Genomic DNA, 72,089 nt, shown 5'->3' on the forward strand with positions numbered 1-72,089 from the left:
ACACCAAGGGACCAGACATGTAACAACCACTCGACAAGACAACAACCACCCATACATGAACATCACCAAACATATGCAAGGGTAGTGAAGGGAGGACAGAGGGGTGACAACGGAGAGACATCTAGGTGGCCACTCAAGGGCTGGGCAGACAGAACACCCTGGACTGGAGCAGAGCTCCAGCACCAACGACGGCTGGTGTACAACTGACTCCAGCCAGGGAGCCAAAGGTAATAAAACCCAAGTGACCACACCCAGCCAGGGAGTTAACCCTTCCAGCATCAGACAGAGGAGGAACCAGGAGAAGGGGAGCAAAGAACACACATTCAGACAACCATGCGTTGCCCCTGGCAACCGGCATGTACGGCAAAGGTGTCACAGCGTACAACACCGAGGCCGTGACAGCCTGCTGTCGGTAGATGTCGAGAAGGCATTTGACCGGGTCCACTGAGCTTTCCTGGATTCCACTCTAGTTTTTACATAAAATTAGCGTCCTATATTCTAACCCCACAGCGAAAGTGAGGGTAAATGAGCTTTTATCCCCTTCTATACCGATTAGAAACGGAACCAGACAGGGATGCCCGTTATCCCCGTTGTTGTATGTCCTAGTGATGGAACACTTGGCCAACGCTCTCCGCCTTAATTCATCAATACATGGCTTCACATTCAGGGGGTCCCAATATAAAACAGCATTATACGCAGATAATCTCTTGTTATATGTTACTCAGACCCACATATCCCTTCCCTCGATACTAAGTGTAGGTTAATTACACGAAATCTGAAATCCTCAACATATCTGTCCCCCAGAGTGAGTTTGCCAGACTCCCGTTTAGACATCAATCATCTTTGCTTAAATATTTGGGAATACATATTCCAGTAACTATGGATCATTATTTTAATCTGAACTACCTTCCCTTATTGGAACGAACGCTGAAGGATCTCGCTACTTTTAACAAAAAAGGCTTGTCATGGTTCGGTCCAATAAACGTCCTCAAAATTGACATCGTACCAAAATTCCTGTACATCTTCCAAACCATTCCACTAACACCGCCCTCATCCTTCTTTCGAAAATTAAGAACAGCAATCACCCGATTTGTTTGGGGACACCTTAGCCCTCGGATAGGATTCTCCACTTTAATCAGACCTAAGTCTCAAAGGGGGGGTAGACCTTCCTGATCTCAAGTTATATCACACAGCGGCATCCCTCACGAGATTACTTGATTGGCAGTACAATGGGGAAATAAAACAATGGGTAGGGTTAGAACAATCCCTTTATCCTCTTCCTCTTAAATACACCCCTTGGATTGTTCCTGAAGCTCGTCCACAACTGATTAAGAAGAACGCCTTATTACGACAAACTCTTAAATTCTGGGATTCCCTGACTCAGAAAGGCATTTGCGCCAGAAGACTCAGCCCACTTACTCCGATCTTTCACAACCCGGCCTTCTCCGCCAGCACGGGCAGAGATTCTTTCCTTGGTATGCGGGCTATAGACGATCCTCGCTTTCACCACCTTCTGTTAGGGAACCCTTTGCCTTCTTTATCCGCGATAGCCGCAAAATTTCCTAACGCGCAAATCTCATTGCTGGAATATGAACAACTGAAGTCATATATTTCCTCTGGAGGAGAGCAGTGATTTCCAGGAGCAGGAGATTTCCTCCGAAGCAAATGATCAGTCCTCCAAACACATAAGGATCTGGTCGAAATGGAAAGATTTTCAGAATTCCACAAACTTCCTTTCCTTACTCTCCACTTGAGAGATTTCCTAAAGGAACCTCCAGTTTTGTGGAGTCATCTCCCCCGAGATTATTAAATATATAAGAACCCCCCCCCCCCCTTTTTTTCTTTTTCTCTCTTATTACTTCCATCTCCTTTTCTTCTCTCCTGTCTCTTCTTCAGCTTTTCTCCGATTTCATTTCACATTCTTTAATTTAACCATACATGTGTTGTCTATACTAGTCCACATCTTGCAGCAACCAAGGACAGTCACTTATTTGGTATTGTAAAACTAAACTGTACTGATACCGTCTTGCTGATTTACAAATGCCTTTATTGTGACTTGCATTTAACGATGTTATACTACATGGAAAACTCTATAAAATTGTTTAAACATAAACATCACATGGCGGTGGTATTTGGTCAGAGTTTCAAGGGGTTGACACCATTCGTTCTTTTTGATACTGCTGGAGATAGCTGAGTACAGTACAGTACAGAATTTTTATTACTTCCTTCGAGAATGAATGGGACGACTGTGACCATGGGCAACCTCTGCTGCATTCATTCTGGGGACAGGAGACTCCCATTCTCATGATCGGTGGGGGTCCCAATAATGGGACCCCCACCTATCAGATGTTTATTCCCTATTGATAACCATTTATTTTGATACAACCCCTTTTAGGCTACTTTCACACTTGCGTTCGGGGCTCCGCTTGTGAGCTCCGTTTGAAGGCTCTCACAAGCGGCCCCGAACGGATCCGTCCAGCCCTAATGCATTCTGAGTGGATGCGGATCCGCTCAGAATGCATCAGTTTGGCACCGTTTGTCCTCCGCTCATCAGGCGGACCCCTGAACGCAGCTTGCAGCGTTCGGGTGTCCGCCTGGCCGTGTGGAGGCAAACGGATCCGTCCAGACTTACAATGTAAGTCAATGGGGACGGATCCGTTTGAAGTTGACACAATATGGCTCAATCTTCAAACGGATCCGTCCCCCATTGACTTTCAATGTAAAGTCAAAACTGATCCGTTTGCATTATCATGAACAAAAAAAAAATAAAAAAAATAATTTTTTTTATTTTTTTTATTTTTTTTGTTCATGGTAATGCAAACGGATCCGTTCTGAACGGATCTAAGCGTTTGCATTATAGGTGCGGATCCGTCTGTGCAGATACCAGACGGATCCGCACCTAACGCAGGTGTGAAAGTAGCCTAAGCATTACCCTCTTCACTTTCCTACCAACCCCATTCACAATTTAGGCAATGTATAGCGGTATTATTTATACCATGAATGGCATTACGATGCTGACATATATCAGTAGTATTTGGGCACAGTTTGGAGGTATTATTTAGGACTTATATGACAGTTTTATTTAGTCACTGCTTGGCAGCACTACGTGTGCATAGTATGGAAGTATTAGTAGGTATTAAACAATGTATCCATTGCTGTATCTGAGTGGTGAATGTGAGTGATCAAGGCCAAATCATAGAGGGCCTCCACCCCAAGTTCCAAAAAGTGCTATGGCATAAGAACTTGAGGAATTTGAGATACCTCTCCTTCTATATGACATTGTGTCATCTTTACGGAGAGCAGAGTAAATTTCTAATTAAATCCATTACAGTAGTATCGGGTCGGATCATTCCTGCTGTGATAATAGAAGGCTCCATTCAATGAGCTTTCATTTGAATAAGGATCGAAATCTGACCAAATGCAATCCCCGAGCTCTGTCTTCTCTCACAATATCTGGAGGAAGAGATTGATTATGTGTTTTTCCCTAAAGAGCTGATGTTGCTGTAACTTTCTCACCTTATGTTAAGTGCATCTGACAATGACAGGACGGGCGCATAATGTGTTGAAAAGCCAAGGTCGCAGCAGACATCATGGGGCTCTTTAAGCAGCTTAGACACTGGTGGGAGATTTAAAGTAAAGTTTCCTTTGAAATCTTTTTGTTGGTGCATTCATTTAAAGAGCCTCTGTCAGCATGATCAACCCTATTACAGCAGGGCTGATCATGCTGAGTCAAATGACACCTGCCTTATGTCTCTAGAGTGAACGGCTGCAGAGATATCTTCTTTTTTATTTATTTATGCAAATTAGAAAATTCGAGCACTAAGGTGCTGGCTGTAGTGCTTGGAGCACCACTAATGCTCTGCACAATCTCAGCTTTCCTGTAGGTTGGTAGATGAGGAAGCTCTGAATAAGAGAGAAAGAGAAACATACAGTACTCACCTCATAATCCTCTCAGCAACTGTGCTCTTCCACATTCAGTGAAGCTACTCAATCTGCTGCCTGAGATCCCAGTCCACCTGGAGGTGCCGGTGGCTTACACAACACTGGACCACAAATGACTATTTGTTATATTACATTAAAAGCTAGAACCCAGGGCTAGAAATCAAAGGGAAGGAGAGAGGGTGGAGAGCACAGAAACGTTGCATTAGTGGTGCTCCAAGAGCTACGGCCAGACCCTTAGTGCTCAAAATTTCTACTTTGCATAAAAATGAAAAAAGAAGCAACAGTTCACTCTACAAACAAAAAAGCAGGTATTATTTTACTCAGCATGATCAGTCCTACCAGTCACTATACCAGTAGTAAACCAGTCACTGGTTTAATACAGAGGCTCTTTAAAGCGATACCAGTTATTAGTATTAAAGGGGCAGCCTGGGAAAAACTGATACATCGTATTACGCCATGTGAAAGGAAGGGAGGCATGACCCAGAAATTCTTTCTCTGCTGTTCTTTAAATTCTTTTGTCTTGCCCCACCTTCTACTTTCACATGACACAATACATTTCTATCATTGTAGCCCGGAGTGTTCCTTTACATTTTTAGGTGTGAAAACTCGGTGAAAACTAATGTGTCGTGGGTTTCTTTTTCTTTCTTTTTTTTCATTTCCTTGTTGCTAAAATCAAGCACTGAAATGCAAATTCTGAAAGGAAGAGCCACAGTAAAATGAGAGCAGGGACAATGCATTTATATGAAGCCTGTGTGACTATGTGACTGAATCATAGCTAATGGTTGCTAAAAATGGCTGCTCTGTTTTAAGTACTTCTTAGATCCAGCTGTAAGAGGATGAAGAAGTTAGGGGACTAACTGGCTGATATAGGAAGTAGAGATTGTATATTAGGATAGGAGGAGTGATTGGCACTGGCAGGTGGTGTATCATCATTGAAATATGACTCGTTCTCTCCAGGCCTCTGTCAAGTCTTCCTCTGCCTAAGTACTGATCCTGGCTTAGTTTAGTCTTTGTCCATCTCTGATGAGATCTGCTCCAGTACTGAAAGTTGACTAGCCTGGCTAATATTGTTTAGGTGTCCTTGGCCACTCATTCTTGACTTACATCATTATAAAAAAAAATCGTTATTGAGGTCTCCTGACTTCTAGCTTCATCTGTGGTTCCTCACTCATCTTGCCCCTTTGGCTTGTTTTCCTTTCCCCAGTTTGGCTTGTTTCCTTACCCCAGTTAGACTTGCTTTCCTTACCCCAGATTGGCTTATGTTCCTTACCCCAGTTTTGCTTGTTTTCTTTACCCCAGTTAGGCTTGTTTCCCTTACCTCAGTTTAGCTTGTTTTTCTAAACCCAGTTTGGTTAGTTTTTATTACCCCAGTTTGACTTGTTTTCCTTACCCCAGTTTGACTTGTTTTCCTTACCCCAGTTTATCTTGTTTCCCTTTCCCCAGTTTGACTTCTTTCCCTAACTCCATGTTAGCTTGTTCTCCTTACTCTAGTTTGGCTCATTTTCCTTACTGCAATTTAGCTTGTTTTCCTTACTCCATTGTTGGTTGTTTTCCTTAATGCAGTTTGGGTTAATTTCCTTACTGCATTTTGTCTTGTTTTCCTTACTCCAATTTGGCTTGTTTTCCTCACTCCGGTTTGGCTTGTTTTCCTTACTCCAGTGTGGGTTGTTTTCCTTAATGCAGTTTGGGTTGTTTTCCTTACTGCATTTTGTATTGTTTTCCTTACTCCAATTTGTCTTGTTTTCCTCACTCCGGTTTGGCTTGTTTTCCTTACTCCGGTTTGGCAAGTTTTCCTTACTCCAGTTTGGCTTGTTGCTCATCTTATCTGCCCATTGGCACCACATTCTAGGCCAAGTTCCACATTTGTTCCCATCTGACTACATCAATTGTCCACATCTATTAATGTATGTGAGCCACTCTGAGGACCACAACTTGTTTCAGTCCAATACCACATTAAGAGGTCAAGTGTGAAGACTAGTGAACCCCTTAGACTCTCCACATCACAATTTGGCATCAATATGTTCATGACAAAGGACTGACTATCTCCAGCTACCCTGGTCTTAGTAGAACTATCAGTAGGATGTATGACTAGCTATGGGACCTAATTCTGCACATTTTGCAACTAGGGCATTGGAGTGTCAACTGTAACTAGTGATGGACGAACGTCGGCCGGGACAATTCGCGATTAAATGTTCGCGAACCGCGAGTTTGCGGCAGGCCCTATTCACTTTAATGGCAGGCGAAACTGAAAAACCTTCAGGTCATATTTGCAGCCAGCAAACACTTACTAGAAGTACACAAATAATCCCACAACATGGACAGTGATATACCAGAGGGGGATCATTGGCAAAAATTCCCACAAAAAATATGTATTTTAATCAGGGGCCATTTTTATGCGTCTTAAAGTGAAACTCAAAAAAATGTGGAGCCTAGAAAATTTTTATTCCCTATCAGTTTGATGTATACAAATGTGTAGCACTCCACGTTTTTGTATCCTGCAGAGTCCATTATAAAAATGCATACGTTAACGTAAATTTTGTTTCTACCATGGAACTGTATGGTGAACGGACGCCACTGTACGGCATCAGTCTGAGGCATCTGTTAACGCATACATTTTTGGTATACATTAAATGGATGGCAAAAATAGGATGTGAACCCAGCCCTAGTGTCAGAATAAGCACCAGTACACAGCGGAGCAGCATGGCGGAGAGGGGAGGCCACCATGTACTGACAGAGCGCTGCCTGGTCCTGGTGGTCAGGGATGAGGACTGTGTTTCCCAAGGATCATTTTCTACTGGGAAATACAGGGCACAGTATAATACAATAGAATCTATATAATATAAAGATATTAGCCCTACCCCCGAATAATAATACAATTAGGTGATCATTTATTATATAGAAATACGTCTATGTTAGGCGTATTTCTGACACAGATTGTGGCGCTAAGGTCCTTAGCAGCACAATGTGCATATTTTTCCCGCTCATGCCAGGTCTAAAAAAGGATGGCGTGGGCAGGGAAAGGGATACAGTTATGGCTATCCAGTTATTGGATACCACCGCCATACATTGACCGGATAACACCTCTGTACAGTGACAGGATAACAATGCCATACCGTGACCGGATAGAAGGGTATAAGAGGGCTCAGTACAGGGAATGATTAGGGGCACTGCACAGGGTGTGGTAAGAGGGAACAATGCAGGGTATAAGGGGGCACAGTAAAGGGTGAGGGGCACACTACGGAGTGGGGGGCACAGTCACATGATCCTGTGATATTAGAAGGTCCTTATGGTGAATGCGGTTCATACGCCACCATAATGAGAGGCAGAGGAGTGAGACAAGGGTGTGATTATGTGGCTAGAGATAAAAAATTTAGCTGTCGACCAGTACAGGCCCCAAAAATTAGGCAATAGGCATTCACCTGACAGCAAAGAACTTTGGATTCTGTGGCTGGAGGTACATTAGGCGGTCACAGGATAAAAATGTAACTGTCGGCCAGTATAGGCCCCAAAAATTAGACATTCACCTGACATAAAAGGCCTTTTATGCCACTGTATATACATAAGGCAAGGACCATTCTTTGTACTGGGTGGTGGTGGATATGTGTGGGCTGGCATGAGGAAATTCAATTACACGTGGTCATCACAGGTGTTGAATTCCTCCAAGATCCATGCCTCATTCATTTTTAAAAATGTGAGGTAGTCCACACTGTCGTGAGCTAGGCGAGTGCGCTTATCGGTCACGATCCCCCTGCTGCGCTGAACGTCCTTTCGGACAGGACACTCGACGAGGGGCAGTCTAAGAGTTCCATGGCAAATTGTGTCAGCCCTTGTGGCAGGCAAACACATCTGCTTCATTATTTGCAGGATTCTCTTCTAAATAGGTTTTTCCACTATGACCCGGAAGGCTTGTGTAGTGGATAAGGACAATTCTGCGCACTAACTGTCCATTTGTGTCCAGGCACTCGGAACGCTACTCCTGGTCACTTATGCTAATGAGGTCCATAAGCTAAGTTTAGCTTTTACCCTCACTAGGCACTCTGCATCTCTGTACATAGACTCACTTGTCTGGTGCTTGGTTGCTGTGGTAGTCTTCTCCAGGCTTGATCAGGGCCCAGAGGAAAGGAACACAGCTACATGATGATTTAGGCCTGTTTCTCTCCTCCATGAACTTGCTTCTCCTCCTCTCACACTCCAACTTCAACTAACTAACTTCTAGACACACCCAAGCTACATATATTATGTGGTGCCAGCACCACCTAGGGGCGAATGGGTGCAAATGACATTGCCAGTCTGATAAAAGGAAATACCATACAAAACAAATACATAAATATTCAGATGTTTAACCTCTTAAGGACATAGGGCGTACAGGTACGCCCTTGTGCCCTGGTACTTAAGGACACAGGGCGTACAGGTACGTCCTATGTATTTCCGATCACTGCCGTGCGGCTGGCAGTGATCGGAACCCGGTGCCTGCTCAAATCATTGAGCAGGCACCTAGGCTAAATGCGCGGGGGGGTCCCGTGACCCCCCCATGTCGGCGATCGCGGCAAACCGCAGGTCAATTCAGACCTGCGGTTTGCTGCGATTTCTGAAGTTTCTGGTCCCCGCGGTCCCTGACCGCGGGGATCAGAAACTTTATATGCCTAAAAAAAAAGTTTTATTCACCCCCCCCTGCACCCCCGAATGATTTTTATGGTGGCGGGAGGTGCAGGGGGAGGGTTGCGGGCGGTGTGGGCGGTGCGGGAGGCGGGCGGTGCGGCAGGCGGGATCGCGATCCCCCGCCCGCCTCCCCTTGAAAATTCATTGGTGTTCAGTGGGTATACCAGGGTGCCAGCACATTGCTGGCACCCTGGTATAAACGGCTGACATCTGCGATGCGATGTCAGCCGTTTAACCCTTTCCATACAGCGGTCCATACGGACCGCTGTATGGAAAAGGTTAACAGCGCAGGGAGCTCCCTCCCTCTCCCATCGGGGGGCTGCTGTGCCTTTGCAGCCCCCCGATGGAGAGGGAGAGAGCCCCCAAAGAGCCCCCCGAGAGATCCCCTCCTTACCCTTTCCCGTCTGCGCTGCTTCTGAGCAGTACTGAGCAGACGGGGAAGGTTCCCATGGCAACAGGACGCCTCTCAGGCGTCCTGCTGTCCATGGTGCTGAACAGATTTGTGCTGAAAGGCATAGATCTGTTCAGTGTAAGTAAAATACAGTACAGAACAATATATATTGTACTGTACTGTATTATACAGACATCAGACCCACTGGATCTTCAAGAACCAAGTGGGTCTGGGTCAAAAAAAAGTGAATAAAAGTGAAAAAAAAGTAAAAATCAAAAAACACATTTATCACTGATAAAAAATGAAAAAAATAAAATTCCCTACACATGTTTGGTATCGCCGCGTCCGTAACGACCTGATCTATAAAACGGTCATGTTACTTTACCCGAACGGTGAACACCATAAAAATAAAAAATAAAAAACTATGAGGAAATTGAAATTTTGCCCACCTTACTTCCCAAAAAAGGTAATAAAAGTGATCAAAAAAGTCGCATGTACGCCAAAATTGTAACAATCAAACCATCATCTCATCCCGCAAAAATCATACCCTACCCAAGATAATCGCCCAAAAACTGAAAAAACTATGGCTCTTAGACTATGGAAACACTAAAACATGATTTTTTTTGTTTCAAAAATGAAATCATTGTGTAAAACTTACATAAATAAAAAAAAAGTATACATATTAGGTATCGCCGCGTCCGTATCGCCCGGCTCTATAAAAATATCACATGATCTAACCCCTCAGATGACCAACGTAAAAAAATAAAAATAAAAACGGTGTAAAAAAAGCCATTTTTTGTCATCTTACGTCACAAAAAGTGTAATAGCAAGCAATCAAAAAGTCATATGCGCCCCAAAATAGATGCCAATCAAACCGTCATCTCATCCCGCAAAAAATGAGACCCTACTTAAGATAATCGCCCAAAAACTGAAAAAACTATGGCTCTTAGACTATGGAGACACTAAAACATTTTTTTGGTTTTAAAAATGAAATCATTGTGTAAAACTTACATAAATAAAAAAAATTGTATACATATTAGGTATCGCCGCGTCCGTGACAACCTGCTCTATAAAATTACCACATGATCTAACCTGTCAGATGAATGTTGTAAATAACAAAAAAAAAAACGGTGCCAAAAAAGCTATTTCTTGTTACCTTGCCGCACAAAAAGTGTAATATAGAGCAACCAAAAATCATATGTACCCTAAACTAGTACCAACAAAACTGCCACCCTATCCCGTAGTTTCTAAAATGGGGTCACTTTTTTGGAGTTTCTACTCTAGGGGTGCATCAGGGGGGCTTCAAATGGGACATGGTGTCAAAAAAAACAGTCCAGCAAAATATGCCTTCCAAAAACCATATGGTGTTCCTTTCCTTCTGCGCCCTGCCGTGTGCCCGTACAGCGGTTTACGACCACATATGGGGTGTTTCTGTAAACTACAGAATTAGGGTCATAAATAATGAGTTTTGTTTGGCTGTTAACCCTTGCTTTGTAACTGGAAAAAAAATATTAAAATGGAAAATCTGCCAAAAAAGTGAAATTTTGAAATTGTATCTCTATTTTCCATTAAATCTTGTGCAACACCTAAAGGGTTAACAAAGTTTGTAAAATCAGTTTTGAATACCTTGAGGGGTGTAGTTTCTTAGATGGGGTCACTTTTATGGAGTTTATAATCTAGGGGTGCATCAGGGGGGCTTCAAATGGGACATGGTGCCAAAAAAACAGTCCAGCAAAATCAGCCTTCCAAAAACCAAACGGCGCACCTTTCACTCTACGCCCCGCTGTGTGCCCGTACAGTAGTTTACGGCCACATATGGGGTGTTTCTGTAAACAGCAGAGTCAGGGCAATAAAGATACAGTCTTGTTTGGCTGTTAACCCTTGCTTTGTTAGTGGAAAAAATGGGTTAAAATGGAAAATTAGGCAAAAAAATGAAATTCTCAAATTTCATCGCCATTTGCCAATAACTCTTGTGCAACACCTAAAGGGTTAACGACGTATGTAAAATCAGTTTTGAATACCTTGAGGGGTGTAGTTTCTTAGATGGGGTCACTTTTAGGGAGTTTCTCCTCTAGGGGTGCATCAGGGGGCTTCAAATGGGACATGGTGTAAATAAACCAGTCCATAAAAATCAGCCTTCCAAAAACCATATGGCGCACCTTTCACTCTACGCCCCGCTGTGTGGCCGTACAGTAGTTTACGGCCACATATTGGGTGTTTCTGTAAATGGCAGAGTCAGGGCAATAAAGATACAGTCTTGTTTGGCTGTTAACCCTTGGTTTGTTAGTGGAAAAAATGGGTTAAAATGAAAAATTAGACAAAAAAATGAAATTCTCAAATTTCCTCCCTATTTGCCAATAACTCTTGTGCAACACCTAAAGGGTTAACAACGTATGCAAAATCAGTTTTGAATACCTTGAGGGGTGTAGTTTCTTAGATGGGGTCATTTTTGGGTGGTTTCTATAATGTAAGCCTCGCAAAGTGACTTGAGACCTGAACTGGTCCCTAGAAATTGAGTTTTTGTAAATTTCGGAAAAATTTCAAGATTTGCTTCTAAACTTCTAAGCCTTATAACATCCCCAAAAAATAAAATATCATTCCCAAAACAATTCAAACATGAAGTAGACATATGGGGAATGTAAATTCATCACAATTTTTGGGGGTATTACTATGTATTACAGAAGTAGAGAAACTGATACTTTGAAATTTGCAAAAAATTTTCAAATTTTTATTAAATTAGGTATTTATTGGTGCAAAAAAAATTTTTTTTTTGACTCCATTTTACCAGTGTCATGAAGTACAATATGTGACGAAAAAACAATCTCAGAACGGCCTGGATAAGTCAAACCGTTTTAAAGTTATCAGCACTTAAAGGGACTCTGGTCAGATTTTCAAAAAATGGCCTGGTCCTAAGGTGTAAAAAGGCTGTGTCCTTAAGGGGTTAAAGTGTCCCATTTACACACATATGTGGGACGCTGCAGAAGGTATATAGCAATAGCACCCCTCAATCAGTATTTTGTGGAAGAAGGTATATGGCACCCCTCAATAAGTATTTTGTGGAAGAAGGTATATCACACCCCTCAAGCAGTTTTTTCACACCAGTTGCAATTATTTACTCCAATAGCGTTTGTCCCTCTATCTAGCTGCGGTATCGCAGCAGAACCGCACACAACTGCTGCACAATACAAATACACTATAATATACTTTCTATGTTAGAAGGTATATCACAACCCTCAGTATGTCACACCTATCGATAGCACACCTATACCAGTCCTTAAAAGGACTTTTGTGGTCCTATTAGCTAGCGTTTGGTGTCCCTAACTGTCCCTGCTCCACACAGCAACCTCTCCCTACACTGGCAAAACACAGAATGCAAAATGGCTGCCAGATCGGGTTTATTTATAGGGTAGGGGGTATGTCCATTTGCTGAAATGTCTCAATTGGCTGTCCTGTCCCAACTGATGGATGTGCCATGGGTCAAAGTTCGCCGCTATGCAAAAAAATATGGCGAATATCGCCATAGGTTCGAATGTTCAGCGAATCGCGAAAGAGCAAAGTTCACCGCGAAACAACCGCCGGGCGAACCGCAAGGCCATCTCTAACTGTAACACAACTGGTCAATCCAAGAACTGTAGGATATGTATTATCATACCCTCTCAGCATCTCCATAATGATGATCATCCAACCCTTTGATTCCTTCAGCACCATGGAGAGAGCATTGTACACTTGGCCAATTAACTGTGGGCGGTTGATTACTTCATCAGTCCTCCTTTCCTGCTAATGCATTTTTACATGTTATTTATGAGTATATTGACAGGTAGTGCTTGCTTTCTGTGGTCTTCTAGATTTCAATCAATAACCTCTGCTTTATGTTGTTCCGCATTATGTCTGGGAGTCATTGATAATTTATGTAGTACAGGAGCAACATCCTGCCGCTCCACTTCTTCTCACCATCATTATGTTCCATGTGGGAAGCCATGATTACATGAAAAGCCCTTCATGAATAATGAACTTTAGACCATCACCTATGTGTGAAGTCCACAAGATACAAGTTATGGCCTTCACAGTCTTACTTACCGCTATCTACTGAGCTTTCAGGAGCAAGCATGAGACTTAAGGCAGGAGATCCCACACTGAGAAGATGCTTCTTGGTCCTGGTACCTGATAGGCTGGCCAATAGTTTGGTATATCTTCTGTCCAACATGGCCTGATATGTTTTTACATCCAGGGGAAGAATTGAAAATATGGTGATGACAAAGGGGTATTCATAGACTGCAACATTTCTCGTCTATCCACTAGGTAAATGTTAGATTAGTGGGGGTCCTACTACTGAGACCTCCACTGATTGCATAATGGGGTACCTTGGCCCCCTATTCCCACCAGCCATAGGACTAAGGTTAGGAGGAGGTTGATGTGCTCAACTGTCTCCGTCATAAACTTCTAGTGGAAACAGGGTACTGGGCCCCCCAATTCTAATGATCTGTGGGGGTCTCAGGGATCTAGACCCCACCAATCAAGCATTCCTCCCCTATTACTTTATAGGTGATAAATACTTCAGGCTTGAATGTCCCATTTAAAAAATGTTCACAGATCAAAGGTAAATAAAGTGTATTCACTATAACTTTCTAATATGCTTTGTGTTTCACGTCATCTGCAGAGCTCTGTTTGTTGTCAGTGAATGAAATCATTCTTTTCTACATTCTACATTCATTTCTACATTAATTGTATTCTATTCCCTCTGTAGTCTGTTACCATGGAAACACATAGGAGCTGAAGACACAAAACGAACATTTTTCAATTTGACTTTTCAGTGAGGTCAGTTATTTGTAAAATTGCTCCTTTTTATTTCAAATGATCTGGAGCAGTTAAAGGGGTTGTGTAGAATATGCCATCAATGTTAGATAGGTGCATGTCCCACCGCTGGGACCCCTTCCTATATCCATCACAGAGCCCCCAAAGCTAAGGAGATCACATGTGAGCTAATCACATCTGCAGCACAAATCCTGTCCTGCTAGTTTGCTACATTGTATCACTGCAGTAAAATGTATCCGTTCAGATTCTTTCGCTCACAGAGAATTGTTTCAACTGGATTTAATTGTAGCAAACCCTTAGCTGTGAGAAGTATTAGGTCTGTGCAGGGGCGTTGCTAGGGTCTCAAAAGATCCGGGGCCCAAACCCAATGCATATTGCCCAATTCTCTAAGTCAACCAACCGACCCCCTCCCGGAAACACTAGCACTGAAGACATTTTCCTGTACTTGCTATACAGCAGCACATACCTCTCACATCCAGGGCCTCCAGGTGACGTCTCCTCTGATGTAGATCTTCTCAGTTATCATCTTCTCCATTCGGTCCGGACAACTTCTCTCAGCCGTCTCGTCTCTGCAGAGTGTGACACAAAGACATCTTGGCTTCCTCACTTTTCTGCACCCCCAAATACTATCCTGAAGAAAAATTAGTGCCCCCCATAATAATAGTGCTCCTCATAGTCCCACCAATAGTAATTTCCTTCTAGAATGGCCTCATTAGTAATACTGCCCCCTACAGTGCCTCCAACAGTGATAGTGCTCCCCAAGAGTGCCCCTATTAGTAGAACCCTCCAGTATTATGAATGCCCTTACAGAGCCCCTCAGTAGAAATAAGGCCCCCCATATTGTTTTCCCAGTGGTAATAAAGCTCTCTACAGACCCCTCAGTTGTAATATGGCCCCCATAGTGCTCTTAGTAGAAATAATGCGCATCTATAAGTCCCTCCTATAGAGCCCCCAGTCGAAATAAGAACACCTAATGTCCCCTGGAATTATAATGCCCCCACAGTGCCCCCAGTATTTATATTGCCCCCTACTGTTATAATGCTCACCCTGAAGTGCCCCAGTATTTATATCGCCCCTACTGTTATAATGCCCTTACAGTGTCCCCAGTAATTATACTGCCCCCTGCAGTGCCCCCTGTAGTTATATTCCTCAGTTTACTGTCCTCGGAAATTATAATTCCTCAGCCCCTCCACCATACAGTCCCATAGAAATAACATTATTTCCCTTCCTCCGCCAGAGAGTCCCATGTAAATACCATCACACCATCTCTCCAGCCCCCTCCAATATACAGTCCCATGTAAATAACATCCCTCTCTACCTACAGCCCCCTCCAAAATACAGTCCCAAGTAAATAACATTACCCCCTCCTCAGCCACCTTCAACATACAGCCCCATGCAAATAACATCACCCTGCCCCAGCAACCTCCAACATGCATTCTAATGTAAATAACATCACCCCTCAACTTTCAGTCCCATGTAAATAACATCACCCCACTGTCCAATGTAAATAACCTCCCTCCCTTCAGCCCTAACATACAGTCCCAGTTAAATAACTACCAGCATTCCTCTGCCTCTCCCTTCACTTACCTCTTCTTATGTAGCAGACCTCACCACAGCTTCTTCCCAGGACTTCTCTTCACTGCTGAGCCGTCCTCTCCTGCACGGGTCACATGATGGTGACATCATTGCAGGTCCTTTTCAGCTACTGCCTTTAGAATTGATCACATGACCTGTGATGTCAGCCTGCCGGATACGTGCTACCGCTAGTGCACCTGCAGCTAGCACCTCCCCCCAGGGCCCTTTAGGAGTACTAGTACTTGTTTCGTGACACCAGTTGCAATGAAAAAAGGGTACAGGGCCCCTTTTAGTGATACTGTGGATGGTACCCAGTTGTAGGAATGCCAGCGTGGCGTAGGGTGGCCTAAATAGCCCTCAATGTTGGTGCACGTGTCACGGTTCTCCTACCTGTATACGCTGGACCCCAGGCGTTGGCCCCCGAAGCAATAAAAGGGGGGTTGTTGATGAAGGGGATGATGCACCTGCTGCACACCTAACCGCTAGCAGGTGGTAGGCTGACCTTCCCCTAGCAGGGGGTAAGCTAGACTGACCTCTAACTAACTAAACCCTCCCCTCCTTAGAGGGAGAATTAGAATTGAAAGAAGGGTTCCATCCTCTGTAAATGTAGCTCTGCCATACTCGCTGCCACCTTCTGGTGAACCAGGTAAATTACATGTACAATAACAGTTGCAAGGAATAGATATGCACAGTGTAGTGGACCTTAAATAAATACATAGGATGACATTATATTAGACCATAGGAGACAGTAGCGGGGTGCGGAAGTGGTAATGGCACTCTGGGGCGTTACACACCAGGCCATGGCAAACATGCCGAGAGGCGGCCAGAATAAAACTACAACATGTCATTATAGTGAATTGGGCCGGAGCGGACTTCCGGCAGCACAATGCACTAGCGGTAGCGCGGATCCGGCAGGCTGTTCCCCCGCTGGAACAGCCTGCCAGGGAAGGCTGCCGCTAGTGTGAAACTAACCTAACGAATTACTTCGTCATGATTCATAAATAGTGTTGGGCGTGAATATTCAAATAGCGAATATTAATCGCGGATATCGGCACTTTGAGAATTTGCGAATATTTAGAATATAGTGATATATATTCGTAATTTCGAATATTCGAGATTTATTTTTTATCAGTAACCTCCCTTTTTGCTTGTGGGCCAATGAGAAGGCTGCAATATCTCTGTCTGAGCTTAGCAACATCCCTAGCAACCAATAGGAAAGTTGCCTACCCCTTACTATATAAGAACCTCCCCAGCAGCCATTTTCTGCAGTATTTTGCAGATCTAAGAGAGACAGGAGTGTTATTGCTGTGCTCTGCTTTCCTGTGTCATTACATTAGATAGTTAGCTTATATATATAATACAGATAGTTAGTGTAGGTTATATCCTGATATAGTGTTCTGTCCATACATACATACTGCTGTGATGTCACAAGTTCACGACAATACTTAGTGCAACAATCACTAATAAGTAGTCAGACCTGTTAAAATGTGAAGTTGCACGTATTGCTCCAAATTATTCGCATCATTAGTGCCGATTTTGCAATCGCGAATGTATTGGAGCGCTCTATCTGCATATAAAACTATTGTAATGTTCTGCCGTGCCAACCATTTTCTCCAGTCTCAGGAAACTTCTAGCAGCTTGAAAAATTTAGCTATAGTGACCCACGCCTGTATTTTGCGCAAATTACGCGAATATTACATTGCTGATTTTTCACGGTCAAAAAAAATAATCTCGAATTCTCTAATTCACGAATATATGACGAATATTCTACCAAATATTCGCAAAATATCGCGAATTAGAATATTGCCCCGGTTGTCTTCTCTCTCTTCAAAGTACACTGCCGCTGGGGAATGGAGACGATGCTCTGCTCTCCCTGCAAAACATACTGCCGCTGGGGAGCAGGACCAACTGTCCCTACTCCCTGAAACTCCGGCTGCCGTTGGGGATCTGGGCCGACTGCCCAGCATCCCTGTAGGGCCGGTGGAGAGATCACGGTTCCATCTCAACCTGCCATATGGGTTTCCCCCCAGGACCAATCTATGAGGTCCCCTACCTCTGTAGCTGGTACTGAAGCAGGGGATACTTCAGTCGGGTCCTCCCAGTACACCTCCACATTATCCTCCCAGCTGAAGGGCTCTGGACCTGGGTCTGACACTCTGCTCTCTCGCTGAGCCCTCTCAATGGAGTGGAAGAGATCTCGGTAGTCCTGCTCCAGTTCCCACTCCAGGGTTGCTAGGTGAGCCAGGTCTTTCTCTACTTCGTGGGGGTCATCCCAATCCAGCCTAGCCTCCCTCTCGTAGAAGATGTTCTGAAGTCTGGACTGTGCAGGGCTCCCGAAGTCAGGCTCTGCAAAGGACTCCCATAACAAGCCAGGACCATAAAACTCCTCTCCCTCTGGGTTGTCATGCTCAGCTGCCCAGGGGGAATGTTGAATGACATGCCACCTTAGGGCCTGGTAAGCGTCCTCTAGCCAAAGCTCCTTACATACCAGGCTCTGGAGCACTGTTACCCAGTCATCCAGTGGTTGCTCACCCAAGAGACCCATCCGCTTCGCCACACGCTTCTGTAGCTGCTGCTCATAACTGGGGAGACTCTCACCTCGCCGCCGCTGGGCATTTTCCAGGGCATCATACCAGACTTCCTTTCTGTCTGCATCCCTGTAGTCTGCGGCTGCCTCCTCCTCCTCGTCATAGAACGCTGTCCGAAGACTAGCCGATTCCATCCTGCTGTAGCCAGGGGCGCTGTAAATAGTATAGTAAATCCATGAACGGTGTCTCCGAGCTGCTTCTCCTCTCACTAGGACGCCATCCCACTGCTTGCCGCCAAATGTAACGGATCTCCTGGCACCCCGACCGGGTACCTCCGTTGATAGATGCTCCTAGTGCTTTCCGAGGACTCCAAGCACTTCACTTGACACCGTACGTACTGCAGACCCCACGAACCGCCGAAGCTTGGTTGAGGTCTCACCGTCTCCTACCCACCCTGGACCTACGACAAGGCTCCAGGCTCCAGTGGGTGAACCTCTCCTAAAACCAGAGAGCAGGAACAGCTCTTAAAAGAGCTAGTAGTTATAGCCAGGGGAGTATAGCAAATCTCCCAGCGTATAGCAATCCCCCAGTGTCGATCAGTTACCCAAACACCAGCCTCAACATGATTAAGGGTAAAACAGGCACTCTTTATTGTGGGCTACCCGTCCGTATTTATGCAGGTCCCCATCTGGTGGACACGCCCCTAGGGGACCAGAAGGAAGACTGTGACACAGGACAGATACGTAGCAACTCAGGATACACAGACACAACACATCCCCACAATGCATCATGGTTTCCTCCTCTCTGCACTGGACACACGAGGAGCAATTCAATTATCTCTCAGGACAAAGAGAAATCGCCAATACACATGTGGAGACAACAGGACAGAAATCACCACCCAAACACACAATGTCACACCCCCACAGCAAACACAGACATTTAACATATCCCCAGATAGCTCAAGTCTGAGTGCATATTATTAGGTGAATGGCACTCAGACTACACGAATACAATAAAATTAGCTATCTGGGTACCCTCACATAACAAAATACAATTCCAAAGACAGATTTAAGCTGTGTGGCCGGTCTGTCTTCTCCTTTAAAGTTAGTATGGGCCATAATCCTGAGGCAAGAGGCTGGTAAACAGGCCTCTACAAAACCAGTGGCGAGGTTGGTTTCGCCACACTCATGCAATTACCTGGTAGATGGCGGCAGCAATTGGCAGAGATAGTTTCTCTGGAGTGGAACCTTCCGATTCCTTCTAGCCTTCTCTAGCGAGGGAGGAGTTCAGTGTTAGGGAGAAGTTAGTGAGCAGTTTAGCCTTCCCCTCCGTGGGAACAGGTCGTGTCTAGCCACCCTTCTTAGGGAGAGGTTGTGTGCTGGCTGGCAGAGCACTGCCTGCTCTGCCAGGTCCAGAGACCCTGCCTCTGAAATCGACATGGTTGCTTGTCCTCTTCTGGGCTCGCATTGCCTTCATCCAAGCTGAGCCGAAGCTTGAGGTACTCAAGAAGTTCCTAGGATTATAAGTAAGTTCCTAGAGATAACTTAAGTTCCAGCAGAAGAGGAAGAGTTTCCTATATATCCAGCCAAGCATAGCAGAGCTGAGAGAGCTACCGAGCTGAGATTGTTGCAGAGAAGTATTTGCCTGCCAAATTTAAGCCAATACCTGCTGATGACCAAGATACTGTCTGAAAACTGTATGGAATACTGTGTATTACCAAGTTAAAGCAACTGTTCAACGTTACTACAAAGTCTGGACTCCATTTATTCTACTAACTCATCATCCAAGTTCAACTACCCTTTTTGCACTGCTTAGGACCACATCACGTCTGGGATCCACGGATATCCAGGTGACACGTGTACATAACATCTACAGGGACTGAAGGCCACCCTGCACCACTCTGGCAATCCTACCCCTGGGTACCAACATTACCATCTACAAGGGAGCCTTGTGCTTACGCTGCTTAACGGCAGCTGGCGTCAAAATCTCAAGCGGCAACGTGGTGATGTCATATGTCATCGCGTATGGGATTTCAAGCAAGATCTTCAATCAAGATGGCGGCGGCCGGCTCTTCGCGATCAAACGGATGAGGTAAATATGATATATTATTTTTTTTTATTCCGCCATTCAGGGAAAATCTATTTGCTGCTACGAAGCTTCGCTCAACACTACTCAGGACCTACCTTGCTCTATACTGCACATGAACGTATTTTCTTTCCATGTCCGTTCCTTTTTTTGCGGACTGTATGCAGAACAATTCATAAAAAATAAAAAATTATGGACAAGGATAGTACTGTTCTTTTAGGGGCCAGCTGTTCCGTCCCGTAAAATCCGGAATGCACACGGACGTCATACGTATTTTATGCGAATCCGTATTTTTTTGCGGACCGCAAAACACATACGGTCAAGTGCATGAGCCCTAAGGCCCTTTTCACATGAGCGTGACGGATTAGGTCCGGATGCGTTCAGTGAAACTCGCACCATTTGGCCTCTTTCACACGGGCATCATGTTTTTGGCCCGGATAAGATGCGGGTGCGTCGCGGGAAAATGTGCGATTTTTCCGCGCGAGTGCAAAACATTGTAATGCGTTTTGCACGCGCGTGAGAAAAATCGGCATGTTTGGTACCCAGACCCGAACTTCTTCACAGAAGTTCAGGTTTGGGTTCAAGGCTTTGTAGATTGTATTATTTTCTCTTATACCATGGTTATAAGGGAAAATAATAGCATTCTTAATACAGAATGCATAGTACAATAGCGCTGGAGGGGTTAAAAAAAAATAAAAAAATAATTTAACTCACCTTAATCTACTTGTTCGCGCAGCCCGTCTTCTCTTCTGTCTTCTTCTTTAAGGAATACGACCTTTGATGACGTCACTGCGCTCATTACATGGTCCATCACATGATCTTTTTACCATGGTGATGGATCATGTGACGGACCATGTGATGAGCGCAGTGACGTCACCACAGGTCCTTTTCTTGTGCACAGCAAAGAAGAAGACAGAAGAGATGCCGACTGCGCGATCAAGTGGAGTAAGGTGAGTTAAATTAATTTTTTTTTTTTTTTAACCCCTCCAGCCCTATTGTACTATGCATTCTGTATTCAGAATGCTATTATTTTCCCTTATAACCATGTTATAAGGGAAAATAATAATGATCGGGTCCCCATCCCGATCGTCTCCTAGCAACCGTGCGTGAAAATCTTACCGCATCCGCACTTGCTTGCGGATGCTTGCGATTTTCACGCAGCCCCATTCACTTCTATGGGGCCTGCATTGCGTGGTAAACGCACAATATAGAGCATGCTGCGATTTTCACGCAACGCACAAGTGAAAAATCACCGCTCATGTGCACAGCCCCATAGAAATGAATGGGTCTGGATTCAGTGCGGGTGCAATGCGTTCACCTCGCGCATTGCACCCGCGCGGAAATCTCACCAGTGTGAAAGGGGCCTTTTGCAAGCAAGTTCAGTTAGTTTTGTCTGCGATTGCTTTCAGTTGTTCAGTTTTTTCCGCGCGGGTGCAATGCGTTTTGATGCGTTTTTCACGCGCGTGATAAAAAACTGAAGGTTTACAAACAACATCTCCTAGCAACCATCAGTGAAAAACGCATCATACCCGCACTTGCTTCCGGATGCAATGCGTATTTTACTGAAGCCCCATTCACTTCTATGGGGCCAGGGCTGCGTGAAAAACTATAGAACACGCTGCGCAACGCAGAACTGATGCGTGAAAAAATGTACACAGACCCATTGAAATGAATGGGTCCGGATTCAGTGCGAGTGCTATCACGTCACGCATTGCACCCAAGCGTAAAAACTCGCTCGTGTGAAAGGGGCCTAAGGCCTCTTTCACACAGGCGTCCCGGATTTGCTCCGGATGCATTGCGGGAAACCAGCGCGAGTGCGCACGCAATTTCAGTCAGGTTGCTTGCGGATGCGATTTTCAGCCAGCCCCATTCATTTCTATGGGGCCTGCTTTGCGTGAAAAACGCACAAAATAGAGCATGCTGTGATTTTCACGCAACGCACAAGTGAGGCGTGAAAATCACCGCTCATCTGCACAGCCCCCATTGAAGTGAATGGGTCCGGATTCAGTGCGGGTGCAATGCGTTCACGTCACGCATTGCACCCGCGTGGAAAACTCGCCCGTGTGAAAGGTGCCTAAGAGAACCTGGTGTTCAATTTCCCTGCAGCGCCACCACAGGAGGAAATAACGTATTACAACACGTCCGCTCAAATCACTGCGCAATGTAGAACAGGAGCTGCATTCTGCTGTATCTAACAGATAAGATTCCTAAATGGGCGACCCCCCCCCTCCATCACCCCCCTCTAATAAACCAGTCAATCAGAACGCGTTGGCGCTCTGTCTTACGTAATAGGTGCAGGTGCAGCTCCGCATCATGTTCTAAGATCTCCCCGGCTTTTTAACCCCGTAATTTGATAAGGCCGTACAAATCAGTAGAAAACCGTAGAAAAAAATAAATAAAAAACTGCAATCTAATGGACTGGACTTTGACGTAAAGGGTTTGTTAATGGAAATCCAGAGCGCTTTCAGCGACTTGCATCATGTGTCATGTCCAGACCTCCTCTATGATTGCATTACATCTAATCAATCTGCTTACGCTGCTGTCGCGGGCGGCCGCATCCGTTTTCCGATTCATGAGCCCCTGCATCCTCCCCTCCCTTTCGTTCCTATTACATCTCATTTTCATCCCCCCCTTCCCCCCCCCCTCCTCTATTTCAGACCCGCAGCTTATGATTACAAATCATCTCATTAATTCCAGACGGGGGGGTTGAGTCGGACACCGCCGCCTCGCCTCATTAATGTATGAATGTCATGCTTTTCGGATGTGTTATTAAATCTGCTGCGTCGGGACGTTCGCATTTATAAGCGGTTCTTGGAAGAGGTTAAGATAAAGTTCAGATGGACGGATAGGCGCGGGGGAGGACGCACATATATATATATATGTATACAGCTGGGCCAGGGATGAAATATTGATGGCCGCTTCTTCCTGGCATGGAGATAAAAGTACCGCAGGCAGGTATTAGAGGAAATAGTAGGAATAATCCGGCGCGGTATTTTTATCGCCAGGAGATACGCGATCGATTTTATAAAGGTTGTCGCTCTGATTTATTAAGTGGTCAGAGAAGAATTTGTGTTTGATCCTCGAAGAAAATCAGAAAACCATTGATTGAGCGGAAGCTTTAATAACGCCTGCGCAGGGCTCATAGGGATTGTCACCCAGCTTTCTGCCATATAAATCTCCAGGGACACAGATCCAGACAGAATTGCATGAAACATGGATTGACTACGGGTCTGGCTATAGCCTCTATAATCCTTCTCTCTTACTGTGTCTGTCTTTACTGCAGCACTGGCATTCTATTCATTGAGTACTGATTGTGTAAGCAGAGGGAACAGGGCTAGGCATTTAACCCTAATATAAATGGAGGGGTATAGCTAGGAGAGAGCCAGGCTTGGTTCATGCCATGGGAGCTAGGTGGCATCGTGGGCATCAATGAGAAGCAGACATATGAATCTTTGCTCCGGGTTGAGTAAGGCCTAGTATCTAGCGATGAGAGAAATATTTGAAAATTGTAGGATTTTACTAATTTATGACGTAAAGTCATGATTTTATGAAAGACACGGAGGCGAGTATTGCTTAACTCTTTCTTTACTTGAAAATAGCAGCAAAGAAGATAATCTGAAAAAACCATTAGTACAGAGGTAACATAAGCCCCTCCCCCTTAGTCCTCCATAAAGGGACCTCCTCAACATCTCGACTTCCTCTTTCTTTGGTAACGGATCTGCAAACCGAAACTGGAACTGCCGAGAAACAGGAACATCGGCGTGACTTCAAACGACGCCAAACAAAGGAACAATCCCCAAACGAAATCCTGGTAAGACGTGACCACACTGGGGAACATCAATCACAGACTGCTGGGCCTTGTAATCAACCTGGAAAGAAACGTAAAAATAAATAGCAAGGAGCCAAGTAAGAGCTCCGAATAGTCGTACCAATACAGTAATAAACAATGCAAAGGGAAAAATCTTCAACTCTCAGTATTCAAAATAATACAAACATATAAAATAAAGGGAGGGAGAAAAGAGTGGGTGGGCAATACTCGCCTCCGTGTCTTTCATAAAATCATGACTTTACGTCATAAATTAGTAAAATCCTACAATTTTATATCAAGACACGGAGGCCTCATATTGCTAGTTTAAAGCCGACTTACAATGGACGAAAACATATGCGGACCCGGTCTGAAGTAAAATTCCCTGAAAGTAGAAACTCGAGACCAGTCCGCCAGTCTCATGACGTCCTCCAATTTAGCCCCCGAAAGGGTAAGGGACGTGGCCGCGGCACCTCGAACCGAATGCGCCGTGAAGATGGAGGTGTCGATGCCAGATAGGGATAAGATCCATTTCACCCAACGCGATAAAGTGACGCTAGTGACCGGAAGGTGAGGTCGACGGAAAGAAATGAACAGCTGCGAATGAGAAGTAGTCCGCAAAGACGAAGTCCGAGCTTCGTATTCTCTAAGGCATGCAACTGGGCACAGGATCAAGGATTCCGGAAAAGCCGGATAATCCACAGACTTAATACTGGTCTTAGTGCGACGTGAGATATTAAAGGTCACACCATCCGGGGTGAACGAGCGAGCATCGTAGTCCAACGCCCGCACGTCCGACACCCTTTTACAGGAGACCAGACAAAATAAGGTAGCTAACTTGGCCGAAAGCTGACGTAAAGAGAGGTCCGAATTGATCGGCCAAGACGACAGAAAAGATAAAACTATGGATACGTCCCAAGAACTCGAAAAACGAGGACGGGGAGGTCGGGTAAGGCGAGAGCCTCTAAGTAACCGACAAACAAGGGGATGACGCCCCGCCGGGCAGCCTTCAAACCCCCTATGGCCAGATGAAATAGCCGACCTAAACACATTAATGGTACGATAGGCCTTACCATCCTTGTATAAAGAAGACAGGAACAAGATAATATTATTCACCGAGGTTGTAACGGGATCCAGATTCCTGAGCAGGCACCAACCAGACCAAGACTGCCATGCCGACTTGTAAGCTCTTCTGGTGCCGGGGGCCCATGCGCTCTCCAATAGGAACCTAGCCGTCTCCGAAACATCCGTGGGTGGATCGGGGTTCCCGAAATCCTGCAAGCCAGCAGGCGTAAGGAATCCGAGACTACAAGAGGGTGCGATTGATTCAATGGCCCCCGTAATAGGGCCGCTGAGTGGGGCAATAATAGGGGATAGTCCACCAACAGCTCCAGGAGCTGAGGGAACCACGATTGAGTGTTCCAAAACGGGATCACTAGGACCAATTCCGCCAATTGGTAACGCACCATGGCCAGGACCCGTGGAATCAGGGAGAAAGGTGGAAACGCATACATCAGGCTCCCTGACCACTGTTGTAAGAAGGCATCTACCGCCTCCGCGGATGGGTCCGGCCTCCAACTGAAGTACCTGGGGAGCTGGGCGTTCCAACGAGACGCGAAAAGGTCGATGGAAAAAGGACCCCAGAGAGATAACACAGAGGCGAAGATTTCCTCGTCCAATCTCCAATCGCTGGAGTCGGACATGAAACGAGAGCTCCAATCGGCCCGAGTATTGTGGAGCCCCGGTAAGTATTCCGCCACGACTGAAATGTTGTTGGAAAGGCAGAAGTTCCAAAACTCCTTGGCCAGGTGAGTTAACATCCTGGATCGGGTGCCTCCCATGGAGTTGATATACCGGACCGCCGAGACGTTGTCCATCCGAAGACGTACACACGCTCTGGCCCTTCCGTTGGCAAAACTGCGGATCGCAAAGGAACCCGCTAGGAGTTCTAGGGCATTGATGTGCAGGGATGACTCCGAGGACGCCCAAGGGCCCCCGGTGGACACTCCCTCGCAATGAGCCCCCCAGCCCAAGAGACTGGCGTCGGATTCCACTACCAGGTCCGGACGAGGACCAAAAATGGCCCTTCCGTTCCAGGCTGACAGGTTGGCAATCCACCAAAGTAACTCGTCCCGAGTGTCCGAGTCCAGAATGATGAGGTCCGCATAGGTGGCTCCCGCCTGAAGATGAGCAATCTTCAGGCGCTGCAAGGCCCGATAATGTAGTGGGGCTGGGAAAATCGCCTGGATAGAGGACGACAACAGACCTATCACTCTGGCCAACTGACGAAGGGATACTTGAGGTAGAGCCAACGTGCGACGCAATTCCTTGCGTATGGAACTGACCTTCACTGTGGGGAGACTGAGAGTCAGAGCCTCCGAATCCACCAGGAAACCTAGGAACTCCAAAGTCCTGGACGGGATCAAACAGGATTTCTCCCGGTTGATGATGAAACCCAAGTTGGTGAGAAGGGACATTGCCAGATGCAAGTGACTCAGAATGGTGGAATAATCTCCGGCCATGATCAAGATATCGTCCAGATATACTATGAGCCTCACACCTCGACTGCGGAGCCAGGCCATGACTGGACGAAGTAACTTTGTGAAGCACCATGGGGCGGACGACAGGCCGAAGGGAAGACACGTGAACCGCCACAGGGTGTTCCGCCAACGGAACTGCAACAGATCCCTTGAGGATGGAGCAATCGGTACCGTAAGGTACGCGTCCTTTAGGTCTAGTTTTACTAACCAGTCCTGAGGAAGGAGCATATCCCGAAGGAGGTGGATGCCCTCCATTTTGAAATGACGGTATCTCACAAAGGAATTTAGAGCCTTTAGATTTATCACTGGTCGGAATTGACCCCCTTTTTTCTCCACGAGGAAGATACTGCTGACCACTCCCCGAGGGGTTCGGGTGGCTGGCTCTATGGCTCCTTTCAGGAGCAACTGATTCAACTCCTCGTCTATGAGGGATTGGGCCGACAGGGGCGTCTGAGTATGCAGGGAAGACCTTAGAAAATACGGGCTTGACACAAGCTCTATGTGGAAACCTAGTATTGTGGACAAAATCCATGGATCCGAAGTGATAGTGGCCCAAACATGGGAAAAGGAACGGAGTCTGCCCCCTATACACGGGTCCAAAAAAGGGAGAGGAAACCGTTGACTTACCGAAAGGGCGTCGAAGGTTCGGTTGTCCACGATATGATCTGCCTCGTCCAAAAGAGCCCCTCGCCGGGAAGAATGATGGAGGATGCCTGGGGTCCTGACTGTAGGACCTAAAGGAAGATGAAGAGGGGCCTCGTCCCGAGCCTCGGGATTGGAAGGAGGAGCGGCCGGCCAGACGGCCCCTAGAACTGCCGGCCCTGGAGGAAACCCGGTTACTGAAAACCTTGCGCATAGAGGTTTGCGCCTTATCCAGGGCAGTAAACGTGCCCACGAACTTTCCCAGCTCCTTAATAAAAGGATCACCAAACAGGAGTCCCTGGGCGTCTTTGCCCGATTCAGTCAGGGCCATGTTGGCTAACTTAGGTTCCATCTTGATTAAGATGGCCTTCCTGCGTTCTATGGCAATAGAGGTATTGGCGTTGCCCGCCAGGCATATGGCCCTTTGGACCCAGCCTCTGAGCTCCTCGGGGTCTACTAGTCTGCCCTCAGCCTTAGCCGATTCCGCCAAATCAAAGATTTTGGCTAGTGGCCCCATTATGTCTAATAATTTGTCCTGGCACGCCCGAAGGGCTGAGTCCAGGCCTCTACGGGGACTAAATCCAGATTTCGACAAAAATTGTACGACCTTAGGGTCGACTGCGGGGTTTTCACAAACCCTGTTCGGAATAGTCGGACGGGGGCACTCAGCTCGCAGTTTGTTTCTAGCCTCCTTGCTAAGAGGCTTGCGGGCCATGGACTCAATGTAGCCAGCGACATGGGGAGCCGGCAACCACTCGGATGACCTGGGATGATGGAGTGAGTCCGGGTCAAATAGCGGGGCACCAGATGGATCCATGAGGGGTGTCTGCGCGTCAGTCGTCGCAGACGACCTAGCAGTAGTCGGCCGGGAAACCGGATCAGGTTGCCCCTCATCCAAATCAACCTCATCCCCCTCAGAGTTAGCTGGGGAACGTGTCTCAACCTCCTCCTCAGACTCCTGAGAGTCAGATTCTGGTTGCGGCTGTGCTCTAGCCGTTTTCCAGTTCCGTGCACATTCTGCCTTGCGCGGATAGGCTCGTTTGCGCGACCGGAGCGCGCTGTCAGATGATGGAACTAAGCCATCGGTCAAGGAGTTTCTGGAGGTGTTAGGTAAAGACACAGTAGTATCTTGTGTCAATGTTACTGTCTGGGCACAGAGGACCTGAGACAGGGAGCTGGTGAGGGCTGAGGAAACAGAGCCCATAGCAGACAAAATAGCGTCTGAAATGGACTGCTGTAAGGCCCTAGCTTGGGCATCAGCCATAGAGGGCATAGCTGCCCCAGAAGGGGGGGGCATAGCCTGGGGAGTAGCATTATTAGAGTCTAGCAAAGGGCTGCTAGAGATCAGAGAGGGGGCTGGAACCAGAGACATGACTAGCGATATTATAAGAGCAATGGGCGACAACAGTACCTAAAATTAAAGACCCTGAGGTAAGAATAATGCGACCGGACAGGAGCGCAGCAAGCCTAAGTGACCGTTGGCGAGGTACTGACAAAAACTTCCGAAATCTCGCGGGATCTCGGAAGCAGAGAGGCAGGCAGACAGCCGGGAAGTGCTTGCGCCCGAAATCCCGCAATCGCGAGATCTCGGGCGCAATCCAAAATGGCCGCCGAAACCTCGCGATACTTCCAGGCGCGCCCGAAGCGATGAAGAAGGAGGAAATGGCGCCCGGAAACAAACGCCAAAGATAGCAGGAGACCCCTCAGTGCGGTAAGTAAACCAGAAGTCGCGGAGTGGTTAGCGACCACCGGAGGGCGAGAAAAAAGGCCTCACAGAGGAAGTATGAGGGGAACAAAACGGAACGGGGGAAAAGTAAAAACAAGAAATTACATAAAATATATATAAATATATATATAATAATGGGGAGAAAACGCGACCCCAAAACGCGCCAAACCTAAGGAAGAAAACAATTGCGGTACACAGGTAGTCCAAATTAACAAAAAACAATACTACAGATAAAATCCTTCACTCACAGCCCAGAGGGCTGTGGAGGGGTACTTATCTGAACCGCAGCAGCAAAGAAAGAGGAAGTCGAGATGTTGAGGAGGTCCCTTTATGGAGGACTAAGGGGGAGGGGCTTATGTTACCTCTGTACTAATGGTTTTTTCAGATTATCTTCTTTGCTGCTATTTTCAAGTAAAGAAAGAGTTAAGCAATATGAGGCCTCCGTGTCTTGATATAAAATTCGATTTGGCTGCTTCGCCAAATTTTGCCCAAAAATTTGCTTTGTGACAAATTACTTTGTGCATTTCTTTGTAAGCAGTGGGTGCAATGACAGCGATCGGCGATTGTGCCGCCTATCATTGTACCCCTCAGATGCCGGATTCACAGCTAAGGCTCCATTCACACGTCCGGAGTGTGTTTTGCGTATCCGCAAAAACACGGACACCGGCAATGTGCGTTCCGCATTTTGCGGACCGCACATCGCCGGCACTAATAGAATATGCCTGTTCTTGTCCGCAATTGCAGACAAGGATAAGACATGTTATATTTTTTTCGCAATTCCGTATATTTTTTCCGCAATTCCGTATCCGGGCAGCACATCGTGCGGCCCCATAGAAATGAATGGGTCCGCAATTCTGTTCCGAAATTGCGGACGTGTGAATGGGGCCGAATCGCGCATCTGAAAGCAATACTACAGTGTAAAATTTTAAATGTAAAAAAATAAAATAAAATCATACTTACTACATCCGTTTGATCGCGACGAGCCGGCTGCCGCCATCTTCATTGAAGGCCCTTGATGATGTCATCACGTCGGTTGGTGTGGTGACGTCATACGTCACCGCGCATGGGATTTCGTGCGAGATCTTCAAGCAAGATGGAGACACTCTGTTTCCGTATGTCGGTTCCGCAAAAAAATAGCGCATGTCCTATTATTGTCCACATTACGGACAAGGATAGGACTGTTCTATTAGGGGACAGCTGTTCCGTTTTACAAAATACATACGGTCGTCGTGTGCATGAGCCCTAACAGCGTATTTCTTCTGTAGACGTGCACTTCTTCTAAATTGTATTGGGCCCCTCAGGAAGGAAGGTCCGGGTGTGTCCGCTGTCTCTGAACCCCCTATAGCTGCACTTCTTTGCCACACGGCTCTCTAGGTAAGTTCGGTGGCAATCCCCGTCTTTAATGGGGATCCTGTTGTTTGTCACCCAGCTTTCCTGGAAACAGAAATGATTGGCAAATAGAGAAAAAAACAAAGATAAGGGGGTCTCACTTGGAATCTAATAACGCCATGTGATAGTCTCCCCTCCTGAGCGGTGACCTGTGCCTTGTGTAGTGGTGACGAGAGTCTAATCAAAGGATGGAAAGATGAATGGAGCTATAACATGCAATGCAAGTTATCAAGAGTAGCCGTCCTGTTATACAACATGATTAATGGGAGGAATTAATCACAAATGGCGTCCATGGGACCATCTGTTTATTAATGAAGAATCTCCAAGTCCCGAACAAGTGTCCGTAATTGTCTACAGAAAGATCTCCTTGAAAATTGAGGCACATGAGAAGTCAATACTGATATCGGGTTACATCCTGTATTATACTCCAGAGCTGCACTCACTATTCTGTTGGTGCAGTCACTGTGTACATACATTACATTACTTATCCTGTACTGATCCTGAGTTTTACAGCAAGACACGGAGGCTTCGTATTGCTATCTCCTTCTTTACTTCCACCAATAGCAGCAAAGGAGAAATTAACATAAACATAACAATAAAGGCCCCTCCCCTAACAGATCCTATAATAAGCAGTGTCCTCTTGCATATCTTCCTCTTTCTTTGCTGCTCCACCAAAAGCTAAGTGATTTCTGTATTTGATGAAGTGTTATTACATATTATGAAGCCATTATGTCTTTACCATGTGTATTAATACTTGTCTAGTATATATAGCGTCCTGCCCTTTGACAGGGTCCCCTTTTCCCCTCATTTGTGGGCATTTGATTACTGAACAACTGTATTTCCCCTACTCCTATCGCGGCTTTCATCAGGGGGTCCCCCCCCCCCCTCTTTCCCCTTAACCTCGCTTTACCCTGAGATTTTATCTCATTGTTTGCTCCCTTCTGGCTTTGGGGGCGCTCTGCGTCTCCCCTCCTTCCTCCCTACCTCGTCGCCACTCCGATTCCCTCCCGCTGGTTCCCGGCGGTAGAGGTGTCGGCGGCATATTGCAGTTGCTTCCCGCGGCTCCGAGATCTCGCGAGATCTCGGCGGCCATCTTGGGGAGCTCCCGCCCGTCCTCTCGCGGGATTTCGGAGCATACTACCGTGTATGTCAGTTCGTTCGGCTCTGGATCGGCTCCTGCAGTGCGGCGCTTGGGGTGATTAACCCCTTCTTAGGTTTACTTTCTACCCCTCATTAGCGACCCTTATTCTAGGCATCCCCATTAGGTCCTCTGCCTTTAGGAGATATATATTATAATATTCAGAACCATGTCTTCTGACCGCTCTCCCTCTGGGCCTAATCCCCCCCCCATCCACTGGGGACCCCAGCTTACCAGCTATTAGTGCACAGGCCCTGGAGCTACAACGCTCAGTGTCTAGTGCTATTATTGAGGCAATGGGATCCATGTCCTCCATGATCTCACAGACCATATCCCAGGCCTTGTCTGCCCATGCCCCTGGCCCCTCTACTAAGTCGCCTGTACTTACCAGCCCGCAGCCTACCATTGAACCTCCTGCCGAGGAGACTTTGACTGGTGTGATCCAAGCCACCCATGATAGCGCGCTTAGATCGCGCAAAAGAGCCTTACCGCGCCAGGCAGAAAGGGCGCGAACGTGGAAATGTGCTAGAGCACAAACTACTGACATAGATTCTGATAATGAATCTGACATGGAGGCTTATGCGGAGGCAAGTGACCATTCTGATGGGGAGTTGGAGATGGAACCTGAGTTTCCAGGCACCTCAGGCCCTAGGCCTTCCACATCTGGGTCCGTGGGCGCATCCGCCACTGCCCCTAACACGGCTTCTACCCTGGTGGATCCCTCAGGCAACCCATTATTTGACCCTGATGCCCTCCACCACCCTAGGTCGGCGGAGTGGCTGCCGGTAGCTCATGTGAGCGACTACCTTGAGCATTGGGTGCGTCGTCCTCTCAGCAAAGAGGCGCGCAGCAAGCTCCATGCGGAATGCCCCAGACCATTGATCCCCAACAAGGTCTGTGAAACGCCATCTGTGGATCAAAAAATGACACAGTTTTTGGCTAAAACCGGCTGGAATCCCCGTAAAGGGCTAGATTCCGCAATAAAGAGTTGTCAGGGCAAGCTCTTCGACATTTTTGGCCCCCTCGCCAAAATCTTTGAGATGGCCGAATCGGCCAGAGTGGACGGCTCTCCGATAGATCCGGAGGAGCTTACTGGCTGGATACAGAGAGACATTTGCATTGCGGGCAGCACCAACTCCTCCCTGGCCATTGAAAGGCGTAAAGCCATTCTGTTTAAAATTGACCCGAAATTGGCCAACCTGGCACTCACTGAGACAGGGAAGGATGCTCAGGGTCAACTGTTCCGGGATTCCTTTATCAAGGACCTCAGCAGGTATGTAGGAGCTTTTACTGCTTTGGACAAGGCCCAGTCCTCCATGAAAAGGGTCTTTCAGGGACGGGTCTCCACTAGGGCCGGCAGTAGTAGGGGCCGTCTGTCCGGCCGCTCCAGTTATCAAGCCCGCAGCTCGGGCAGAGGCTCCTTCAGCCAGAGACCTCCCTTCCAGGACCAAAGGAATCCTCCTTCGTTCTTCCCGGCCAGAGGCGGCCAATGGCGTTCCAGGTCCGTTAGAGGGAATCCGAACTTTAGAAAATCTTTCGGTAAGTCTTTCCCCAGTGGGGACTTCTTTGGCTCCTTGTGTCGGGGGCAGACTCCGTCTATGTTCCCACGTTTGGTCCAGCATTACATCAGACCCATGGGTGCTGAGCATGGTACAGGGGTTCCACATAGAACTTACGGGTTCGCCAGATCTCGTCCTTTCTCCCCCACCCCTGGCACTACCGGACAGGGAGCTAGTGGATGTAGAACTTTTTTCCCTCTTTCACAAGGATGCGATAGAAAGGGCCCCTTCCACCCCGGGGGGTGTTCTCAGCCACATTTTTCTAGTTCAGAAAAAAGGTGGACAATTGCGTCCAGTCATAAATCTCCGTGCCCTGAACGCTGTGGTGCGCTACCGCCACTTCAAGATGGAGGGGATTCACCTCCTTCGGGACTTGCTGATTCCGGGGGACTGGATGGTGAAGCTGGACCTCAAAGATGCCTATCTGACGGTCCCGATTGCCTCCTCCTCCAGGGATCTCCTGCGCTTCCTGTGGAAGGGCGAAGTGTGGCGTTTCACTTGCCTACCGTTCGGCCTTTCCTCAGCGCCTTGGTGCTTCACCAAGTTACTACGCCCAGTCATGGCCTGGCTGCGGAGTCGTGGGGTTCGTCTTGTCATATATCTGGACGACATCCTCATTATGCACCAATGCCAGTCGTCTCTACTACAACATCTCCAGTGGACCTCGGATCTTCTGACGGGTCTGGGTTTTCTACTCAATCTCGAGAAATCCTGCCTCACACCGACTCGACGTATGGAGTTTCTGGGCTTCACGGTGGACTCTGTTGCGGAATCTCTCAGTCTTCCTGCAGAGAAATTGCGGACGATACGCAAGGAGTTGAGACATGCTCTCTCAACTCCCTCCCTATCTCTACGCCACCTGGCTCGCATCATTGGGCTATTAGCCTCCTCTATCCAGGCAGTCTTCCCCGCTCCACTCCATTATCGGGCTTTACAGGATCGCTCACCTCCGTGCCGGGGCCTCGTTTGCAGACGCGGTGATTCTGGATCTGGAAACTCGGGAGGAACTTCGTTGGTGGTTAAGCAACTTGGAAGCCTGGAACGGCAGAGCAATCTTCGGATTCCAACCAGAATTCACGGTGGAGTCGAACGCGAGTCTCCAAGGCTGGGGTGCCCACTGCAAAGGTATCTCCACTGGGGGTCGATGGTCGGAGACCGAGACCCATCTTCACATCAACGCTCTGGAACTTCTAGCGGGTTCGTTTGCCATCAGGAGTTTCACCAAGGGCATAGCTCATGCATGCATCCGTCTACGCATTGACAATGTGTCGGCGGTCCGATATGTCAATCACCTAGGCGGCACTCAATCGGCCACCTTAGCCCGACTGGCGAAGGAGTTCTGGTCCTACTGTCTGTCCAGGGACATCATGATTCAAGCGGAGTACCTGCCGGGTCTTCACAACTTCAGAGCGGATCGGAGTTCCCGATGCTTCACGGACGGCAGCGACTGGAGGCTGAATCCGGAGATGTTCTCCACAATCTCGGACATCTGGGGTCCTTGCTCCATAGACCTTTTTGTCTCCCGGCTCAATACTCACCTGCCCAGGTTCTTCAGCTGGCGGCCGGACCCGGAAGCAGAAGCGGTGGATGCGTTTCTACAGGACTGGTCTGCAGCCCTACATTACGCGTTTCCACCGTTTGCCATAATTCCGAGGATGTTGCTACAGACTTGGCGTCAGATGGCGGAATTGGTGGTGGTGATTCCCTTCTGGGGATCTCAAGCCTGGTACCCGATCCTCCTAGAACTCCTAGTGGATGTACCTCTCCTACTTCCGACGCGGACGGATCTCCTCCAGGACCCTCTAGGTGCCCCACATCCCCTGCTGGTCGAAGGCTCCCTTCAACTTCTAGCGTGCCGAATCTCAGGACTCCAGGAGAGGTCGAGGGAATTTCGGAGGCAACTAGACACCTCCTGGACAACACTTGGGCTCCCGGCACCCGAAAATCTTACCGGGCAGCTTGGGGATCTTGGGTTAGCTGGTGCATGGAACGGGACCTGGATCCCATTTCGGCATCTGTAACCCATTTGTTGCAATTCCTGACATCTCTTTTTGAAGCAGGGAAAGCTTATCGGACCATCAATTTGTTCCGTTCAGCGATTTCTTCGACTCATCAGGGCTTTGATGGTGTTCCTGCCGGTCAACACCCTTCGGTGTCACGACTTTTACGTGGCTCACGCTTGGCTCGTCCTCCTCGGCCACGCTTCACCACTACGTGGGATGTTTCCCTGGTCCTTTCTTTCCTCTCTGCTTGGCCTGACAACGCGGCTCTTTCCCTCCGTCAACTGTCGGCCAAATTGCTGACCCTCTTTTGCCTCATTTCCTGTAAGAGGGTCTCTGATGTCAGGGCTCTGGATCATGATGCAAGATCCTTTACTCCCGAGGGTGTTACTTTTAACATCACGTGGCGCACCAAGACCAATATTCGGTCTGTGTCCTATCCCGGTTTTCCGTCTTCTCCGGCGCTCTGTCCTGTAGCTTGTCTACGGGAATATGAGTTGCGCACTCGGTCTCACCGTTCTGCGGACAACCCGCAACTTTTCCTCTCTATTCGCCATCCCTTTGGCCCGGTGACCAGTCCCACTTTGGCGCGTTGGATGAAGTGGGTCATGTCCCTTTCTGGGATTGATATGACGGTCTTTACCGCTCACTCGGCCAGGGGCGCGGCTGCCACTGCCCTGGCGGTTTCGGGGGCTCGTTTGGAGGACATTCTGCGTCTGGCTGACTGGTCTAGGGCCACGAAGTTCACAGAATTGTATTTCCGTCCGCCCCCTCATGTGTTTTCATCTATTATTGAGCAGCTTTAAACTTGCAATACGAAGCCTCCGTGTCTTGCTGTAAAACTCAATGATTTTCCTATTTCATGACGTAAAGTCATAGTTTTATTAAAGACACGGAGGCGAGTATTGCCCGCCCTGGGTTTCTCCTGCCCGCCCTGTTTATATGACGTTATTTTGGCATTATTGACTGTTACATTGTCTTTTATTGTTATTTATGAGATTTATTACCGTTAAGGTTTATTCATGGTTCTGTTTTTCAGCGACCTTGTTGATGTACGACCGTTATAGGGTCGAGATTGCTCAGTTTTACCCAATTTTTACACTGGCTATATTATTAATTCTGTTTCAGGTTGAAAACCCCTCGGCATATGGAATTCCGTGTTGTTCCAAGTTTTCCTGAGATGTTAGCCATGTTGGCTCGAGTTCTTCAGTTGGACGGTCCAGAAGGGTCGGTGGCGGATCCAGTTCCGGTTTCGGTTATGGTTTGGTGTCGTGGATTCAAAGAAAGAGGAAGATATGCAAGAGGACACTGCTTATTATAGGATCTGTTAGGGGAGGGGCCTTTATTGTTATGTTTATGTTAATTTCTCCTTTGCTGCTATTGGTGGAAGTAAAGAAGGAGATAGCAATACTCGCCTCCGTGTCTTTAATAAAACTATGACTTTACGTCATGAAATAGGAAAATCATTGAGTTACATCCTGTATTATACTCCAGAGCTGCACTCACTATTCTGTTGGTGCAGTCACTGTGTACATACATTACATTACTTATCCTGTACTGATCCTGAGTTACATCCTGTATTATACTCCAGAGCTGCACTCACTATTCTGCTGGTGCAGTCACTGTGTACATACATTACATTACTTATCCTGTACTGATCCTGAGTTACATCCTGTATTATACTCCAGAGCTGCACTCACTTTTCTGTTGGTGCAGTCACTGTGTACATACATTACTTATCCTGTACTGATCCTGAGTTATATCCTGTATTATACTCCAGAGCTGCACTCACTGTTCTGCTGGTGCAGTCACTGTGTACATACATTACATTACTTATCCTGTACTGATCCTGAGTTACATCCTGTATTATACTCCAGAGCTGCACTCACTTTTCTGTTGGTGCAGTCACTGTGTACATACATTACATTACTTATCCTTTACTGATCCTGAGTTACATCCTGTATTATACTCCAGAGCTGCACTCACTATTCTGCTGGTGGAGTCACTGTGTACATACATTACTTATCCTGTACTGATCCTGAGTTACATCCTGTATTATACTCCAGAGCTGCACTCACTTTTCTGCTGGTGGAGTCACTGTGCACATACATTACATTACTTATCCTGTACTGATCCTGAGTTACATCCTGTATTATACTCCAGAGCTGCACTCACTATTCTGCTGGTGCAGTCACTGTGTACATACATTACTTATCCTGTACTGATCCTGAGGTACATCCTGTATTATACTCTAGAGCTGCACTCACTATTCTGCTGGTGCAGTCACTGTGTACATACATTACATTACTTATCCTGTACTGATCCTGAGTTACATGCTGTATTATACTCCAGAGCTGCACTCACTATTCTGCTGGTGGAGTCACTGTGTACATACATTACATTACTTATCCTGTACTGATCCTGGGTTACATCCTGTATTATACTCCAGAGCTGCACTCACTATTCTGCTGGTGGAGTCACTGTGTACATACATTACATTACTTATCCTGTACTGATCCTGAGTTACATCCCGTATTATACTCCAGAGCTGCACTCACTATTCTGCTGGTGCAGTCACTGTGTACATACATTACATTACTTATCCTGTACTGATCCTGAGTTACATCCTGTATTATACTCCAGAGCTGCACTCACTATTCTGCTGGTGGAGTCACTGTGTGCATACATTACATTACTTATCCTGTACTGATCCTGAGTTACATCCAGCATTATACTCCAGAGCTGCACTCACTTTTCTGTTGGTGCAGTCACTGTGTACATACATTACATTACTTATCCTGTACTGATCCTGAGTTACATCCTGTATTATACTCCAGAGCTGCACTCACTATTCTGCTGGTGGAGTCACTGTGTACATACATTACTTATCCTGTACTGATCCTGAGTTACATCCTGTATTATACTCCAGAGCTGCAGTCACTTTTCTGCTGGTGGAGTCACTGTGTACATACATTACATTACTTATCCTGTACTGATCCTGAGTTACATCCTGTATTATACTCCAGAGCTGCACTCACTATTCTGCTGGTGGAGTCACTGTGTACATACATTACATTACTTATCCTGTACTGATCCTGAGTTACATCCTGTATTATACTCCAGAGCTGCACTCACTATTCTGCTGGTGCAGTCACTGTATACATACATTACTTATCCTGTACTGATCCTGAGTTACATCCTGTATTATACTCCAGAGCTGCACTCACTATTCTGCTGGTGAAGTCACTGTGTACATACATTACATTACTTATCCTGTACTGATCCTGAGTTACATCCTGTATTATACTCCAGAGCTGCACTCACTTTTCTGTTGGTGGAGTCACTTTGTACATACATTACTTATCCTGTACTGATCCTGAGTAACATCCTGTATTATACTCCAGAGCTGCACTCACTATTCTGCTGGTGCAGTCACTGTGTACATACATTGCATTACTTATCCTGTACTGATCCTGAGTTACATCCTGTATTATACTCCAGAGCTGCACTCACTATTCTGTTGGCGGAGTCACTGTGTACATACATTACATTACTTATCCTGTACTGATCCTGAGTTACATCCTGTATTATACTCCAGAGCTGCACTCACTATTCTGCTGGTGCAGTCACTGTGTACATACATTACTTATCCTGTACTGATCCTGAGTAACATCCTGTATTATACTCCAGAGCTGCACTCACTATTCTGCTGGTGCAGTCACTGTGTACATACATTGCATTACTTATCCTGTACTGATCCTGAGTTACATCCTGTATTATACTCCAGAGCTGCACTCACTATTCTGCTAGTGGAGTCACTGTGTACATACATTACATTACTTATCCTGTACTGATCCTGAGTTACATCCTGTATTATACTCCAGAGCTGCACTCACTATTCTGCTGGTGGAGTCACTGTGTACATACATTACTTATCCTGTACTGATCCTGAGTTACATCCTGTATTATACTCCAGAGCTGCACTCACTTTTCTGTTGGTGGAGTCACTGTGCACATACATTACATTACTTATCCTGTACTGATCCTGAGTTACATCTTGTATTATACTCCAGAGCTGCACTCACTATTCTGCTGGTGCAGTCACTGTGTACATACATTACTTATCCTGTACTGATCCTGAGTTACATCCTGTATTATACTCCAAAGCTGCACTCACTATTCTGCTGGTGGAGTCACTGTATGCATACATTACATTACTTATCCTGTACTGATCCTGAGTTACATCCTGTATTATACTCCAGAGCTGCACTCACTATTCTGCTGGTGGAGTCACTGGGGCAGATTTGCCAAAGTGTTACCTTCAGTTTGGTGGTGTTGAAAAGTCATAAATTCTGATAGGACATTTTTTGACTTTTTGTGAGTTTCTCTACGTTTCTCAGAAGGAGCGGCTTAAGTCTTTGTGGCTCACCGGATCAATGGCGAAATATAATAGAGGTGTTCAGGTCGCCAGCCCCTGGCCTGGCATTGCTGGGGGGCCCAACGCCGACCAGAACGCCCACATAGTGCGGCGGGGAATGAGAGCGCATACTTCCCTGCCCCGCCGCCAATCACCATCATAGGCTTCAGGACTAGTAGGCCTGAGGCCTATGTGGTAGTAAAATCCAAGCGCAGGCGGGTGTGATGACGTTATCGTTTGCCTGTGCCGGGACACAGGATAGTGACGTGTCCGTGCCTCCCATCACACGCCCTGACATAGGTGAGTATTTCGGTTTTCGTTTTTTTCGTTTTTATTTTATGTGCCAACTTTAGACATTATGGGGGGGGGGGGGGGTGCCGCGACACAAGAGGACATATTAGTAAAGGGACAGTACATCGGGGGCAAAATACTATATTGGGGCTAGCTGTGTGGGGGCGGATTACTATAGTGGGGCAAATTATTATGGGGGAGGATTACTATGTGGGGACAGTGTGGGGGAAGTTACTATGTTGGGGCAAATTACTGTATGGGGGCAGTGTGGGGGGCGTTGCTATTGGGGAGGCACTGTAGGGGCAATTCTATTATTTCTGGGGACACTATACAGGGATTATTGCCTGGAGCACAATAGAGGGTGTTATTATTACTGGGGGCACTCTAGGGGACATTATAGCTGCTGTGGACACTATAGGAACATTTGGGGTAATTTATCAAACTGGTGTAACGCAGGACTGGCTTAGTTGCCCATAGCAGCCAATCAGATTCCACCTTTCATATTTGACAGCGTCTTTGGAAATCCAGTTCTACTTTACACCAGTTTGATAAATTACCCCAATTACGTCTATTAGGGGCACTATTTTTTCAGCAGTATAGTTCCTGGGGCATTGGGGGGCACAACGGGCACAGTATTGGGGGTGGCAGCAGGATGACACTGTGGGGACACCAGGATGAGGAGGAATTGAGAAATCTAACGTGTCTGTGTTACAAACTGTAGAGACGAGATGCGGCTGAAAGAATTTGTCATGGTGGTCTGGGTCTAACGGAGGAGAAGAGGAAAGAGAAGATCTACAAGACAGGAGATGTCCCTGGATGTAAGAGGTAGGTGGTGCTGTATTCTTTTTTATTATAAATATATGTATTTTAAATTTAAGTTTAGGAGCCAATTTGGGGTATTTTTCTTAGTCTGGAGACATCATATGGCCTAGGAAGTGACACCACAGCCTCTTCATACAAAAAAAAAACTAAAATGGAGGGAGGGGGGGAGGGGGGGTCCAAATTGGGTAGACAGCCCCGTGCCTATCATGCACTTAATCTGCCCCTGCAACGGATACATCATCATTTCTGCCAGGCGCAGAAATACGCCATTAAATCCCTACGTGTGAAGCCATGCTCAAGCTGTGGCTACACCTAGACTTTATGTAGCTCTTCTGATTGATGTCACTGTAGGGTAACATCTGCTCGCGTCAGTCTGCCGCTCTGCCCTGCAGCTGTCCATGTCATCTCCTATGTCTCAGAAATATTTCCAATGCATTTGGTCTCTCACTTCTGACAGAACCTGAGATCCGGTGGCAGACAATGAAAGGTCCTGGAAGGAAGGAGATGTACAATAAACCTGAAACAATGCTGCATACAAGACGTATATAATACTGCAATATAAACACATAGGGGGTCATTTACTATTCAAAACTATGTCTATAATCTTTGCGCCGCAATTTGTAACGATTCCCCGCTCGTGTCAGGTCTAAAAAAGTGGGTGTGACGAGGGGGGGAGGGGGAAGGGGCTGGCAGACCCGTCTCATTCATAATTTTCTACGCCTGGTTTAGGCGTCGAAAATGGTCTAAATGTAAGACAGAAAGGAAGCTGGCGTAGATTTAGAACTGGCGCTGGATACGTTGATGTTATGTACAGGCCGACGCCTCTTCATAACTTGGATCCACCTCCAGTGTAAGGGTTGTTAAGACCAGCGTCTAAAATGCCAGTCTAAATAAATGACCCCCATAGTGTATAAAAATGGAACCATAATAATGCATAACAGTGCCCAAATAATACCACCATACACTGCCTAAATAATACCACCATATACAGTGCTCAAATAATACCACCATACAGTGGCAATAAGATAGCATCATATAGCCTCACATAATTTCACCATACAGTGCCTACAGTATACTATCACCACATACAGTGCCCAAATAATACCACCATACAATGTATATGTTATAGCACCATATGCAGCCACTCAAATAATACCACCATACACTGCCTAAATAATACCACCATATACAGTGCTCAAATAATACCACCATATACAGTGCTCAAATAATACCACCATACAGTGGCAATAAGATAGCACCATATAGCCTCACATAATACCACCATACAGTCCCTACAATACACTATCACCATATACAGTGCCCAAATAATACCACCATACAATGTATATGTTATAGCACCATATGCAGCCACTCAAATAATACCGCCATGCAGTGCCCATACAATATAACCTTATACAAAGCTCAATGAATACCACCAAACCCAGCCAATTTAATAACACCTTAAACAGTGCCCAAATAATTCCTCCATACACTGGCTAGATAATAGCACCATATACAGAGCCCAAATAATACCATTATACAGTGCCAATAAAATAGCAACATATACAGTGGCCAAAAATTTACAACATCAATGCCTAAGTAATACCAGAATATAAAGTGCCCAAATAATACCACTATACATTGCGTAGATAATGGCACCATATACAGGGCCCACATAATACCACCATCAGTGCCTATGTAATAGCACAATGTTTAGAGGTCTAATTCTACCACCATGCATTGCCTATATTATAGCACCATATACAGTGTTACATAATACCACCATACCGTGCCTATATAATAACACCTTATATAGTGTCTTTATAACAGCACTATATGACGGCACACAGGGTGTCTATGGCTCCCCTTGTGATAATACATCCATGTGATGTCGTGTTAGCCAATCTTTAGCACAATGGGGGTGCAAAGGGACGAGCTACAGGGGGTGGCTGACGAGCCCTGCTCCCCGGGTGCTGGTGGCGGGGGCACAAACAAGCCATGCTGCCTTGGCCAGAGAATTTAGACATGGTAGTTGTATGGAATTAGGGGCCATATTATAGCCAAACCAATATACCTCCACGTTAGTGGGCCCCCTTACGGACCCCTATTGGTTTCTATGACTCCCCACCCGTGCCTATCTTTATCCATACCCTGGATTCCAGCCCGTCCGCATCTCTCTGGTCCTGGAAGATCATTCCTCAGCTTCTGTACTTTTCTAGTTTCTTCCCTTTATTATCTCTCAGGGTTTAAGATTGATTTATACATCAGCCCGATGTCTCCGCCTGACCTCCACCACCAACCTTCATGACAGGCCCATCACAAAACCAGCGGATTCTGCATTTTTTCTGGATTTATATTCCGGGAAGACGGAGCGGTCGTCTTTTTTTCCCTCTTTTTTACGAGGCATTATGCAGGTGAATTACATCTGACCATGTTCGGCTCAAGGTTTTTGATTTAGAAAGTGCTTGTGTCCCGGGGGTCTTACATGTCATAATGGGAACCTTGATGCAGTGTGCAGGTGGAGGAGGCTTTAGTTCTCACCTTGAAGATATCACTGAACAAACTTTGAAATTGGGGGCAGTTGATAAATTAGGTAAGGCAGGGGCTTGAGACCATGGGTCTGACTACCATGGGAGCAGACATAGCTGTTACTAATGGGCCCTGAAGGGGCCCCATAGTCACTTAGACTGGGTCTCTGTGGATGATCATGCTAGATGAAATCAGAGGAACAATATGGATGGGTGCCATGATACCATCCATAAAGTAGGGGTCCTCATGTGATCGTGTCCATGAAGCCACACCTGAATGCAGAAAGTTGTGAAACTCATATACTGCAGTTGGTGATCATGGTGAAGGGGACCCCTTTCCATGTACTGACATGGGGCCCCATGTTTACCCCTCTGCTAGAGGCAGGGGCGTAGCTAACGGCTCATGGGCCCTGGTGCAAGATTTCAGCTTGGGCCCCCCTTCCCTCAGTGCGTTGTGTCTTCTTATGTGGCACAAGGGTCTTTGGGCCCCTTCAGGCTCCATAGCCCAAGTGCAACTTCAATGTCGGCTCCCTTCCATGTATGCATGCAAATCAGGAAGAAGACTGACTCTATCATGCCACTAGAGTCCCAGCCATTATGGAGGCGTGAGACATGACTAGGGATGTCAGCCCAACCAGAAACACCCATCTGCAGACCCCCTACTACAGATATCTGGTTGGCTGGGTGAGTTACAAATGTTGAGTCACATTATTATGACCACCCTCTAATATCCAGAGTAACCACCATGTGCAGCACGGACAGCAGCTAGAAGGTCTGGAGAAACTCAATAAGGTCCTAGTGGGTTGTCCACAGGTATCTGGAGCCATGCTGACGGCAGTGCATCCCACAGCTGCTGGAATGTGCGGGGGGAAGATCAATAGAGCAGACATGATGATCGAGGTGGTCCAACAGATGCTCAATTAGGTTTAAGTCTGGGGAATTAGGGGACCAGGGTAGTACTTAGAAGTCTTGGTCATGCTCTTCCAACCAATGTTGGACATTTCTAGCCATGTGACATGTTGCATTGTCTTGCTGAAAGATCCCATCCGCTCCAGGGAAGACAATCAGCATGTATGGGTGTACGTGATCTGCAAGGATGGATTCCACATGGATGAGTGGCCAAGAGAAAGCCACGAAAACCTTCCCCAGATTATAACGCTGCTGCCCTCACCAGCTTGTGTTCCTCCAGCAATGGTTGCAGGGTGTTTGTTCTCTGATGTTCCTCGCCTGACACCGGGACGTCCATCTGATCCAAGAAGCTGAAAACAAGACTCATTGGAGAAGCCAACCCTTTACCAATCAGCAGAGGTCTAAGTCCAATGCTGTCATGAAAATTCAAGCATTTTCTGCCGATGCAACTAGCAGAGGTGCAGTGACCGTCCGTCTGCTTCGGAGCCCCATACAGAGTAGGCTTCACTGAACTGTTGTCGTGTTAGACACACGTCTGGTGCCCCTGGTTCATTTTGGCAGTGAGCTTCTCCACTGTAGCGTGTCAGTCCACCCTCGCGCACCTTCGTAGCCGGCGTTCACCTCTCACATGCTCTGCAGTTTCCACGTCACTTATGCACAATGGCGCCATCTGTCCACTCACCATACACTTTCACCACAGCAGCACACGCTGCCATTTTACCCTTGACAGCAATGAGTGCTACACGCTGCCGATGTCGAAAGTAGGAAGTGGTCATAATAATGGGACTCAACTGTGTACCTTTGACATTGCTCTTGCAGGATACTGATTCTCCTTGCTGACTGTTTTCTTCCTCCTGGAGGAGAGCTAATTTGTATACTTTTCCCAAGGCTCATTGCTTTAAGACTACCCGCACCAACTGTATTTCCACAGGGAGAACCAGGACCCCCAAGTGCCGCATAAATACAAAGAACAGGATTGTGTGGAAGCAATAGAGGGACATACCTCCACCACATACATGACTGAGTTGGGGCAGGCAGTCTCTTCTACGTCCTGGACGGATACCCCTCCATCAGCAGCAATAAAGTAATGGATTCCTAGAATCTCAGTGCATGCTCTGCTGAGAAAATGTACGGATTGCAGGTTTTCCACACGCTATATGGAGCACCAACAGGGACCTCCGTAGCAGCACACATCAAGCCCCTTTAAAGGACAACTTTTGGGCAGTTTTTTCGTGATTGCATTTTACTAATTTTGGGCTAAAAATCATTTTCTCAATTGGTCTTTATTAAAAATTTTCAGCCGTTTCTGAGAACAGGGGTTAAAATCCTGTCACTTTCGGTTTTCATTGAATCCCGTCATCTGACGACTCATGTGTAGCTCAATTCTTATCAACCGAATAAGAATAATTAAAATGAATAGGAGGGTACTAGGTACTACAGTTCCCTGCACAGCTCGGTGGCCGGGGGCATGGAAAACTTAGAAGGGGGGAGTAGTATTAAATTAGCCATGTGGCCCTTTTATTTCAGTGAAAGGGGTTGAACCCCACCGATCAGAAAGTGATAGCATATTCTAGCGATGGGAATATCCCTCTAAGACAGGGATCAGCAACCTTCGACACTCCAGCTGCTGTAAAACTACAACTCCAAGCATGCAAACATGCTCGGCTGCTCTTCTAAACTCCCATGGAAGTGGATGAAGCATTCTGGGAGTTGTAGTTTCTGAACTGCTGGAGTGCCGGAGGTTGCTGATCCCTGCTCTAAGACAACAGTAAACTGCCAGGAAGTGTTATCAGAGGGACAGTGGGGCAGAAAGCTGCTGGCAATGTTCTGGATCTGTAATATGTATTATGCCTCGTTCACACGTCAGTGTTTGGTCAGTGATTTCCATCAGTGATTGTGAGCCAAAACCAGGATTGGAGCCTCCACAGACATCAGGTATTTGGGGAAGATCTGCCCCTGTCCTGTGTTTAGAGTCGCGCCTGGTTTTGCCTCAAATACACTGATGGAAATCACTGACCAAACACTGACTGTGTGAATGAGGCTTTAAAGGGGCTTCTAATAGTCTGGATGGAAATTGGGACGTGTTATTTTGCAGAGATTACAGTAGAAGGGGGAAGGGATCGAGGACCTCGGCAATGAAATCTGAAAGGCAAGTCGTTCTGAAATGTGGGTGTTTTTGCGTCCATCGCTACATCACGTGACCACGGCATCCAGACGCTACCCTCTACAGTGACGTGTCACAGTCACTTGATCTAGAAGGTTTCTAGACACTAGGAAGTGGTGGAGGGACCCCCATGACACTGGACGAGATTTGATGAGACCTCTATGCGTGACTTTCAGTGGAATGGCAGGTAAAGGAAAGACGTGGAGTCATCGAGTTATCGGAGCACGCAAAGGAAAGAGTTGAGTTAGAGATTCAGCATTGCTACATTCGTCTCCATGGAAACCATTCAAAATGCTATTATGTTATTACACAAGATTGCTACTTTCTTGCAGGTGCAGGATCTCAAGTAACCATTCAGAGGAAGTCGTTGAGTGTCTGATCCCCTTCACGCCTGGTGAAGTAGCTCTCGATAGAAGACTTAGGCCTCTTTCACACGGGCGTTGCGGAAAAATGTGCGGGTGCGTTGCGGGAACACAATTGTAATGCGTTTTGCACTCGCGTGAGAAAAATCGCGCGTGTTTGGTACCCAAACCCGAACTTCTTCACAGAAGTTCGGGCTTGGGATCGGTGTTCTGTAAATAGTATTATTTTCCCTTATAACATGGTTATAAGGGAAAATAATAGCATTCTGAATACAGAATGCTAAGTAAAACAGGGCTGGAGGGGGTTAAAAAAAATAAAAAATCATTTAACTCACCTTAATCCACTTGCTCGCGATGCCGGGCATCTCCGTCTGACTCTTTTACTGTATAGGACCTGTGGAGAGCATAAACTATCGCGAGCAAGTGGATTAAGGTGAGTTAAATGATTTTTTATTTTTTTTAACCCCCTCCAGCCCTGTTTTACTTAGCATTCTGTATTCAGAATGCTATTATTTTCCCTTATAACCATGTTATAAGGGAAAATAATAAGGTTCGGGTCTCCATCCCGATCGTCTCCTAGCAACCGTGCGTGAAAATCGCACCGCATCCGCACTTGCTTGCGGATGCTTGCGCTTTTCACGCAACCCCATTCATTTCTATGGGGCCTGCGTTACGTGAAAAACGCACAAAGAGGAGCATGCTGCGATTTTCACGCAACGCAAAAGTGATGCGTGAAAATCACCGCTCGTGTGCACAGCCCCATAGAAATGAATGGGTCAGTATTCAGTGCGGGTGCAATGCGTTCACCTCCCGCATCGCATCCGCGCGGAATACTCGCTCGTGTGAAAGGGGCCTTAGGCATTTCGTCTCAACCACTTGTTGCACACACGGGGGACGGAATTATCTCAGGAGGTCAGCACTAATATTTCATGAGGCGTCTATGCAGCGGGCGCCTCCCCCCAGGGCCCTTTAAGAGGAAAAAAATAACTTGTTTTCGTGACGCCAGTTGCAGTGAATCAACAAGGGCACAGGGTCCCTTTTACTGATACTGTGGATGGTACCAAGTTGTAGGAATGCCAGAGTGGTGTAGGGTGGCCTAAATGTCCCTTAATGTTGGTGCATGTGTCACGGTGCTCCTACCTGGATACACTGGAACCTAGGCGTTGGCGCCGAAGCAATGATGGTGGGATGAAGAATAAATTGAGTACAGACCTTGTGATGAAGTTGATAACAGCTTAACTTTGGTAAACGTTCATCCAAACGGTTTACAGACATTGTCTTGGTTCCCAGCAGGCTTTGGCATTGACTGTGGCAGGCAAACTTCTCTCTGCTATGTCTGTTGCTCTCTGGCTCTGCTATGCTGCCAGGCTAGCTGTATAATTTAGTTTTCTCTGGGTGCTGCAACTTCTCTCTTGTAGTCTGACTCTGAATTCTGCTATACCAGTGAGTCTATCTCTCCTGGCAGCTGAGGCTCTAAGCTTCTGCCTCCATGTCCAGCTGAGCTGAAGGTGCTCCAGCTGGCCTGGGCAAGGAACGTCAAACAGAAAAGTGCACCTGCTGCACACCCTCCCTTGGCAGGGGGTAAACTAGAACCTTCCCCTAGCAGGGGGTAAGCTAGACCTTCCCCTAGCAGGGGGTAACCTGAACCTTCCCCTAGCAGGGGGTAAACTGAACTGACTAGAACTGGTCCCCACCCTTCCTGCAGGAAATGGGACTCGCCCACCACACCACAGAGGGGGGATTAGAATGGAAATAGACAGCTCCATTCTATGAGACTATAGCTCTGCCGTGTTTGCTGCCACCTGCTGTTGAACCAGGCACATTACATGATAACATAAACAGTTGCAAAATAGGAAATGTGCATTATATAGGACTTAGAAATAAATACACAGCATGATACCAGGTTAACCATAGGAGATAGTAGTAAGGTGCAAAAGTGGTAATGCCACTCTGGGGCGTTACATCTATACCGCCTTCACCCTTTCACTTGTCACTCTCGCTAAAGAATGCAGAATTGACGTGATCAGCTCAGGACGCCCAATGTATAGAACGTTCTGATTGTGTACCGCCAGCCGTATACCGATAACTGCATGGGGTTTCCCAGGCTCCTGATATTGATGGCCATTGATCAGCTGTTTCCTGCAGCTGCCGGTGCCAGAACTTGTAATTTGGTCAGAGTTGGAAGCACAGCTCCATTCACAGTGCAGTGGTTGGAGGCTGAGCTGCAGTACCTGGCACGGCCACTACACTGTGAACGGAGCTGTGTGTCCGGCTTTGTTCAAAGTGCTAGTATCGTCAGCGGAGATTGCAGGGAATAGCGGATCGGCAAGGGGTGCTGGGTGTCAGACCCCCAGCGATTGGATATTGATGACCTATCCTGAGGGTAATTACAAAAAACAAAATGGCTGCACACCGTTATATATACAAACAATAGAGCTAAGAAATGGGGTTCCTACACTGCCCTGAATATTGCTTGAATGGGTCCGCAATCCAGAGCTGCGGTGTGGAACGGAGGCACGGAATCCAACGGAAACACTACCCCGCAAAAAAATAGAACATAATCCAGCCCTATTGTACTATGCAGTCTGTATTCAGAATGCTATTACTTTCCCTTATAACCATGTTATAAGGGGAAATAATAATGATCGGGTCCCCATCCCGATCGTCTCCTAGCAACAGTGCGTGAAAATCGCACCGCATCCGCACTTGCTTGCAGATGCTTGCGATTTTCACACAGCCCCAATCACTTCTATGGGGCATGCGTTGCGTAAAAAACACACAAAATAGAGCTTGCTGCGATTTTCACGCAACGCACAAGTGATGCGTGAAAATCACCGCTCGTGTGCACAGCCCCATAGAAATTAATGGGTCCGGATTCAGTGCGGGTGCGGAAAACTCGCCCGTGTGAAAGGGGCCTAAGGGTGTTGCCATACATTCAGGGTATTTTGAATGCAGTTTTTGAAGCAAAAATCAGGAGTGGATCACATCAGGAGAGAAAGTATTTAGGGCGGCAGAGGTGCACCTCCAATGAGGCCAAGTGAGACCTAGAGACAAGTAGAGCTGGAAAGTGCTCAACATTTAAATTTTTGCATCAGGCAGCAGAAAGGCTAGGTGCGCCCCTGCAGGGCAGGTATAACCTTTCTTTGTTTTTGAATTGACTCCTGGGTTTGGCTTCACAAACGGCAGCACCACATCTGCGTTACAGTATTCTGTTCCGAAATGACCGTTTCCAGCATAGCACCGCCAAGGGTCTGCTGGATCCCAATTTACTATAATGGGATCTGTTGGGTTTCTATCAGGTTTCTGGCATGAACGATGGCCTACCATTGGAGAAATACCGCCTCATCATAAATTAAATGCAGCCTCTGGCAGTCCATGTCCAAGACTGAAATCTACCGATGGCCTCACCCATGTATCACCCTCACCCTCACCATGCCCCCTTTACGAAAACTGTTGACAAGGATGATGTAAAAAAACACCAGTTGTGACTAGATTAAGTTGTAATGGCATTTAAAAAGTAAGATGGTAAATCCCCCCATCTTGTATCTGCATTCATTTCTGATCTCTGCCTTCGGTTCCCCCGATGAGTCACTTTCACACAGGTCGTCATAACATCTATTCTCCATGACTGCTAAGAGCTCATAACCAGGTCACCATCCAAGTTTGTGAAAGTCCTACCACAAATTTGGTTTTGAGAGCTTGGAGAAAAACATCCAATGTTGCATTTCCTGGACTGCTGGTAGGCCAAAGGCCAACCATCAACCCCTCTCCCCTCCCCCCTTTATCTAAACTCAACGTACCCAAAAGAACCACGCGTGACACCTTCATGTTGGGTGGTGATCGGCCACAGCTTTCTTTATTCGTTCTTTTATAACATCATAAACCAGAGCCTTAGAACTGCTCCAAACCACTGACACATGGCGCGGTAGGAGAGGGGGGGTTAAATAACCTTCAGGCGGGGCTAAAATCCGCCAGGAAGCCGAGGATACGGGCAGCTTACATTAACCCCTACCATGCCACTTCCCCACTTAACCACCTCAGCCCCCAGTGCTTAAACACCCTGAAAGACCAGGCCACTTTTTACACTTCTGACCTACACTACTTTCACCGTTTATTGATCGGTCATGCAACTTACCACCCAAATGAATTTTACCTCCTTTTCTTCTCACTAATAGAGCTTTCATTTGGTGGTATTTCATTGCTGCTGACATTTTTACTTTTTTTGTTATTAATCGAAATTTAACTATTTTTTTGCAAAAAAATGACATTTTTCACTTTCAGTTGTAAAATTTTGCAAAAAAAACGACATCCATATATAAATTTTGCTCTAAATTTATTGTCCTACATGTCTTTGATAAAAAAAAAATGTTTGGGTAAAAAAAAAAAAATGGTTTGGGTAAAAGTTATAGCGTTTACAAACTATGGTACAAAAATGTGAATTTCCGCTTTTTGAAGCAGCTCTGACTTTCTGAGCACCTGTCATGTTTCCTGAGGTTCTACAATGCCCAGACAGTACAAACACCCCACAAATGACCCCATTTCGGAAAGTAGACACCCTAAGGTATTCGCTGATGGGCATAGTGAGTTCATAGAACTTTTTATTTTTTGTCACAAGTTAGCGGAAAATGATGTTTTTTGTTTTTTTTTGTTTTTTTCTTACAAAGTCTCATATTCCACTAACTTGTGACAAAAAATAAAAAGTTCTATGAAGTCACTATGCCCATCAGTGAATACCTTTGGGTGTCTTCTTTCCAAAATGGGGTCACTTGTGGGGTAGTTATACTGCCCTGGCATCCTAGGGGCCCAAATGTGTGGTAAGGAGTTTAAAATCAAATTCCGTAAAAAATGGCCAGTGAAATCCGAAAGGTGCTCTTTGGAATGTGGGCCCCTTTGCCCACCTAGGCTGCAAAAAAGTGTCACACATGTGGTATCTCCGTATTCAGGAGAAGTTGGGGAATGTGTTTTGGGGTGTCATTTTACATATACCCATGCTGGGTGAGAGAAATATCTTGGTCAAATGCCAACTTTGTATAAAAAAATGGGAAAAGTTGTCTTTTGCCAAGATATTTCTCTCACCGTGCATGGGTATATGTAAAATGACACCCCAAAACACATTCCCCAACTTCTCCTGAGTACGGCGATACCACATGTGTGACACTTTTTTGCAGCCTAGGTGGGCAAAGGGGCCCACATTCCAAAGAGCACCTTTCGGATTTCACCGGTCATTTTTTACAGAATTTGATTTCAAACTCCTTACCACACATTTGGGCCCCTAGAATGCCAGGGCAGTATAACTACCCAACAAGTGACCCCATTTTGGAAAGAAGACACCCCAAGCTATTCGCTGATGGGCATAGTGAGTTCATGGAAGTTTTTATTTTTTGTCACAAGTTAGTGGAATATGAGACTTTGTAAGGAAAAAAAAAAAATCATAATTTTCCACTAACTTGTGACAAAAAATAAAAAATTCTAGGAACTCGCCATGCCCCTCACGGAATACCTTGGGGTGTCTTCTTTACAAAATGGGGTCACTTGTGGGGTAGTTATACTGCCCTGGCATTTTCCAGGGGCCCTAATGTGTGGTAAGTAGGTAAATGACCTGTGAAATCCGAAAGGTGCTCTTTGGAATGTGGGCCCCTTTGCCCACCTAGGCTGCAAAAAAGTGCCACACATGTGGTATCTCCGTATTCAGGAGAAGTTGGGGAATGTGTTTTGGGGTGTCATTTTACATATACCCATGCTGGGTGAGATAAATATCTTGGTCAAATGCCAACTTTGTATAAAAAAATGGGAAAAGTTGTCTTTTGCCAAGATATTTCTCTAACCCAGCATGGGTATATGTAAAATGACACCCCAAAACACATTCCCCAACTTCTCCTGAGTACGGCGATACCACATGTGTGACACTTTTTTGCAGCCTAGATGCGCAAAGGGGCCCACATTCCTTTTATGAGGGCATTTTTAGACATTTGGATCCCAGACTTCTTCTCACGCTTTAGGGCCCCTAGAATGCCAGGGCAGTATAAATACCCCACATGTGACCTTATTTTGGAAAGAAGACACCCCAAGGTATTCAATGAGGGGCATGGCGAGTTCATAGAAATTTTTTTTTTTTGGCACAAGTTAGCGGAAATTGATTTTATTTATTTTTTTCTCACAAAGTCTCCCTTTCCGCTAACTTGGGACAAAAATTTCAATCTTTCATGGACTCAATATGCCCCTCACGGAATACCTGGGGGTGTCTTCTTTCCGAAATGGGGTCACATGTGGGGTATTTATACTGCCCTGGAATTCTAGGGGCCCTAAAGCGTGAGAAGAAGTCTGGAATATAAATGTCTAAAAAAATTTACGCATTTGGATTCCGTGAGGGGCATGGTGAGTTCATGTGAGATTTTATTTTTTGACACAAGTTAGTGGAATATGAGACTTTGTAAGAAAAAAATAATAATTTCCGCTAACTTGGGCCAAAAAAATGTCTGAATGGAGCCTTACAGAGGGGTGATCAATGACAGGGGGGTGATTAATGACAGGGGGGTGATCAATGACAGGGGGGTGATCAGGGAGTCTATATGGGGTGATCACCCCCCTGTCATTGATTACCCCCCTATAAGGCTCCATTCAGATGTCCATATGTGTTTTGCGGATCCAATCCATGTATCCGTGGATCCGTAAAAATCATACGGACATCTGAATGCAGCCTGACAGGGGGGTGATCAATGACAGGGGGGTAATCAATGACAGGGGGGTGATCAGGGAGTCTATATGGGGTGATCACCACAGTCATTGATCACGCCCCTGTAAGGCTCCATTCAGACGTCCGTATGCGTTTTGCGGATCCGATCCATCTATCAGTGGATCCGTAAAAATCATGCGGACATCTGAATGGAGCTTTACAGGGGGGTGATCAATGACAGGGGGGTGATCAGGGAGTCTATATGGGGTGATCAGGGGTGATCAGGGGTGATCAAGGGTGAATAAGGGGTTAATAAGTGACAGGGGGGGGTGTAGTGTAGTGGTGCTTGGTGCAACATATTACTGAGCTGCCTGTGTCCTCTGGTGGTCGATCCAAATAAAGGGGACCACCAGAGGACCAGGTAGCAGGTATATTAGACGCTGTTATCAAAACAGCGTCTAATATACCTGTTAGGGGTTAAAAAAAATCACATCTCCAGCCTGCCAGCGAACGATCGCCGCTGGCAGGCTGGAGATCCACTCGCTTACCTCCCGATCCTGTAAACGCGCTTGCCTGTGTGCGCGCGTTCACAGGAAATCTCGCGTCTCGCGAGATGACGCGTAGATGCGTGACTGTGCGCAGGGCTGCCACCTCCGGAACGCGAATCTGCGTTAGGCGGTCCAGAGGTGGTTAAAGGGGCCAGCCATGGGCCAAAGGGGGGGGGGGGTCAAAAACCCCTTTCAAACTTGGCTGGGATGGGCAGAAAGGGTTACAACAAGAAGGAGAGAGGAGAAGGGAGGCTTCTCCTCAAGTATGGTGTCAGGAGGGGAACCAAAACCAACCTGGCCGAGGAGGACCACCCGCAGTCCCCAATCACCCTCAGGTGCTATCCATGTAGAAGAGATGAGACTTTCCAAAAACGAGGACTTGAGGAAACTATTTTAAGGGGTGTCCAGGCAGGGGCGGACTGGGAACTTAAAGTGGCCATGGAAAAAATACCATAAAGTGGCCTCATTTTGTAGTCAGGTCCAAATTGATGGAAGTCAGGGCCAGCAATGCCATATTTTCGCACATTATACCTCCCCGACAGAGCCAAATACCACAGTCCATCACAAAGTATTGCCGCCAGCAGCCCAAAATACATAGCCAAAAACTTCCACTGGCCGGCTGTGAGGAGGACTCAGGCGGGCCCCTGGGCCCCCTAAGGTCTATGGCCGAATCTGATTTGCCTCTCCAATATCTCAGCCAACGCATATCACTCTCCTAATGGTCCAGGAAGCTGAGATATTGGATGATGTTTGGTGGAGTCCTCTGCGCTCCTCTAGCTGTTGAGGTGGAAGGAGCATTTGCAGTGGTCACTGGAGTTTTTCCCCCCAAAAAATAAAAATTATAATAATTATGGCCTCTCGTTTCTGCAGGTTCAAGAGTAGGTTTTGATTTGGTCCTGCACAGTTTACATTTACACGGCCTGTAAAAACGGACACTCTATCAGGTTTTCATCCATTTTCTGGCCGTGAATCTGTTTTTAATGACCGTTTTGCGCCTATTTTGCGCCAGTTATTAACAGCCATTATAAACGGATGTCATTTATTATCTTTTTTTTTTTTTTTAACATCCCAACCCCCTGCAGAGCCTCATTATATTTTATGCCCCCCTGGCATAGTGCCCCTTTAATATAAATAATGTCACTTAAGGGTCCGGCTACACGACGACAGCTACATGGCAGCATTCATGGAGAAACTTCTTGTCGCCGAAAAGTCAACTTCTGGACTCCTGTTAGTGTCCCACCCATGGTTGGTGAAATATTGGGTTCACTTGCAGTCACCCCTCACATTTTTACAAGTTGCTGGCCCGTTTCAAAGGGGTTGTACAGGATGAGAAGAACATGAATGTTTTCTTCCAGAGACAGCACCACACCTGCCCACTGGTTGAGTGTGGTATTGCAGCTCAGCCTGGTTCGCTTCAAGGCGGCTGAGCTGCAATACTTAAAAACAACCTATCCACAGGGGTGGAAGAAAGCAGCCATATTTTTCTAACAGCTCATGCACACGGCCAATAAGTGTTTTGTGGTCCGCAAATCGTGGATACGCAAAACACGGATCCGAGCTGAGCGCATGCCGCCATTTATTTTTTAACTACTGTCCACAAAAAGGACCAGAAAAGGACATGTTCTATCTTTTTTGCGGGGCCGCGGTATGGATGTGCGAACTGAAATGGGTCCGAATCCGACCCGCAAAAAAAAAAAAAAAGCGGATCGGATACGGAGCGCACATACGGTCGTGTGCATGAGCCCTAATTCTGGACAAGCCCTTTAAAGTAATTGAGAGCAGGGAGTGCAGGCTTGCGTGTTTTGGCCGGTGACACTTGCTGCTGACATCATCATGCTTCCAGTACAGTTCAGCGCGTTACGTAACAGTTTTCCTAGAAAACTATCTCGTAAGCAGAGATAAGAGTTGGGGGCGCCGCTGCTCGCTGCAGCCATTGTCGCTGTATTCCTTCGGCGCTGTGACGTTTCCTCCAGTGAATGGGATGGTGAGGAGATAAGAGGAGCTTGTAGAAGAGCTGGTACAGCTCATTGCATCAGACACCTCGAAGATAACCCGTATCCGCCCTTCATTCACAGACTCGCACCGCAGCCCCCCTGAGTCAGCGGATTCCTCGCCCTCAGCTCTCAGGGTGTCACATCTTTCCAAGAAGCCTTCACATTCCGGATACCTGCAGGCGATCCTATCATGCAGAGCTCGAGCCGGCCTCATGGGGGGGTTCTCAGCCCTGCACACGAGAAATCATGTCCACGGACTCTGGGGGTCATTTACTAAGGCTGGCGATTTAGACTTCGGTCTAAATCCCCCTGCGCTGGCGGTGGATGCGCCAAAGATTTGTACATAGCTTTGGCGCTTGGTTCCGCCGGCCGTGCGACATGCTTTAGCTATGCCAACTCCCTTGCTAGCACAGTTTAAGACCATTTTCCATGCCATATACCGGCGTGGAAAATGATAAATGAGATGGGCCCTCTTCCTCGACCACGTCAAGCCCCCTTTTTTTCGTCACCGTGAGAATAGAAAACCCACAGATTTTGCCGCAAAACCCCTTTGCAGCAAAATCTGCAGCAACAATACACCAAAAAGTGGTGCAAAAACAATAATAAATGTGTATCTAAGCCTGGCATGTGTGATCCTGTCTGCGATGATGTATCTAAGGCTAAAATGTGTGATGCTGCCTAATGAGCTGGTGGATCGAAGCCTAGAAAGTGTGACGCTGTCTAATACGCTGGGGTATCTAAGGCCTCTTGCACGCGAACGTTGTGCATCCGTTCCGTGCACAATTTGCGGTCCCCAATGCACTTGCAACGTTCGGGACGGATCGAGACCCATTACACTTGAATAGGTCCAAGATCCGTTCGCACCGCAGAATAATAGAACAAGTTTAAAAAAAAATTGCGGTGCGGAGGCACGGACAGAAACACCACAGGAGCACTCCGTAGTGCTTCCGCGGGGTTCCGATCCGTGCTTCCGTTCCGCGTCTCCGTGATTGCAGACCCATTCGCCATATGCGATGGGCACATAACGTTCGTGTGCAAGAGGCCTTAGTCTACAATACGTCATACTGGTTACTAAGCTGATGTATCTAAGCCCAGCCTGTGTCCTCCTGTCTAATGAGCTGGTGTATCTAGCATGTGCGATACTGTCTAATTAGCTGATGTATCTAAGCCTCTAATGAGGGATACTGGCCACTGAGCTGATGTAGCTAAGCCTTGCATGTGTGATACTGTCTAATAAACTGTGGTATACAAGCCTACAATATGTGAAACTAGCTACTGAGCTGGTGTATCTAAGCCTTGCATGTGCGATACTGTCTACTGAGCTGGTGTATCTAAGTCTTGCATGTGCGATACTGTCTACTGAGCTGGTGTATCTAAGCCTTGCATGTGCGATACTGTCTACTGAGCTGGTGTATCTAAGCCTTGCATGTGCGATACTGTCTACTGAGCTGGTGTATCTAAGCCTTGCATGTGCGATACTGTCTACTGAGCTGTTGTATCTAAGCCTTGCATGTGCGATACTGTCTACTGAGCTGGTGTATCTAAGCCTTGCATGTGCGATACTGTCTACTGAGCTGGTGTATCTAAGCCTTGCATGTGCGATACTGTCTACTGAGCTGGTGTATCTAAGCCTTGCATGTGCGATACTGTCTACTGAGCTGGTGTATCTAAGCCTTGCATGTGCGATACTGTCTACTGAGCTGGTGTATCTAAGCCTTGCATGTGCGATACTGAGTGTCTACTGAGCTGGTGTATCTAAGCCTTGCATGTGCGATACTGTCTACTGAGCTGGTGTATCTAAGCCTTGCATGTGCGATACTGTCTACTGAGCTGGTGTATCTAAGCCTTGCATGTGCGATACTGAGTGTCTACTGAGCTGGTGTATCTAAGCCTTGCATGTGCGATACTGTCTACTGAGCTGGTGTATCTAAGCCTTGCATGTGCGATACTGTCTACTGAGCTGGTGTATCTAAGCCTTGCATGTGCGATACTGTCTACTGAGCTGGTGTATCTAAGCCTTGCATGTGCGATACTGAGTGTCTACTGAGCTGGTGTATCTAAGCCTTGCATGTGCGATACTGTCTACTGAGCTGGTGTATCTAAGCCTTGCATGTGCGATACTGTCTACTAAGCTGGTGTATCTAAGCCTTGCATGTGCGATACTGAGTGTCTACTGAGCTGGTGTATCTAAGCCTTGCATGTGCGATACTGTCTACTGAGCTGGTGTATCTAAGCCTTGCATGTGCGATACTGTCTACTGAGCTGGTGTATCTAAGCCTTGCATGTGCGATACTGTCTACTGAGCTGGTGTATCTAAGCCTTGCATGTGCGATACTGAGTGTCTACTGAGCTGGTGTATCTAAGCCTTGCATGTGCGATACTGTCTACTGAGCTGGTGTATCTAAGCCTTGCATGTGCGATACTGTCTACTGAGCTGGTGTATCTAAGCCTTGCATGTGCGATACTGAGTGTCTACTGAGCTGGTGTATCTAAGCCTTGCATGTGCGATACTGTCTACTGAGCTGGTGTATCTAAGCCTTGCATGTGCGATACTGAGTGTCTACTGAGCTGGTGTATCTAAGCCTTGCATGTGCGATACTGTCTACTGAGCTGGTGTATCTAAGCCTTGCATGTGCGATACTGTCTACTGAGCTGGTGTATCTAAGCCTTGCATGTGCGATACTGAGTGTCTACTGAGCTGGTGTATCTAAGCCTTGCATGTGCGATACTGTCTACTGAGCTGGTGTATCTAAGCCTTGCATGTGCGATACTGTCTAATAAACTGGAGTACACAAGCTGACAATTCATGACTCCACTTGATCTTACCAGGTGTGATACTTTGTGACTAGCGGGGGTATGTTGCCTACAAGGTGTAAGGCCTCGTTCACATTTCTCATCGTCACGCCCATGAAAAAAGCGTACGTGTTTCATCTGTAAAGATGTCGGTGAAGGATCCGTGGTTGGTCCATGTGTCCGTTTTTACCATCCCTGTGTCATCCGTAATTCACAGACGTTGCTCAGCTGAAAATTAATTTCGAAAGAATTTCCTATCTGTCTTCAGTGAAAAACGGACACAAGACGGATGTGTGCCAGTGATTTCCAAGGACCCATAGACTTCTATGGGGGTGCTTGGTCCGCATCAAAGTAGTTCATTTCCTCGTGATCTTTTTACTAACCTATGGTCAGTAAATAAATACTGGAATGTGAACAGACACATTTAAATCAATGGGTACGTGTGCTGTCAATGGAAAATGCGGACAGCACGCGTCAGTGAAAAACGGACATGTGAACAAGGTCTTAGAGTGCTTCACACACAGCAGATTTCTGTTCCTGGCCGTCACTACCATTCATAATAATAATCCCTATTTATATAGCGCCAACATATTCCGCAGCGCATTACACTTCAGGGGTTCATGTACAAACTGTCATATATAACATAGCAACAGACAAGTCAATTATTACAACAAGAGGTATGAGGGCCCTGCTCACAAGAGCTTACAATCTATGAGGAGATAGGGATGACACAAGAGCTTACAATCTATGAGGAGATAGGAGTGACACAAGAGCTTACAATCTATGAGGAGATAGGGATGACACAAGAGCTTACAATCTATGAGGAGATAGGGATGACACAAGAGCTTACAATCTATGAGGAGATAGGGATGGCACAAAAGCTTACAATCTATGAGGAGATAGGGATGACACAAGAGCTTACAATCTATGAGGAGATAGGGATGGCACAAAAGCTTACAATTAGAGTTGAGCGAACACCTGGATGTTCGGGTTCGACGAATTCCGCCGAACTTAAAAAAAAGGTTCGGATTCGGGACCCGAACTTGACCCGAACTTGACCCCGAATCCGAACCCCATTGAAGTCAATGGGGACCTGAACTTTTGGGCACTGGATCTAGGAGTAGGAGGTTGAGGAGGCGGTGGGTGGGTGGATGTGGCGGTGTAGGTTGACGTGGCGGTGTAGGTGGAAGCGGCGGTGAAGGAGGAATAGGTAGCCAACACTGATTTGTGTTATTTAAAATTTTTAAATTGGGGTATCCCCCAAAATATTGGGACATATAACAAAATAACACAAAGAATAAGTGCACTTGAGTACAAGAATGGATGGTTGAGGCTGGTATAAATGTCTATTCTGCACAAGGTACGGACAAGTCCTGTGGGATCCATGCCTGGTTCATTTTAATAAAGGTAAGCTTGTCCACATTGGCTGCGGCCTGTGATAACGCTCTCTGCCGTGCTAAACCCACGTTCACACTATACAGCGGCTGCAGGGCAGGTCAGCACCTCCAAGGCTGACAAAGCTTCTCCACATGTCGGCCATGCTAACCCTGCCTTCTCAGGTGCTGGCGGTGCCCCAGCTGCGTTGGCGACCTCTTCCTCCTCCTCTGCCTTCGCCTTGTGCTTCCACTGTGCCCCGCTGTCAGGTGGGAATGCCATCATCAGCGTGCGCTTGTAGTCGCGCATCTTCCGATCAGTAACAGATGTTTTCACTAAATTTAGGCTACATTCACACGTCGGTATTTTTCTATAATCCGATTTTCTGTCCGTTTTTTGCGGATCCGTTGTTCCTGAAAATGTTTCCATATGTTATTCGTTTTTTGCGGATCCGCAAAAAACGGAAACATGTATAAATTTCAATAAGCAAATAAAGTTGTTAGGATTTCTTTAAAAAAAAAAAAAAAAAAATTAAAATGTAATTTCCAGGAACGGATTCCGTATAAAACGGATGACATACGGAATGACATCCGTTTGTCATCTGTTTTTTGCGGATCCATTGACTTTGTATTGTACCAGGATCCGATTTTTGAGGAAAAGAATAGGACATGTTTTATATTTAAATGGACATGCGGAACGGAACAACGGAAACGGACAGCACACATTGTGCTGTCCGTTTTTTTCCAGGACCCATTGAAAATGAATGGGTCCAGATCTGGACCAGATCTGTTACAGAAAAAACGGAACAGATCAGGAAAAAAAAAACGGACGTGTGAATGGACCCTTAGCCCCCAGTCACCCAGGCACAGCAGGGGTTCATTCACGGCAAAAGTGGGGCTTACAATCTATTCATCTGAATGGGGTGGTTTTTACAGGACATGATTTCTACAAGCTTCATTTAGGTGATGGAATTGATCTTCAGTGGCTGAAATTTTCTGCATTACAATCTGGCAATTGTGAAGCTCCTAATACCGTCCGATCTAAAGGGATACATGTACGATCATTTCTAATGAGCTAGAGTCTCCATGGCTAGTGGGTATGGTGGCCACTGGCTTCACCAGAGAAAGCCGGACCTCACTGGCCAGGCCCCGAACCGCTAAACCACGCCCCTGGCTCCATTAAGCCACGCCCCCACCACCGACCAAGAGGGGGGCTTTCAGAAGAGAAGGTGAGCTGGGGGCAGCCGGGGGACTTCTCTCCCCCTCAGTCAGCCACAGTGAGCAATGTCTGCCGGCTCTAGTGCATACCTCCCAACCATCCCGAATCCGGCGGGAAAGTCGCGGATTGCAGTGGCTGTCCCACTGTCCCGGTATGGGAGAGGTATGTTCCGCTTTCTGGCAGTTGTCTTCAATAGGAAGCAGAGACAGTTGCCTGTGTATTATGATGAAGCAGAGAGTCGGCATCGGCTCCCTGCTTCATCATTCCTCCCCCCTCCGCCTCTCCACTCCTCTTGTCTGTGTGGGGGGCAGGGCTGGTGGCAGTCAGCCTAGGCTCCGCCTCCTCCACAGACCAGAGCAGCCGATGTCCTGCTGCTAGGAACAAGGTAAGTATGTGGTGTTTTTTTTTTTTTTTTACTTATTGTAATGGGCACATAACTGGGCATATTACTGGGGGCACAGCTGGGCATATTACTGGGGGCACAGCTGGGCATATTACTGGGGGCACAGCTGGACATATTACTGGGGGCACAGCTGGGCATATTACTGGGGGCACAGCTGGGCATATTACTGGGGGCACAGCTGGGCATATTACTGGGGGCACAGCTGGGCATATTGCTTGGGGCACAGCTGGGCATATTACTGGGGGCACAGCTGGACATATTACTGGGGGCACAGCTGGACATATTACTGGGGGCACAGCTGGACATATTACTGAGGGCACAGCTGGACATATTACTGGGGGTACAGCTGGACATATTACTGGGGGTACAGCTGGACATATTACTGAGGGCACAGCTGGACATATTACTGAGGGCACAGCTGGGCATATTACTGGGGGCACAGCTAGGCATATTGCTGGGGGCACAGCTGGCCATTTTACTGGGGGCACAGCTGGGCATATTACTGGGGCACAGCTGTACATATTACTGGGGGCACAGCTGGACATATTACTGGGGGCACAGCTGGGCATATTACTGGGGGCACAGCTGGACATATTACTGAGGGCACAGCTGGACATATTACTGGGGGTACAGCTGGACATATTACTGGGGGTACAGCTGGACATATTACTGAGGGCACAGCTGGACATATTACTGAGGGCACAGCTGGGCATATTACTGGGGGCACAGCTAGGCATATTGCTGGGGGCACAGCTGGCCATTTTACTGGGGGCACAGCTGGGCATATTACTGGGGCACAGCTGTACATATTACTGGGGGCACAGCTGGACATATTACTGAGGGCACAGCTGGACATATTACTGAGGGCACAGCTGGGCATATTACTGGGGGAACAGTTGGACATATTACTGGGGGCACAGCTGGGCATATTGCTGGGGGCACAGCTGGGCATATTGCTGGGGGCACAGCTGGGCATATTACTGGGGCACAGCTGTACATATTACTGGGGGCACAGCTGGACATAAAACTGGGGCACATAACAGGGCATATTGCTGGGGGCACAGCTGGGCATATTACTGGGGGCACAGCTGGGCATATTACTGGGGCACAGCTGTAGATATTACTGGGGGCACATTACTGGGCATATTACTAGGGGCACATAACAGGGCATATTACTGGGGGCACATTACTGGGCATATTACTAGGGGCACATAACAGGGCATATTACTGGGGGCACAGCTGGGCATAAATACTGTTCGGTGGCATGAAGGGGGAATAACTACTACAGTATGTGGGGGCATTAAGAGGACTGGTTGGGATTAGGTGCATAGTTATATTTTGGGCGGAGTTAGAGGCGTGGCCTAGTGCCTCTTTGTTCAGTTAGAAAGTTGGGAGATATGCTAGTGACTGACTGGGGGTGAGAGAAGCCTCAGTCAGTTAATATGTTGCTGCAGCTCACGAAAAGGTCGACATCCCTGCGTCCGTCCAGGCCCTACACTGGAAGGAGAACAGGAGTCTGAAAGTCGAACTGTTCAGCCTAAAACTGGACCTCTGGCCACCCTACTAGTGGGCATGATACTTCCTGAGATGACACATCTAATCCTATCATGTGTGATTCTGCCTAATAAGCCTGTGTATCTAAACCTAGAATGTATTGCAGCTCTGGAGTATAATACAGGATGTAACTAAATGATTTTCCTATTTCATGACGTAAAGTCATAGTTTTATTAAAGACACGGAGGCGAGTATTGCTTTCTCCTTCTTTACTGAACCACCAATAGCAGCAAAGAGAAAAAATTTACATACAAGGAACCATAGCAACCAAGGTCCCTCCCCACTGGCCCCTATAATAGGCCGCTCTTCCTCTGTAACTTCCTCTTTCTTTGAAAACTGATGCTGACATCCCGAACATCCACACGATAACTCCGAACTTTAAACTGGAACGGAAAGTCCAACGCCCATGTAGCGCCACCAACAAGCCAACCTGGCTAAACTGTAGAAGACATCATCCGGTAACACGGCATCTGATAACGGAAATAACTTCATCCTGGAAAATAAAACAGACCATAGGTCTAGGTGAAACAAACATGTCAGGACAGCATGTCCGGAAGCCATCTACGCAACTGACTCAACAAGAGTAAAATGACAGAAGACAATATAAATGGCTAAATAACATGCAAACAATGGCAATGAAACAAACATTAGGACAATAAATACCTAAAACAAAATAACTTAAAAAGGTTAATAATACATAGAGGTAATGATACATGACCCCTGTAACAAAAACCGCGAGAAAAAACCCCAAGGGAGGGAATAGGGTGGGCAATACTCGCCTCCGTGTCTTTAATAAAACTATGACTTTACGTCATGAAATAGGAAAATCATTAAGTTTTACAGCAAGACACGGAGGCTTCGTATTGCAAGTTTAAAGCCCGTCTATGATTGCAGTGAACAATTCAGATGGAGGGCGAAAATAGAACTCCCTGAACTTGGTAACCTCGGACCCATCAGGCAGACGTATAACATCCCCAAATCTTGCCCCCAAAACCGCCCAGACGGTGACAGAGGTCCCATACGCAGAAGGGGCCCTGAAGATAGACGTGTCAACACCGGCCAAGACCTGACCCCCAAAAGCCAGCGTGCTAACGTAGGGCAAAACCCATCAGAAAAGATGGCAAATAGGAATAAATAAATGAAAGCTGGCCGGATACCGATGTGCCAGGGTCCTGGACTTGTATTCCCAAAGGAACGCCCTGGAACAAAAGACCAAGGAGGAATTAAAATTGGGTAGGATATAAGACAATGCTAGTCATGATGTGACGCGAGATGTTGCAAGTGACCCCCTCCGGGGTAACAGAACGTGCGTCGTAATCAAGAGTCCTCACCTCCGAGACCTCAATGCATGCAAAAAGGCAAAATAACGCCAGTAAATTAGCTGACAACTGCCTAAATGTGAGTGAGCCACAGCAGGGATCCGTCAGGATAAGGGGATGACGCAGACCCAGAGGGTTGTGTAGGAGATCCAACCGGCTCGAAGAAGGACAGGGGTCTTCTTCCGAATTTACAAAAATGAAGGGAAACAGACCTGGGACCCCCAGAACGGAACCACCAGAACCTGGGCCACCCGATGGCGGAGAACCTGTGTAAGTGTCCTCTGAGTCAACGAGAATGGATGAAACCTGTATAGGCGGGACACAGACCAGTCCTGGAGGGCTGCATCCGTCGTCATAGCCTTTGGGTCCGGACGTCCGCTGAAGAACCGGGTGTGATGATTGTAGAGCCGAAAAGCGAAGAGAGCGACGGACATCGGACCCATAAACCTGAAATTGTCGCGAACACCCCGCCAGGAGTTCCAACGCATTGATGTGTAGGAGGGATTCATCCGCCGACCAGGGACCCCAGTGGAGAGCCCGTAGCCCTGGGCACCCCAGCCCTGGAGGCTCGCATCCGATTAGATAGCCAACTCCGGTAGAGATCCACAGATCGCAGTCACGTTCCACACCTCTAGGCTGACTATCCACCAACTCAACTCCTCCCGGGCTCCCGAACCCAGAATCACAGCGTCCGCAAGGAGGCACCGTACCGAAGATGGGCGATCTTTGGTCGCAGGAGCGCCCGATAATGCAGTGGGGCCTGGGAAACCGCCTGAAATGATGAGACCAACCGGACCGAAATGCGGGCTAGGTGACGAAACGGGAGATGGGGAGCGAGGAGCGCATGTCGCAACTCCTAGCGGAAACGTCCGCCACTGCGCCGCCGGCAGACTGAGGGACCCTGAGAGTGAATCCACCGTGAATCCTAAGGATTCCAACCTCTGGGTCGGAGTAAGGCAGAACCTCTCCCAGTTGAGGGGGCAACCGAGATCCGACAATAGGTCCGCCCTGGATGTTTCAGCGACCCCGCTGGATCCCTTCATTTTGAAGAGACGGTAAAAAATTACCGCCTTCAAAAAGCGAAGGTTGATGCCCTGTAACATCCGCCCATCTTTCTTCTGCACGAGGAAGATAATGCTGATCACACCCGCCAATGCCGGGGGCGCCGGCTCTAGGGCCAACTTCTGTCTGATGGACTGCAATTCCGCGTCCACCAACGCACGAACCGTGCTACTAGGTGAACGAGCGGAGGGGAAGGAATTAGATAAGGGGACCTCCTGAGCTCTATGTGAAATCCCCTCCGTGGTAAGTACCCATAGGACCGTGGCAATAAGGCTTCAAGCGTGGGAGAAAATCAGGAGTCAGCTCCCTGCCCAAGGTAGCATAGAAATGTAAGAGGCTGAAGGGGGTTTAGAACACAGAAACACTGGATATGAGTCAATTGCTTTAACACTGAACTATTAGCTATGCGCTAGCATAAAATCCCCAAACCGGGGAGCACTTACCCAATGGTCTGCGAATGTTCGGGTTGCCCCGGAAGGAGCGAGAACGCCATTGATGTCCTCTTGTGGCGAAGAACGGAGCTGCGTTGCCTTGGTCCTGAAACTGAGGACGATGTCCACCTGGACCTCTGTATGTTCCACGGGCCTGGAAATTTGCACGGCCGGACATGCGGCCCCTACCACTGCCGGCCCGATGAGAGGCCCGTCCCTGGAAGACCCTACGCATAGATGCTTGGGCCTTGTCTAGCGCCGTAAAAGTGCCCACGAACCGGCTCATGTCCTTGATGAAGGACTCGCCGAAGAGGAGGCCCTGGGCGTCCTTCCCTGCCTCAGTGAGCGCCAAATTGGCCAATTTGGGGTCTATCTTGAACAAGATAGCCTTGCGCCTCTCAATTGCAACGGCCGTATTAGCGTTGCCAGTAAGGCATATGGCCCTCTGGGCCCAGCCCCTCAATTCCATAGGGTCAATCGGGGTACCCTCAAGCCTAGCCGCCTCAGCCATCTCCAAAATCCTGGTCAATGGACCAAAGACGTCTAAAATCTTGTCCTGGCAGCTGCGGAGCGCTGAATCCAGGCCCTTTTTTGGGTTCCAACCCGTTTTGGCTAGAAACTGCGACATCTTGGGGTCCACCAACGGGGTGTCACACACCTTATTGGGGACCACTGGCCGGGGACACTCGGACCTAAGTTTATTGCGTGACTCGCGGCTAAGCGAGTGACGCACCCAATGCTCCAAATACGCTCCCACATGAGGGGAGGGGAGCCATTCCGCCGAACGAGGGTGATGAAGCGACTCGGGGTCGAACATCGGTTCGCCCAAATCATCCAACACAACCTCAGAACGGGTAGCAGCGGAAGTCGACGCCACTTCCTTGGCAGAGGAGGCCGCCGCAGCGGAGGTCGAGGGGCCCTGACCTGGGGGGGTGAGATCCTCCTCTGTGCCGTAATCCAAATCCGCTAACTCCTCCTCGTCTGATGCTCGTTCCGAGTCAGACAGGTCCGGTGATTGCGCTCTAGCGCATTTCCATGTCCGCGCCCATTCTGCCTGGCGGGAAGAGGCCCTTTTCCGTGAGCTAAGCACGGCTTCTGGGGTGGCAAGGTGCGCACCAGTCAAATTCCCCTGTAATACAGGGGGTTCAATAGAGGTAGGCTGCGGTACGGCAATGGGGTCTAGCAAGGGAGCACTAGCAGGACGTGCGGACATAGCCTGAGCAATAGTCTGTGACAAAACTGACGATATGGAGCCCATGGCTGCCACAATCGCGTCAGAAACTGATCGTTGCAGGGCAAGTGCCTGCGCATCAGTCTCAGTGGGGTGAAGTCCCACCGGGGAGGAGGGGGGGCGACTGGCAGTAGGAGGTGGAGTAGGGGCAGACATGTCTGAGATGAATGCCTAAATAAGCTTGCCTTGATGCCTAAATGGGGGCAGCGCTGGGACAAGAATTAACCCAGGGGACAAGGCCTGAGGTCACCTGAAGCGTTAGGAGCCGAGGAGCAGGAGCCGCCGACCGTGCAGGGAGCCGGAATGAGTGACCGGAAGCCGGAACTGTGGAAGACCGCCCCCGGAAGCCCGCGAAATGCGATCGACCTCACCAAGATGGCCGCCGAGATCTCGCGGCCGGCCGATCGCAGAGGGCTTCCAAGATGGCCGCCGAGATCTCTCGGCCGGCGATCGCAGAGGGCTATCAAGATGGGAGAAACGCCGGGAATGGCGCCGCTGAAATAGAGAGGGAGGAGGACCCCCCCCCCCCCCCCCCCAAACCTCCTGGCAGTGCGGACGCAAGCGAAGGTAGGAATGCATCTGGGGGGTGGGGAACCAATGGAGCGCACGGCCATATTAAAATAAATCCAGCAGAGCAATATGAGAAATGACTAGGGGGAGTTCTGGACACAAGTGGAGTACAAGGCTGGTCAGGACTTGAACCTAGGGACGCCTGTGACCTAGTCTGTAACTCATCAAACTGAGCAATCAGATTTCTGGACAAGTGCAAGCCCAGAATGAACAAAGAACCCGGTGGGGGGGGGGAGGGAAAGAGGGAGTGCCCTAATGAGGCCGAATGAATATCCCCAAAGCGCGAGGAAAAGCGCAGCGATACACAAACCCCCCACCTGCAAAGCAAGACGCAAACGCAAGCGGAGCGCTGAGCAGCAAACAGGGTTAGTCACCCTATGTACGCAGCTCAAAACTACAAGAGACAACAATACAGTAGCTAAAAACAGCAGAGAATAAATTATGTACTTAGCTTGGCAGCAGCAAAGAAAGAGGAAGTTACAGAGGAAGAGCGGCCTATTATAGGGGCCAGTGGGGAGCGACCTTGGTTGCTATGGTTCCTTGTATGTAAATTTTTTCTCTTTGCTGCTATTGGTGGTTCAGTAAAGAAGGAGAAAGCAATACGAAGCCTCCGTGTCTTGATGTAAAACTCAGGATCAGTACAGGATAAGTAATGTAATGTATGTACACAGTGACTGCACCAGCAGAATAGTGAGTGCAGCTCTGGAGTATAATACAGGCTGTAACTCAGGATCAGTACAGGATAAGTAATGTAATGTATGTACACAGTGACTGCACCAGCAGAATAGTGAGTGCAGCTCTGGAGTATAATACAGGATGTAACTCAGGATCAGTACAGGATAAGTAATGTAATGTATGTACACAGTGACTGCACCAGCAGAATAGTGAGTGCAGCTCTGGAGTATAATACAGGATGTAACTCAGGATCAGTACAGGATCAGTAATGTAATGTATGTACACAGTGACTCCACCAGCAGAATAGTGAGTACAGCTCTGGAGTATAATACAGGATGTAACTCGGGATCAGTACAGGATAAGTAATGTAATATATGTACACAGTGACTGCACCAGCAGAATAGTGAGTGCAGCTCTGGAGAATAATATGGGATGTAACTCAGGATCAGTACAGGATAAGTAATGTAATGTATGTACACAGTGACTCCACCAGCAGAATAGTGAGTGCAGCTCTGGAGTATAATACAGGATGTAACTCTGGATCAGTACAGGATACATAATGTAATGTAATGTATGTACACAGTGACTGCACCAGCAGAATAGTGAGTGCAGCTCTGGAGTATAATACAAAATATAACTCAGGATCAGTACAGGATAAGTAATGTAATGTATGTGCACAGTGACTGCACCAGCAGAATAGTGAGTGCAGCTCTGGGGTATAATACAGGATGTAACTCAGGATCAGTACAGGATAAGTAATGTAATGTATGTACACAGTGACTGCACCAGCAGAATAGTGAGTGCAGCTCTGGAGTATAATACAGGATGTAACTCAGGATCAGTACAGGATAAGTAATGTAATGCATGTACACAGTGACTGCACCAGCAGAATAGTGAGAGCAGCTCTGGAGTATAATACAGGATGTAACTGAGGATCAGTACAGGATAAGTAATGTAATGTATGCACACAGTGACTGCACCAGCAGAATAGTGAGTACAGCTCTGGAGTATAATACAGGATGTAACTCAGGATCGGTACAGGATAAGTAATGTATGTACACAGTGACTGCACCAGCAGAATAGTGAGTGCAGCTCTGGAGTATAATACAGGATGTAACTCAGGATCAGTACAGGATAAGTAATGTAATGTATGTACACAGTGACTCCACCAGCAGAATAGTGAGTGCAGCTCTGGAGTATAATACAGGATGTAACTCAGGATCAGTACAGGATAAGTAATGTAATGTATGTGCACAGTGACTGCACCAGCAGAATAGTGAGTGCAGCTCTGGAGTATAATACAGGATGTAACTGAGGATCAGTACAGGATAAGTAATGTAATGTATGCACACAGTGACTGCACCAGCAGAATAGTGAGTACAGCTCTGGAGTATAATACAGGATGTAACTCAGGATCAGTACAGGATAAGTAATGTAATGTATGTACACAGTGACTGCACCAGCAGAATAGTGAGTGCAGCTCTGGAGTATAATACAGGATGTAACTCAGGATCAGCACAGGATAAGTAATGTAATGTATGTACACAGTGACTCCACCAGCAGAATAGTGAGTGCAGCTCTGGAGTATAATACAGGATGTAACTCAGGATCAGTACAGGATAAGTAATGTAATGTATGTACACAGTGACTCCACCAGCAGAATAGTGAGTGCAGCTCTGGAGTATAATTCAGGATGTAACTCAGGATCAGTGCAGGATAAGTAATGTAATGTATGTACACAGTGACTGCACCAGCAGACTAGTGAGTGCAGCTCTGGAGTATAATACAGGATGTAACTCAGGATCAGTACAGGATAAGTAATGTATGTACACAGTGACTCCACCAGCAGAATAGTGAGTGCAGCTCTGGAGTATAATACAGGATGTAACTCAGGATCAGTACAGGATAAGTAATGTAATGTATGTACACAGTGACTGCACCAGCAGAATAGTGAGTGCAGCTCTGGAGTATAATACAAGATGTAACTCAGGATCAGTACAGGATAAGTAATGTAATGTATGTACACAGTGACTGCACCAGCAGAATAGTGAGTGCAGCTCTGGAGTATAATACAGGATGTGCGGTAACTCAGGATCAGTACAGGATAAGTAATGTATGTACACAGTGACTGCACCAGCAGAATAGTGAGTGCAGCTCTGGAGTATAATACAGGATGTAACTCAGGATCAGTACAGGATAAGTAATGTAATGTATGTGCACAGTGACTGCACCAGCAGAATAGTGAGTGCAGCTCTGGAGTATAATACAGGATGTAACTGAGGATCAGTACAGGATAAGTAATGTAATGTATGCACACAGTGACTGCACCAGCAGAATAGTGAGTACAGCTCTGGAGTATAATACAAGATGTAACTCAGGATCAGTACAGGATAAGTAATGTAATGTATGTACACAGTGACTGCACCAGCAGAATAGTGAGTGCAGCTCTGGAGTATAATACAGGATGTAACTCAGGATCAGTACAGGATAAGTAATGTAATGTATGTACACAGTGACTCCACCAGCAGAATAGTGAGTGCAGCTCTGGAGTATAATACAGGATGTAACTCAGGATCAGTACAGGATAAGTAATGTAATGTATGTACACAGTGACTGCACCAGCAGAATAGTGAGTGCAGCTCTGGAGTATAATTCAGGATGTAACTCAGGATCAGTGCAGGATAAGTAATGTAATGTATGTACACAGTGACTGCACCAGCAGACTAGTGAGTGCAGCTCTGGAGTATAATACAGGATGTAACTCAGGATCAGTACAGGATAAGTAATGTATGTACACAGTGACTCCACCAGCAGAATAGTGAGTGCAGCTCTGGAGTATAATACAGGATGTAACTCAGGATCAGTACAGGATAAGTAATGTAATGTATGTACACAGTGACTGCACCAGCAGAATAGTGAGTGCAGCTCTGGAGTATAATACAGGATGTAACTCAGGATCAGTACAGGATAAGTAATGTAATGTATGTACACAGTGACTGCACCAGCAGAATAGTGAGTGCAGCTCTGGAGTATAATACAGGATGTAACTGAGGATCAGTACAGGATAAGTAATGTAATGTATGCACACAGTGACTGCACCAGCAGAATAGTGAGTACAGCTCTGGAGTATAATACAGGATGTAACTCAGGATCAGTACAGGATAAGTAATGTAATGTATGTACACAGTGACTGCACCAGCAGAATAGTGAGTGCAGCTCTGGAGTATAATACAGGATGTAACTCAGGATCAGTACAGGATAAGTAATGTAATGTATGTACACAGTGACTCCACCAGCAGAATAGTGAGTGCAGCTCTGGAGTATAATACAGGATGTAACTCAGGATCAGTACAGGATAAGTAATGTAATGTATGTACACAGTGACTGCACCAGCAGAATAGTGAGTGCAGCTCTGGAGTATAATTCAGGATGTAACTCAGGATCAGTGCAGGATAAGTAATGTAATGTATGTACACAGTGACTGCACCAGCAGACTAGTGAGTGCAGCTCTGGAGTATAATACAGGATGTAACTCAGGATCAGTACAGGATAAGTAATGTATGTACACAGTGACTCCACCAGCAGAATAGTGAGTGCAGCTCTGGAGTATAATACAGGATGTAACTCAGGATCAGTACAGGATAAGTAATGTAATGTATGTACACAGTGACTGCACCAGCAGAATAGTGAGTGCAGCTCTGGAGTATAATACAGGATGTAACTCAGGATCAGTACAGGATAAGTAATGTAATGTATGTACACAGTGACTGCACCAGCAGAATAGTGAGTGCAGCTCTGGAGTATAATACAAGATGTAACTCAGGATCAGTACAGGATAAGTAATGTAATGTATGTACACAGTGACGGCACCAGCAGAATAGTGAGTGCAGCTCTGGAGTATAATACAGGATGTGCGGTAACTCAGGATCAGTACAGGATAAGTAATGTATGTACACAGTG

General features: G+C 47.0%; 1 long non-coding RNA gene across 1 annotated transcript; it reads right to left on the reverse strand.

Annotated features, from left to right (window-relative positions):
• Nucleotides 1-15,308: 15,308 nt before the first annotated feature.
• LOC121001769 lies at nucleotides 15,309-31,560 on the reverse strand. The gene is made up of 3 exons (XR_005779135.1): nucleotides 31,401-31,560; nucleotides 19,680-19,682; nucleotides 15,309-15,320 (listed from the first exon to the last, which is right to left on the reverse strand). It is a non-coding gene; the product is annotated as an uncharacterized LOC121001769 (long non-coding RNA).
• Between the last annotated feature and the right edge of the window lie 40,529 nt (nucleotides 31,561-72,089).

The sequence above is a fragment of the Bufo bufo genome, chromosome 5 (assembly GCF_905171765.1).
Source record: "Bufo bufo chromosome 5, aBufBuf1.1, whole genome shotgun sequence".
Classification (NCBI taxonomy): Eukaryota; Metazoa; Chordata; class Amphibia; order Anura; family Bufonidae; genus Bufo; species Bufo bufo.